General features: G+C 35.7%; 4 protein-coding genes across 8 annotated transcripts; 1 reads left to right on the top strand and 3 right to left on the bottom strand.

The window, feature by feature from the left end:
• Positions 1-3,722: 3,722 nt before the first annotated feature.
• Positions 3,723-5,550, bottom strand: LOC107810908 (probable aquaporin PIP2-8). 2 transcript variants are annotated; one of them, XM_016635744.2, is made up of 3 exons: positions 5,374-5,550; positions 4,955-5,039; positions 3,723-4,789 (listed from the first exon to the last, which is right to left on the bottom strand). In XM_016635744.2, the coding sequence occupies exons 1-3, from the start codon at positions 5,466-5,468 to the stop codon at positions 3,989-3,991; spliced, it is 981 nt and encodes a 326-aa protein (XP_016491230.1). In that variant the 5' UTR covers positions 5,469-5,550; the 3' UTR covers positions 3,723-3,988. The 2 variants fall into 2 exon arrangements, with proteins under 2 accessions (XP_016491230.1, NP_001312796.1); NM_001325867.1 differs by having other exon boundaries at positions 3,989-4,789; positions 4,955-5,036; positions 5,374-5,468.
• A 6,161-nt stretch (positions 5,551-11,711) lies between these two features.
• Positions 11,712-17,035, bottom strand: LOC107810907 (uncharacterized). The gene is made up of 6 exons (XM_016635743.2): positions 16,731-17,035; positions 14,025-14,224; positions 12,871-13,011; positions 12,666-12,746; positions 12,066-12,190; positions 11,712-11,955 (listed from the first exon to the last, which is right to left on the bottom strand). Exons 1-6 carry the CDS (start codon positions 16,951-16,953, stop codon positions 11,907-11,909), a joined length of 819 nt encoding a protein of 272 aa, XP_016491229.1. The 5' UTR covers positions 16,954-17,035; the 3' UTR covers positions 11,712-11,906.
• Positions 17,036-41,676: 24,641 nt separating this feature from the next.
• Positions 41,677-53,139, top strand: LOC107810906 (uncharacterized). 4 transcript variants are annotated; one of them, XM_016635739.2, is made up of 10 exons: positions 41,677-42,100; positions 42,942-44,553; positions 44,800-46,236; positions 47,317-47,690; positions 48,034-49,694; positions 50,631-51,069; positions 51,269-51,428; positions 52,090-52,193; positions 52,305-52,396; positions 52,472-53,139. In XM_016635739.2, the coding sequence occupies exons 1-10, from the start codon at positions 41,829-41,831 to the stop codon at positions 52,546-52,548; spliced, it is 6,228 nt and encodes a 2,075-aa protein (XP_016491225.2). In that variant the 5' UTR covers positions 41,677-41,828; the 3' UTR covers positions 52,549-53,139. The 4 variants fall into 4 exon arrangements, with proteins under 4 accessions (XP_016491225.2, XP_016491227.2, XP_075103148.1 ...); XM_016635741.2 differs by having other exon boundaries at positions 50,943-51,069; XM_016635740.2 differs by having other exon boundaries at positions 41,965-42,100; positions 42,937-44,553.
• Positions 53,140-54,120: 981 nt separating this feature from the next.
• On the bottom strand, positions 54,121-60,183 carry LOC107764979 (triosephosphate isomerase, chloroplastic-like). Its single transcript, XM_075247048.1, has 9 exons — positions 59,874-60,183; positions 58,763-58,789; positions 58,565-58,634; positions 57,372-57,495; positions 56,506-56,590; positions 56,209-56,341; positions 55,861-56,034; positions 55,359-55,441; positions 54,121-54,355 (listed from the first exon to the last, which is right to left on the bottom strand). The coding sequence occupies exons 1-9, from the start codon at positions 60,087-60,089 to the stop codon at positions 54,299-54,301; spliced, it is 969 nt and encodes a 322-aa protein (XP_075103149.1). The 5' UTR covers positions 60,090-60,183; the 3' UTR covers positions 54,121-54,298.
• Between the last annotated feature and the right edge of the window lie 7,383 nt (positions 60,184-67,566).

The raw sequence follows: 67,566 nt of genomic DNA on the forward strand, positions 1-67,566 counted from the left end.
ATCCGAGTTACCTCCCATTGTCCTCACCCGAGTCGTAGCACCGTCATATATGTCCTTGATCACCCTAGTGTATGCTACCGAAATGCCGCTTACCTCCAAATATCTCCACAAAACCGCCCTCACGACTTTATCGTATGCCTTTTCTAGGTCTATAAACATCATGTGTAAGTCCTTTCTCTCCCTATACTGCTCTACCAATCTCCTCACCAGATGAATGGCTTCCGTAGTCGATCGCCTCGGCATGAATCCAAACTGATTCTCGAAAATAGACACACTCTTCCTCACCCTAACTTTCACCAACCTCTCCCAAACTTTCATAGTATGACTCAGTAGCTTGATAACCCTATAGTTATTGTAATTTTGGATATCACCCTTGTTTTTGTACAACAGAATCATCGTACTCCACCTCCATTCTTCGGGAGTATTCTTCGTCTTAAAGATAATATTAAACAACCCAGAAAGTCACTCCACGCCTGCACGGCTCGCACTCTTCCAGAATTCTACCGGGATCTCATCTGGCTCAGTCGCTCTATCCCTGCTCATCTTACCCATCGCTCCCATAACCTCTTCGACCTTATTAAGCCTACAATAGCCAAATTCACGTCGACTCTCGGAGTGCTCCAACTCACCCAGCACAATGTTTCTGTCCCCCTCCTCGTTCAACAGTCTGTGAAAAGTATGTCTGCCATCTTCGTCTAATATGAGCGTCTTCCATCAATACTATGTCGTCCTCGTCTTTGATGCACCTCACTTAGTCCAAGTCACGAGACTTCCTCTCCCTCACTTTGACTAACATGTACAACTTCTTGTCCCCACCTTTGCTCCCAAGTTCCGCATACATGCGTCCTAAGGCAGCAGTCTTAGTCGCCGTAACCGCTAACTTCGCCTCTTTCGCCTCTTTCTACCCAAAGCAATAAGTTATTTTAAAAATGAAATATTAAAAGAAAAGACATGATTCTATGTAGAGAACATAGTTATGAACTTAAAACTATGAGCTACACAAGGAATGTGCAGTTAAATCCAATCAACCTTCTCCTATCTTTGTGCTGCTACAAGTTGGGGAGCAAAGAAAGCTCTCTGACACAATAATGTCAAAGCAACTGAGTCCACTGTATTGCTTTGACAGGGTGAACTTGGTCCCGTACTGCTAGTATACTACAAACAAAATCTCGAAATGGAGCTATATATACTAAGCTGAAATTTTGCCCCAGGGATATGCAGGTGCGGCACACGCATAAAACCCAAGGAAGCCCTCCTACGGCGCACAATAAATCCAAAATCACTATATGGACCTATCCAAAGTCTCAAAATAATAAACGAATTGCAAATACTAAAAACTAGGTGTGCGGTATTTTATATGGAGTATATAGCATTCATCCCACCCGACCCCACTCCCCCTCCATTCACCTCTTAGACGACCACCCCTAATAAACTCATCTTTATCTATTATATGTTGTGTTTACCAAGAAGCTCCTTTGCACAAGTACACCTCTCCTGCACTATCCCTTCTATAATTTCCTGTTAATTAAAATTATATATGTTTCTCAATCTCAATACGACAAGAAAATCTAGTTGAATAAATTATTTGGTAAGAACTTCTCCCGGCCAGTTAAATATTGACCAAACTGAAAATCATATCCCAAGCATAATTCTAGGTAAGCGGACAAACATTTTTTGCTTTATAATTGGGGGCTGTCTAGAACTATCTGATACAAAATAGAAGTAGTTATTATTACTAAAAATGGAAGCAAACGGCTTTACATTGCCAAGTCACATGCATGTGAGCAGTTACAAGAGTGAAAAAACTTAGTAAGCTATTTACTAAGTTTGGACACTGAAAACATGCATGCAGCTATTTACACCAAAACAATATCCATATAATGATTTCAGTACCATGTGTACCTTTCCACAGTTTTGAGTAATGGATTTGAGGCTCCTATCATCAATTTATTGCGTTCAGTTCTTCTATCTTTACAATGCAACCAATTGCTTGGCTTTTCTGTGATTTTTCAATTGTACGACCCCCTGTTTCTGAATTCTGTGGCATCTAGATTCATGCTATAGCAAGCCCTAAATGCAGTATCTGATTGGTAGGGATAAGGGAAGAAATTTAACTTCATCAAAATGATGCATTTTAAAGGTATTACATGGATGCATCCCTGATTTTATTCCTATTCAGCTACCTCAATAGAAGTTACTTAGGGTGTACAAAGAAAACTGATAAATTGCACCAAACCGATAATTCGAGTCAAACCGGGAAAAAAAATTCGATGTGGTTTGGTTTGATTTGATTTGGTATTGGAAAATAAAACCCGACCATAATTGGTTTGGTTTGGTTTTAACTAAAAAAAAGTTAAACCGAAACCACACCAACCTCACAGTACATTTATATGATTTTTAAAAATATTTTATACATATAAATATTTATTGCGATGTAATTTATAAATATTTCTTAAACTTTTTCACGGTTTTATCTTTTAACGTGTTATTTCAAGTTTAGACTTAACATTTTTGAATGGTAAATAAATTTTATAGCCCATAAATGTAGTAACTCAAACAAAATTCAAATCAATACTAATGCTAACAAAAGAAATTCAAATCAATACTAATGCTAATAAAAGAAATTCAATTCAATACTAGGAATGGCGATAGTGTTGGATAATTATTTTAGTTTTACATTGGTTTATAATGAAAATGCATAACTTAGTTTATCTTTTTCTTTAGTGCTTAGTTATGTAATTAATATTAGTACTTATTAGCTATACTTATTTTAGCATGACCTATATAGTATTTTTAGATAATGTTAATTTTTATTATGGCTTATTAATTAGCAATATTTGTTTTATCTTTGTTATTGAATATTTTAGTATGATGCTATGACTTATCTCATATTATTGTGTTAGTTTCTTGAAAAACACATTATATAGTTGTATTTTACTAGAACTTAAGAAATATTTGGAGCACAAGTTACATATTGTTATGAAGACTTTACCGGGGAAAAAAACCCGAAACACCGAGATTGAAAAATCCGACTTTGTTGGTTTGGTTTGGTTTATAAATATAAAAACCCGACACCATTTGTTTGGTTTGATAATTGAAAAATCCGAACCAACCCGACATATATACATCCCTAGAAGTTCCCCTATGTGAACTTGCACTACTAGAATCTGATTATTAAAATGTCTAAATTTGAAAACATATCTTTGTTAAGATATAGTCTTTATATCTGACTATTAAATAACTAAGATTATTTATTTTCTCAGTATCTTAAAGTAAAATTTATCTTCGGTCTTTAGTTAAAAACTACTCCCTCCATTTTATCTTGGTATTACTAAATAGAGATAGAGAATCTTTAAGTAAAAGTCACTATCATTAATAGCAAATAAGTTGTTGTAAAAGAAAAAAATAATGCGCTTAATAAAGTGAAATCTGACAATTCAGATTTAAGCCTAAGTCTAACATTAATTAATTAGGAGATTTGGTTGAACCAATAAACACATTTTCATCTTACCATATCATATCATAGTAATCATTAGACTATATAATAAGCCTCTACCATTATCATGTAACTTCGCAAGTTCTTTTTTACTTTCTGATAATTTGATATGTAAATGACAAGGCAATAAATAAGTTTGGTTGCTTATTGCATTTTTTATGCAGATATAAACTTATCCAATAATGTTTTTCAGACAGTTTATATGATAAACGAAAGGCTAATGATGTTGCTGGTCAAGTAAAACTCTACATAACTTGCCATCAAATACTATTACAAGTTGATTATAGGAAACTATACTGAACATTTAAATCTTACAGGAACATTGACAAGTTAAAATTACATCAAAGATATTCTATTTCACATTTTGACTTGGTACTTAAATCCTATTAGGCTAATAACACATTAGTTTATTAACGGCCCATGATTGGACGAACCCAAATGATCACCTAAAAAGCCCATTATTACATCTGGACTTTTTTCTGGACCAAATCTTCATTCATGCAACCCAAACGAAGCCTTAACAACTCCAATAAAATCATACTTGTATCCATCTGCATGAAAATGCTTTGGTGGAATTATCTTTGTGTACACATAAAATGCTACACAAGCAATAGTAGGCCCAACCCAAAAGATCCAATGCCCATCCCAAAGATGACCTCCTCTAACAACAGCAGCCCCGAAACACCTCGCCGGATTCATCCCCGCTCCGGCGTAGCCCTTTTTCATGGTGACCGTAGTCGAGATGAACACAAGAAGGCCCAAAACTATACCAACAATGGACAAGACAGTGACAAGGCCAAGGGCCTTAGCTTGCCTATGATCATAAGCCATCCAAATTGAAGCAAAAAGAAAAACAAATGTACAAAAGATCTCAAGCCACAAAGCTTGGGCCATTTCTAGGCCCACTGTAATGGGCCCATTTGGGCCCGGTGCAATTACTGTTATGGTACAACCACCAAGTGAGAAAGTTTGTGCAATAGTAGAGCTAACTACTGCTTTTAGAGCTAGTGCACCTAAAATTGCTCCAACACATTGTGCCACCATGTAAATAATGGCTCTTGACATGGATATAATTCCGACAAGCGCGGCGGAGAAGGAGATGACGGGGTTTATGTGGCCACCGGACACCGGAACAACGGCGAGGAGTAGAATTGTGATCACAATTGCTATGAGAATTGACATGATCAAATTTGGCATTTTCACATCACTTTCAAAGGTGGAGATCACTATGGTGTCCAACATAAAAACAAGAACCGCCGAGCCTAGGAGCTCTCCCACTGACGCTCGCCATACCTATATTCATAAAGAGTTTAACTTTTATACACCGACAATTCATAAAAGTATTATGATAACTCACTCTATTCTATCAGAATAGTGGAATTAACATAATATTGACACATTGTGCCTATTCTTTTTAGAAGTTTTGTGAAGGCTGAAATAGAGATTAAATGTACTAACATCCAAAGAAAAGAAGTCAGAAATGCCCAGCCTTTGTGCCACTGTGAGAGAAGTATGCTTCTTTCCCTCATCATCAATATTCCTGCTAGAAAGAAGTCAAGTACATACATTAGGACAATGGGAAAAAATTGTCAAACAAGGTAAAATATCGACGATTGCGTGTCGAATTCTTCAAAAATAATGTATTTTTGAAGGATTTAAGGCAACATCATATTTTGAGAGTCCTAAAACATAGGTTAAGAGTGAGGAGGAACATTGACACATCGTGCATAATTAAACATATCGACTGATAAGTCGGATCCTCCAAAAGCCGTACATTTTTTAAGGATCCGATATAGCTGTGGAGCGGAAACATATATATTTGGAAAGTCCGAACAATATAGGTTAAGAGTGAGGGAGAAAAGGACAGTATCACTTACTTTTTTGGTGTAGAAGAGAAAGGTTGAACTCTATTACTTCCACCAGAAAGTTGGCTTTCTTCATCGCCTAAAACATGACTAGCATTGGAAGCCATATTTGGGAGAGAAAAGTGTTGCTTATGCTTTAGCTTTTAATGATTTTTCTCTAAAATTGTGTGCATGGATTGGTTATAAATACTACTTCCAACGCTCACTGCCTATCTGCTTGTATTTAAAAAATAAGACAAGTAGCAGGTTCTGTGTACGTGTATACATATCAATCAAGAATCTCTTGGCCAATTTTGTAAGAGGAGTCAATTCTTTATTCATTGTCTTTTGCTAATTAGTATTTTATTATAATGTACATTCTACTACTAAATGTAAGGACTGAGACTGTTTTAGGACTACTTTATATGATTAAAGAAATTATTTTAGAATAGAAAGCCGTGCTTTTTCATTATTTATATATGCGGGAATCCAAAATATTACTCCTTCAGTCTCATATTACATATTTTTGTTTTATATACAACCCTTAAGAAATATTAATTAGAAGAAAATTTCGACTATTTTACCTTATTTATGTCTTATCTCTCTTTATTGAATATTTATTCTATTTATGTATCATTTTCATCTTCAAGAATAATTACTTCTAAAGGTAAAATGAGAAAAAATTAATTAATTTTGTCTTGAACATAAAAAATGACGAATAATTTGAGACAACTTTTTAGAAATCACGACTGCTATTTTGAGACGGAGGGAGTACTATCTTCGTTCCAGATTATTTACCTTTTAAGGGGTTGTTTGGTACAGGGGATAAGGATAATAATCCAGGGATAGAATTTGGGATTAACTTTATCCCATGTGTGGTTTGGGGCATTAGTTAATCTCCGGACAACTTATACACTAAAATGATGTGATTAGTTATCACAAATAAAGGTGGAATAGCTAATCAATCTCATGGGATATCTTGAGATATCCCACCATTGTACAAAACGACCCCTATAGGTATTTGCACATTACTTAAGCAAAACATTTAACAACATTATATTAATCATAAAAGTATTTGTCTAAATTATCATATATCACTCTGTTATCTCAATTAATTAAGATCTATTAATTGAAGAGAATTCGAATAAAAGATTACACTAAAAGGGACATTGACACATCGTGCAGAATTATTATGTATATAAAAACACTAAAGGGAATGAAAAGATCCAATAATGGAGATCAAGATTCTTGTTTGTTGTGCATTGACAGATAGAGTGTATCAAAAAAAAAAAACTAAAAAAAACAATCCACATCGTATAATGAAAGATAAAAGTGAAAGTCTCGTTCTTGCATAAGCAACCGAGAGACTAGGGATTTGCGTTGCTGGCTCCAAGATTTTTGGTTTGACGTAAAGAAGTAATAAATGAAGCCATAGTCATTCAACTTCTCTATTTCAATAATAGTACAGTCTAGCTTCTTGATTTTTGTGGTGCATACTTTTTAGCAGCAAGTGATATGAAACTAGGAATTAAAAATAATTTTCTCACTGATGATAATGTGATATATGAGATTCTTTTTTGTAATCTTTGATCGTTTAAGTATAGTTAATAAGTATAACAATAATTACACTTCAATCCTAGACGTGTTGAGATTGGCTACGTAAATTCTCACTTATCATGATTTCTGTATTGTGGTTAGATTAAAATACTTTTCCAAATAAGTTGAGATCGATTATATAAATTCTTATTGATTATGGGATTACATTGGATTTGTTTTTGTTGTTGCTATCATGACATCTCTATTGTGAAAATCTATCACAAATTAGTTAGTTTTAAGCTAAATTCCAGCCTACTATTGTCCTCTAATATTTTTGCTTTTTTCAGATTTAGGATCGGCAATGTGAGCAAGCTCACGCATGCTGGGTTATAGCTAAGTAAACTCAAAATCTTAATAAAATTTTAAATGTCAAAAGTACACGATAAAAGTTATAGTTAGCATGGACTTCTAATATGCATTAGGTTATTTTCCAACATTAACAAAGCAAATGACAAGTTCTTTTTCTTTATTCTTTCTTGACTATACTTATTACATTCACTTTTACTTGTCTACTATTGACTTTGCACACCCCTTAAGAAATAATAAATAAAGTACATAATTTACCATGATACCCATATTAATTGGTGTATAGTTTTAATGGATTTGGAAAATGATTTGAAATGAGTAATTAATGCTAAAGACAAAACAAGAAAAATAAATTATTTTTCTCTTGATATTCGAAAAGTGACGAATAAAAAAGAAAATTTATTTTTAGAATACTTGACAACTAAAAGTGAACGGAGGAAGTATTTTCTTCTCCGTAGACCAACCAAAAAAGGGGGAGGGGGAAGACGACTTAGAAAATTACACTTTTACTTGACACATTTTGACTTTTCACGCCCCTTAATAAATAATAAATAAAGTGCATAATTTACCATGATACACATATCAATTGATGCATATTTTATTGGATTTGAGAAAATAATTTGAAATGAGTAATAAATACTGTGAGTATAACAGGAAAAAAAAAAATTTGTCTTCCCTTGATATGCGTAAAGTAACAAGTAAAAATAAAAATCTATTTTTAATATACATGTCAAGTAAAAGTGAACGGAGGGAGTAGTACCATTCATGAATTCAATGGTATTTAAAGATATAGGTGGGGCAATCTTTTTGTTGTTATACTTATTACAGGAATAGTGACAATCTTTGGGTTGGATTCATTTATTAGGCGGGTCACGAAGTTTTCTCATTCTTTAATTCTTCACTATTAATTAAACCGGTCAAATTTATAGCAAGTTTTAGTCCCACAAAGTTCCTCCAAAGAGCTGCATTTATATATAGTTTTTTATATTAATTTTTACATATTTAATTAAGTCAAAATATACATCTTAATTCTACTTCAATGATATACTGTATGTATTTTCTAAACGGTTTCACATACTTAAAGAAAAAACTTGCGAAAAGTAGTGTAGTTATCCACAAGAGTAAGCTAAATCAAATTTAAATTACTATGTGTTTTACATTTTGAATCGTCGCTATCGACCATCACAATTATCAGTCGTGATTAACCTTTAGAGTTTGCTTTATCAAGTAAATAGTTTTTAAAATATCATATAAATTAAGATTTTCACTTATATACATGATATAATATTTAGTTACAATATTATTTTAATTTTATATTAATTAAGTTTTACATAAAAGAAAGTATATTCATTCCAATGTTGAGAAAATAAATAATTTTATTTTTTAGTAATCTGATTTAGAATAATATTTTTATAATCTAATATGTAGTTTTACTTACTCTTCCTATTTAAATGCTAAGGGATTTCAATTATCACAACTGATACTTTTGGGGGGGTTTGTCACCAGAAAAGCAAAGGAAAAATAGAAAGTAACCAAAGCCTAAAAGAAAGCAACTATCTTTTCATGCTCATTAATTTGAATCATAAATCCACCTGTTTTACTTCTAGTTGCAACTACAAATTTCCTTTTTCTTCTATTATAGTATGAAAGAACAGTAAAAGAAAAACTTTTTAGCTGTATAACTTTTTCTTTAAAAGTATACTTCTTAGTTCTTACTAAGATTGTCCAAAACGTTATCCGAACACCATCCAAATTTGTCACAGTATTAGCACAAGCTTTGACTTTTGAGTGTTTGATATTTCCATAAGAGGAAAAAGGAAAGAAAAAAATGGAGAGACCACTCTCCCGTCCATATTATCTGTCCTTTTAAGATTTTTGTACATTTAAAAAAAAATAATAATAATCTTATTAAACTATCATTTTAAGTAGAGATATCATTTATATGAATTTTTGATAGACTAGTCAAAAAAAGGAATACTTACGCATTTTGGTTAAATTTTATATATATAATGAATTTAAATACTATTCCAAGTTACCAACCATATTGGGTTAGATGGAGAAGGCTAAAAGTCAACACTTTCATGGCATTAAATGGGAAGCTGATAAAAGTGGGAGAGATGTCATGAATTAGAATCATAGTCTTGGAGCCCATATATAGTCTAAAATATCACATATTCACACTTTCACATAAATTTTGACACATGCATCAGTTTAAAGCATTTATGACTTCAAGATATTGTGGCCTAGTGGACTCCCTTTTTCTTTTTTAGGGAACATTTTCCCAGACATATCATGTCCAATCTTTGCTGAAGTTGATGCCCAGTTAAGTTTCACGTCGAAGGATAAAGCGTTTTTTAATATAAACGACTATATCTCTAAAGTCAATAATTTTATACGAGAAACTAATGAACTCAATCACAAGCTACCGTTATTTTTTAGTTTTCTGTTGAGGTCTATCCTGCAAAAATACTTAAGTTGAATCGGTGATTGATTTCTATGTTTCGTCGTAAACCTAATTGGTTATTTTCAATTACGTTGTTTCTAGTGATTCACATGGCATCATCAAATGATATAAGTCTTGGATAAGAATCTACATTTTACTAGAACACCCTTGTTGATGATCCTATACTCCGACAACATCTAAGATTCCTCGAACAATATAATATTCATGTAACATCAATTCAAGCTTGCTCAATCTGACTTAGAAACCGAGACTTCTGATTAAGAATGAAGGAGTATTTATGACTCGACAACAACCTTGATAATCTCTGGCGAAGTTGCTGTAATTCTTAGCCCTCTAATTTGAAAAATGAGATTACAGCTTGACTAGTATTGCTTGGGCTTTCGACAGAATGAAGGAATCAGCATCCATTTGCATGAAATAATACGCTCAAAATTTCAACAAAATCAAAAAACAAATACGCTCAAAATTTCAAAATTTGACTCGCTCTCAGCTCGTGCCCTTTGGACCTTTCTGTTAAGTGATTGATTTGAAACTTTGAATATGGAGCGGAATGGGTCCGAAAAGAAAAGTAGAGTCTGCCAACATTGAACTCCAAAATAGAATTATATCCTAATATCAATTCAATACTGTTCTTGTGTTTTTAATAATTAAACTGTTGGTAATTTCTCGTATGTGCTTCTTTCCTAATCAAAAGATAAGAATAGCGCAATTCTAACGCTCAAAAGATAGGAAATTAACAATCCTTTTCTGTGAGTGAAAACACTAGAAAGAATGTTTGTACGATTGTATCTTCTTTTCTTTTTTTTTGGTAATTGTCGTATTGTATCTTCTATATGCTTCCTTGTTAGTACTTATGTATGAAAAACTAAAACTATAGGAAATTTTTCTATCCTACATCTTCTTACATAGATACAAATATACTTCTATTTGAACTACTATTTCTATTATCTAAAAGTAAATGAATGAATTTTATGCCTTAGGAGTCCTACTCGCTCAAATCCACTTGTTAGCTTTCCATTTCTTAGCATATACACTCTTTGTCCATAAATATTTGAACTACTATCTCTATTATCTATATCTATCTATATTTAGATGTTCCGGGTTAATGGTTCTGTTTTGCTAACTCATCAAATACTCTCTATATCATACGTCTGTGCGTCATTGGCTAACATATGTATTCCCTTTTTCTTTTGGCGCGAACATATGTATTCTTCTCATCTTAATTCTTTGTTCATCTAATTTTCTTCAACAATGGTAAACTGTTATAGTTTATCTAGAATCTTGATTAATAAAAATGGTCCTTTAATTCCACAAATCAGTGATCAAAACTTTTAGGACCAGTCTACAGAGATGTCACTTTGCATCAACTCGTAATTAAAGATATTCTAGCCAAACCCTCATACTAGTGCAATACCTTGAGAATTGTTTAGCTTTAATTTCCACAGGAGTAAGGTATATTATTCTAGCTAAAAGGACCACTACCATTGATATATTGATAGAGGAGGAGGACTAAATGACAAATCTATACTTTGCCCAATTGCCAAGCCATTCAATGGCATCTGCAATTTTGGGAAAGCTGGTGGCCGCGTGTGAATTATTTCAAGGCAAAGGACCACCTGATTCGATATTGTTGTTTACTCTGATCCGATCGAATTTCATTTACCAGCACATACTTACTCTAAATTCCTGTGACCGAGTCTTTCTAGCCCCTATGAACATCTTTTCTTAATGTATTGAAGAGGGCCTCTCAAACCGGTGAAAAGTGGTGGATGTCTACTAACAGCCATTCCTGGCTCGACATCTCCTTTGAAAGCTTTTCACATTTGCTATTGAATATGTATTATAGCTATGGGATGTTTTGGGTTGAAGTGAAAAAAAACAAGTTTGTTAATATTGTCATCAAACAGGCACTATACCTTATGTCAGAATCAGTATCACTAATCATTCAATTTAATTCATGAGAGCTACAAGTGTAACTACCTTTCTGAAGCCGTAAAATTAGAGCTCACACAAAAACTTAAACTATGATTGCCAGAAAATCAACTACTTCACTTAGGAAGTGCTAGCTATACAGAACATCCAGTCTTGGTCTTGCCAAGTTGGACTGCGTAGATACAAAAAAAAAAAAAAAAAAAAAAAAGAGCAAATGCAAGGAAAGAAGAGGATGAGAACCTTGTCCATCACTTAGCACAAACGCCAGTTACACGACCCCAGAAGGAAGGCGCAAGACCAGCTGTCCTCCGAAAACACTGCAATACATTCACAAAATGAGAAGACTGGTCAATAGAGCATTGTGAAAAGCAAGGCAGGCATGGATGCCGGTAGTCAAGGAACAGATAGAATGTGAAGCTTATTTAACCTTTTAACATAGTAGTAACAGAAGTCTGCTAAGATGAAGGTTTGAACAATTTCAGAGATAAGAACCATAGAAGGCCATAGACCGTGACCCAATGCTACAAGCAGATGGCCACGACTGTCCAAAACCTGTCGTCGGGCCAAGAGAAACTCATAAGGTTAGTAGAATTGAATAGAATGCATGCAAAAATGGATTAAAAAGAATGATGATATCCCTCAATCACAATTGTAAACTTAAGCTAATGAACAAACTCCTCCTACATGAAACTTGTCCAGCAGATTTAACATCCTTTTATCAATTTTATACAATGTACCATAGTCAGTACTTGGTGCGCAACCTGATTTTGTGCCCAACTACGGGAAGTGTCCCGTAGAAAGGTAACATAAGGCACATAAGAAATAGGACAAAACAATGATTAAACAAAGCACCGTACGAGCTCTCATTTTTTTCTTCAACTAGAAGACTATTCAAAACCATGTTAGTTCTAGAACGGTAAAAGGCTTCTACCAAATAGATACTGCACCTACACCAAATATGAAGGAGCAAATAACTTGTCAATGATAATTTATGTGATATGTCTCATCAGAATTTTGCAAATCAAACCTGGAGAACCCAATGAGCACAGCTTAAGAACCTTGCAATACCCAATGCAAATACATAGTGAGCTGTGAATGGTTCAACTATCTGTAGACAATATAACAAGTAGGTTGTCAAACTTGCAAAAACGTCATACCCAAACTCCCGAGCCAGAACAAAAATTTTAAGAAAGCAAATCTGCATGTGCATCAACAATGACCAGTAATTATACCTTAGTGTTTTGCATGACACGAAGTTGAGGTAGCACGGAAACTGCTTCCAAGTAAACACAGAAAGCCCAGAAGATTCTGTTGATGAAGTGATGTGATGTTGATGGGTGAATTAGTAAGGCTAAGGCAGCACAAGGGATCGCCTGCACAAAAGTGTACATTAAAATTACTTCTTAAGGATAAGCCAGAGAAAATCTCTCTGCAGCATACGTCGAAAAGAGCATGCAACCAAGATCTACAAACTAAAAGAGAGGACGATGAAAAAACCAAGTGACTTGTACGGATCAAAGATATTTGAATTTCCCAAATGCCTATAAAACTAAGAGAGCCTCATTTGAGTGGCTCGGAGTCTAGTCAGAATTCAAAGACAGTTATATTCCAATAAAAAAATCTAGTCATGAATTCTAAAGATATATGGAATTGAAGGGAAGCTTCTACAGTTGTCCTAACAAAAAAAAAAATGGGGGGGGGGGGGGGAAGCTTTTGAATTAAGACGAGATAGAGGTTTCTAGTCATTTTGCTCACATACCATTAATAAAAGTAATAAAATGTTCTCCAATTTCCAAATATTTGAGATCTTCTTTTAATAAAAGCCAAATATTTGGGATCACTTTTTTGTTCAGGATAAAGCCAAAAATATGAGATTACTTCTAGTTGGAGTCTGATATAACTTGACGTAAATTATACATCATAGAAAAGTGAGAATGAAACTCCTTTCCTTTAACCTTCAGATCTACTCAAATGCATTCTACTAAATTGAACAAACTTCATCATCTTACAAACCCGCTTTAGTACAAATCACAAGAAAACTTAATCCTATGGAGTTTTCGAGAGTTATCAGTGCAAATGGATCTTTTCTAATCAAATTCCATGTTATCTCTGTCTTTTTCATTTGTCAGCTACCTATTAAAAATTGTAACAGAATGCTCATTATCATTCAAACAATCACATATGACAAAGAAAGACGATTGAGCTACACCTACAGTCCAGCTCTCCCTAAATCACTCGCACAGCCAAAACCGGGAGGTGGTAGCTATATGTATCAAAGACCATCACATAAGTGTATGAACTACCAAAGAAAAAACTTCTCAAATCTACTCCCTAGTCTAGACCCTGTATGAAGCACATATATAAGTGAAGCTGTTTGAAGACTTACCACATAATAAATTGCACAATTGTCTTTGTCCTCCATGTAACTTGATTTAAGATTAAAACGGATCATATATATAACCCACAAGGTTGTAGCCAATGTAGCTAAATCAAGGAAGGTGTGTATATCATATTCCATGACGAAACTACAATACAGTCTAACAGCCAAAAATATAGCTGTGAGCTCCTGGGATTTGAGTGAAAGCCCTGCAATAGTATGAAATGAGAATTACGAATGATCAGTGGCACATAAAAGACAAACAAAACTGACAACGCAATTAAAAAAACCCAGGATGGGATTGACTCAGAATAAAATTGAGAAATAGATTCCTATGTTTAAGAAGAAAATTTCCGGTTTCTACTACTATAACTAACAGATCACAAAAGAGTACCAAACAATATCATTAAAATTGACAAAATGCTTAAATATTGTCTTGTGTGCACAAGGACACATGACTCCAAAGAGGCTGTCATTTTCTATCAACAATGCAGCACCACCGCCTTGCATAACCCACCTCAATAGCACATACATACTTTTCAACATGCATGAATAATAGAAAAAAAGTAAAGAGGATAGCAAACACAGAAATCGTGAGGAAAATAAACTTTGGCATTTGTGGAAGTTATTTTGAACGAAAAACATGAAAAGATACTCACTATCGATTTCGCAATGCATCATATTGGGGCTATATCCAGAGGCCAAATTTAGCCCCCCCTAGAAGATTGACTATGAATTGGTTCAGACAAGATTGTTGTGCCTAATGTAGAAAATTCACATACTTGAGTTCAGCCTTCCAAGAAAATGAAATGGAATTCAAATAATATGGTTGAATAGATGAGTGTTACAAGAGCTTTATGGGATAGGAAGAGACCTAAGCAAAAATTATAGAACGGCACGATCAATGTTATATGGGAACAAATGTTATGTTTCTAAGGCCTATCCACATAATAAATGTTTTAGAAATGTTGAAGTTAAGATTGACGAACCATTAAAAAAGATTGTTAAAGGCTATAACTAATCATATTCGGCAAGGATGCAAATAGCATGGCAATGATAAAATGCAAAAAAGTTCGACTAAGATTATTTGGTCATGTTCTATGTACACATCCTTTTTTTTATGAAGTGTCCTATGTTTTTTTTAATAAGGATGAAGTGTCCTATGTAAACATCCTCATGCACCAGTTCTTAGGGTGGACACTCTGACAATTAAAAGTGAAATAACGAATTAGGCCTAAAATCTAGTGGAGAGAAATGTCTCAAAAGGCACATAATCAAAATCAATGCAGATTAAACTAAAAACATAATATAACGGAACCAAATATCCATAAAGGAAATCCCACTAATTGAGATTAGGGCTTAATATTGTTGTTATTCTTACACCGATCTGGTCTTTTATTCTGGTAATACACTTGCATTGTCGTGTAGGGATAACAGATAAGTATGAGACCTAGAGAACCTCTAGTTTTTTTGAGAACTCATAATTTTCCTTAACATATAAATTTTATTATTGGAGCGAAGCAAGCAGAGGATTCATATAGCCAAGCCCAACTAGCTTGGTTTGAGGAATAGTTAATTGATTGATTGATATCCAGAGGTGTGTGTAATTAGATAAAGAAGCTGAAGGGAAGTGAACACCATAAAGGTACTTGTGCTTCTTTAGAAAAAAAATTGAAAGACAATTGCTTCAGGAATCTCAACCTATGATGTCGGCACTACCAAAGATACAGAAAGCAAATGTTTGACCTCCTCTTCACCTGCACTGTGTTGATTTAAAAAGGATAAAGGGGACACAATTTTCTGAGAAGAACAAACCCATCATTTCCGGACCTCCTATTCTGATAAGCACGAGACGCCATATAGCCAGTGCACTGGCCATTGAGGTAGCTGAAGTAAAAAAAGGGTCTCCAATACTCCTTATGGAGTGAAGTATGTTTTCATATAAATGCAAATGATTCATGACTTATGTAGCTACTTAATCTAACCTCCAAAGATGGTCGATGGCCCATAAATTAAGAAAAGACACAAAAAGGCAAAAGATAATAAAGGTATAGTATAGGACAGAAAACTTTTTTTGCATAGTCCAACTATGAAGCTGGTACCATAATCAGTCACATTCATAACATTAAAACGTCAGTAAAATTATTATTGTCCAATCAACTAGAACCCTCTCTCTTTACCACGACGGCCATAACATAGGACTAAAATTAACAAGATCCACCCATCCCCAATCCCAAACTCTTCAAAATTATAACAGCCTATAAATTAACTAGCTAACATAAGCAAAACATAACTATACTCTGCAATTAACAAGTCATAAGGTGAATATGGCCCATTGTAGGATTAAACAAGAAAAAAATGTACCTATTTATTCCATTAACTTTCAATGCAAACCAAGAAAATTGAACCCCTAAAATTCAGCAATAGTCATAAACCTCAACTCTAATCATCTAAAATTACATTAAACAAATTTCTAAAACACTATAAAATTAGTGTCTTTGTCCAAAAAGGTTCTCAATTTCAACCCAGAATCACCAATCAATAAAAGTAAACGAATCAATAAGTTATAACATCATCTAATCAAGCACCAGACAAGGAAAAATCAGATCTTTTGAAATTCTTTTTTTTTTTAAAAGCACCTTTTTTCTGCTTCCCATGTTTAACAATAAATAAAAAAGACAACTTTTTAATATAATGGAGGGGTTGTGTTATTACCAGCACAAGTTTTCTCTTTCATGAGCTTATAGATAAGGACAGAGATTCCGATGGCGTGAACAGCCTCGGCAGCCACGAAAAGGTTGTCGTGATCGTGGACAATGGCGCGTAGCAGCACTAACGCCGCCATGCCGGCGACCACCGCCAGAAAAGCCTTCACCTTTGGCGGTTGCCGTCGAACCCATGTTGATACGGCGTGGATCGGCCTCCTCGGCGCCTTCATTCTGCTTTCTTCGTTGTGTAATTTGGAAAAGAAAAAAATCGACAATGGAATAAAAATTTGGAGCGTTTGTACACGTCGATGTATATACACTTTTTGTAAGTTACTTTACTTGATTGTAGTAAAGCTTATTTTAGGTTTTTACACGGATTCGGGCTAATCGGGCCGGGCTGACCCATTTACAACCCGCTTCAGTTTCGGGTCAGCCCGATACTGTAGTATTGGACGGGAGCGGGTTTCAAACGAACAGTTTTTTATACCGGTACACCGGAACCCGCTAAGTCCGTTAACGGGTTGTTAACGGGCTACAGCCCGATTCAGCCCGTTTTGTAACGTTTTTTTTTGTTGGCCAACGGCCTTTTTTTGAAGAAATGGCCATTTCGGCCTACCCTCTTAAGAAAATAGCCCCCACACCCCTAGTTTTTGATAAATTATAATTTTAACCTTTTAAAAACTATAAATAGCCCCACTTCTTCTTCATTTTTCCTCACAATTCACTCTCTTACTACTCTAATTCTCTCTTGATATTATTGATTATTGTTCTTAAATTCTCAATTACTTATTATTTTAAGTTTCATCAAATATTTAGTTTAGCCACTACAAAATTATTATTATCAAATATCAAGTATTCAAGTGAAGTGTGGTATCAAGTATCAAGTATCGATCTATCAATTGAAGTTTGGTTTTTGATATCAAATTTAGTGCGGCATCCGAAATTCCGGTACACTCGTTCTATATCTTTCTCTTCTTTGGTGTACATTTATTTTATTATTTACAATTATTAATTTAATTTACATAATGGATATACTTAGAGCAACCAAAAAAGTGTGCACTAGTAGAGGTGGTAGTAAGAAAACTTTCAAAAGATCAAGAGGTGGTGCTTGTTCTTCTAGTAGCTTTACACATATTTCTGAAAGTTCACGTGAAAATTTAAATGTAGATTATGAGGGACTTCAAGAAAATTATGGTATAGATGATGATTTAGATGATAATTTAGATGATATTCCATTTCCATCACCTGATAATCTTGAAACACCCTCAGCTACACCTGATAATGCTAGTTAAACTCAAAATTGAATAACATTGATTGTATCAATAACATTGAATAAGAAAAATAAAATTTACTTTAAAATAAAAAATAAAAAATCTACGGCCCGCTAACAGCCCGCTAAGCCCGAACCCGGGCGGACAAAAAAAAATCCCAAAAAAGTACAGCTCGCTAACAGCCCGCAACGTTAAATGGAAGGGCTAATTTTTTTTATGTCCAGCCCGTCCCAGCCCGCCCGTTAAACACCCCTAATTCGGGCATTCAATGGAATTATTTACAAGGTTTAATAGCACTTTTGGGTCCCTTAGTTATTACTCATAAATATTAGTTTTAGTATTTGTGATATTTGATAGGTATGTCAATGGATATTTAAAACCAACTAAATCGACCGAAACGTACCGTACCGAATCGATTTTTAGGTTTCTTTTAACAAAATCGTAGGTTCTTATATAAATCTACAATTGTACCGATAATTAGGGTAGGTTTTTTTTAATGAAAATAAATCGAAAAAATACCGAACCGTATCGAATAATTTTATATGTGGAAAATATATTTATATATTAAGTTTAAAATTAATAAAGCATTAAATTTTTCCTTGGGTCTTGAAATTTTGAAAATGGTTACAAGCCGACAAGTAATTAAAATCAAAATCATAATTCCCAAACCTATTATGTTACTCTTGCTGAAACTAAATTATTTTCAACATATTAACTAGCAAGATACAAAGTATTCTAACGATTATGAGTAGCAAACTATAATGTATTAAATATGTTTCCCTTCGTATGATTTAGATTTATCTTTTTGAATATTTAATCTTCTATATACTTTATTCTTAAGTCTAAGCTTGGTTAATATCTTTCTACTCGTATGATTTATCTTTTCTTTGTCTTTGCTTAGTTTCTTTTACGTTGTTGTAGAGTAGTTGATGGATCTATACTCTAACCATCTTTCATGTTTCTTAATCATCACCATTTATAGTTTGTTTGACCAAGCTTCTCCAAACGTAGAAGCATTTTTTTTTTCAAAACAAATTACTTTTTTTTCAACGTTGAATTGTTTGGCCAAGCTTTTGGAAGGAAAAAAATGTATTTTTGAGGAGAAGCCGAAGCAATTTTGGAGAAGCAAAAAAAAAGTAGCTTCTTCCCAAAAGTATTTTTTGAAAATCACTTTTGAGAAAAATACATTTAGAAGCACTTTTTAAAAACTTGGTCAAACACTAATTGCTGCTCGGAAGTGCTTTTTAAAATTAATTATCCAAACACAAACTCCTTCTCACCAAAAGTACTTCTGAGAAAAGTACTTTTGAGAAAAAATAGTTCTCAAAATAAGTTAGTTTTAGAAGCTTGGCCAAACAAGCTATTAAACAATAAACTGTCTAGAGAGTTTTGCTAGGTCTTATAAAAGTATGTATAGTATTCTACTTTTATTAGTTACTTTTACATGACATTTAAAAAATACTGAAAATTAATCGAACCGTACCGATACCGAAGAGAAACCGACATGATTAGGACGGTTCCGAAAAGTCTAATTTTGGTTATACATAATAGAATAACCGAAAAATTGGTATGGTACAAATTTTATAAAATAACCAGCCGAACCGAAACATTGACACCCCTAATATTTGATCAAGCACGTCAAATTTTTAATTAATTGAAATGTAAACTTTTAATTCTTTTACTTGTGGATATTTATAAATTTACCATGATATTAGTTGTTCTACCACTTAATTATCTATGTGTTATATTAGTGTACTGTTACTTTACTCCATATTTGATGGTAATATAATTGTAAAAATAGTCCGAATCAAATTATTTCATGTATCCAAATCACTTATTTTAATTAATTAGAAGTTAAATATGTTGAATCATGTATCACAAGGACTAAAATCAGAATTTATCTATAGTTTAAGGGACCAAAATTGCTATTACTCCTATTTACAAAGAAATAAATTATCTACTCTAGTTTTTCTTTTCCAAGAACTAGGCAACAATATTTCAAAAGTCAAATTGAGATATTTATAACTTTTCGAAATTAGAATTAGAAAGTTAGAAGAGAACTTCATTATTTTGTTTAATGAGTTAGAATGAACTTTAAAGTTTGGTGGCCTATTAATTCCTGTTTAATCACACAAGTTTAATGAGTTGGAATGAACTTTAATGTTTGGTGGCCTATTAATTCCTGTTTAATCACACAATCTAACAAGTTTGGTGTGTTGGATTAACCAACTGTCTTATCCCAAATAAATATATTTACCTCATTGGTTAACTAGTTACTGAATATCAATTATCCTTTGTTTTTTTTTATTTATGTTTTGTATTTTTTTTTGTTTGTGTTTTTTTTTTGAATGTGACATGAACCCCAACATGAATAGAAAATTTATTGAAACATCAAATAGTACTACGTCTCTAAATAACTCTAAATCTATCGTATATGTTATACACTAGTTACGATTAGCCCGGCTTTGCCTCGCCCATTATCACAATCCAAAATTCATTAAAGGTCAAGATGGCGCCTAATACCGCGGTCAGAAGCCAACAATAAATGAATATCCTAATTACTCATATCAGTATTTGAAATCATAATTTTCTTTAATTACATAATACAAAATGGGATTTACAAAGTGAATGAAAATATTTTTCGCAACTACATTAATGAATAACCCGTAAGCACCCCCAAAACCAGGTGCCACAAGTGCATGAGCATCAACTAGGAAGTAAAATAAAATACAGCATCGTAGATAGGAAAAATATAAATAACTCTGAAGGAGACTCTGTCGGCTGCGGATCGTAACATGAAATGCAACTCGCGGTAAGTCCCTGCATCATCCGCGCCTCCGTGCCAAAGGACCACCAGACACAAATGTACCTGCACAAAAATGTGCAGCAAGTGTAGTATGAGTACGTAAATCAACGTGTACCCAGTAAGTATCCAGCCTAACCCCGGAGGGGTAGTGACGAGGGGTCGACATCGACACTTACTAGTGGTCCAATAATATCAGGTACAGTAAAGAGGTGAACAATTATGAGGCAGCGTAAATAAACAAAATAAACAAGTATACACACGTGGTACAATTCTCCTCTTTATAATAAATCAGAGCCCTCAATTAGCAAATTCCTCGTTGACCGGAGCATATATATATATAATGGACCTCACCAAATAGGTTAGTATAATTCAAATCAGGAAAAGCTCACAGATACACTAGCTTCTTGTTATATATTATGCACAATTTCATGAGGATATTTTATAAAAATGCCGAGGCGTACGGCCCGATCCCATCATAATTTGTGCACTGCCGATGGTCGAACGGCACGAACTATAGATACATCTATTAAATTGCCGAGGCGAACGGCCCGCTCCCATGAGAGTGTGGTACATAAATCTTGTCGAGGTGAACGACCCGATCCCATTAGAATAAGAAGCTTAAACGGGTCCTTGACCCCCACTCATGAATAAACGTGTGAGTTATAATTTTTTTTAAGGAAAACCTTTCAATGAAAATGCATGGCGCGTGAGAAATCCGTAGGAGGAACACCATTATTCTGTGGCAAATCATGAAACTTATCAAATCTCTACAAATGCGAGTCTATCACTCTACACATGTCTAGTCTCAAGTCGTAAAGCGAAATAAAGGAATTAAACGAGCAAGGATAACCCATATAATATAAGTATAGCACGGTGTGAACCTAAGTCTACCCGGACAATAACATGAATCTAGCAACGTACGGACTCTTGTTACCTCATGCGTACGTAGTCCCCGCCACAAGTAACACATATCAATTTTAACACCTAGGGGGTAGTTTCCCCCTCACAGAGTTAGACATGAAACTTACTTCGCTCCAAATTTCCATAACTGGCTCCAAAGCCCCTCTAACACCTCAACCCGATGCGCGCCTCTCCAAAACTAGTCAAATAATGTGCAAACCAATAACAATGCACTCTAATACTCATAACAAATTAATTTCGATAAATTCCCAACTTCGCTCGAAAAGTCGATAAAGCAACCATCAGGCCCACGTGCCCGGATTCCAAAAACTTTCGAAGATAAATATTACCCATAACATTACGAACTCAAATATATGATTTATTCTCAATTCCATGCCCAAATTCGTAGTCAATATCCAAAAATTTAAATTTCTAGGGTTTTCTTCAAAATCCCAAATTTTTACTAATTTCCAAGTTTAAATCAATTCAATTACCATATTTTTAACTTGGAATAGGTGGAAATCACTTACCTCGTGATTGATGCTGGAAATAGTACTCCAAAATCACTCCAAGATTGGCTCCCATGGAGGAAATGAAATGAAAGATGGCCAAATTCCCGTTTTAAACTTCATTGCCCAGGTCCGCCCTTCTTCGCGATTGCGGAAAGACCATCGCGATCGCGAAGGCCAAAGAAACACTACCTCCAATTTCCTTCTTCGCGTTCACGTCATCTTGGTCGCGTTCATGAACATTTGAGACCACCACCCTTCTCGTTCGCGTTCCACCAGCCGCGTTCACGAAGGCCAACTGCTCCATGCCCCGCTCCCTCTTCCTTCTACGCATTCGCGGCAGCTCTCCCGCGTTCGCGTAGGATGTTCCAGACCCTTTTCCGCGTTCGTGGCCCCCGTGCCGTGTTCGCGATGAACAGCTATCAGCAGCCCAAAAATCCTCCCTTCGAGATCGCGGGACTCCCTTCGCGTTCATGAAGGACAACATCAGATTCAACAACAGCAGCAGTCAAAACAACCTGTATTGATCCGAAACCACCCCAAAACACACCCAAAGCCCACGGGGCCCCGTCCAACCACACCAGCCAGTCCCATAACATAACACAAACTTGCTCGAGGCCTCAAATCACATCAAACAATATTAAAATCATGAATCGTACCCCAATTCAAGCTTAATGAACTTTAGAACTTCAAACTTTTACATTCGATGCCGAAATCTATCAAATCATGCCCAATTGACCTCAAATTTTGCACACATGTCACATTCGACATTACGGACTTACTCTAACTTCCGGAATCAGAATCCGACCTCGATATCAAAAAGTCCACTCCCGGTCAAATTTCCCAAAACCTTCAAATTCCAACTTTTGCCAAATGACCCTAAAATGACCTACGGACCTCCAAATCCACATCCAGACACGTTCCTAAGACCAGAATCATCATACTAAGCTATTTTCAGGCTCGAAATCCCAAACGGACATCGATAGCATTAAAAATACACTTCAACCCAAATTTATGAAATTCTTCCAAAACGCCAACCTTCCATAATAGGCGCTGAAACGCTCCCGGATCATCCAAAACCCGATCCGGACATACGTACAAGTCCATAATCATCATACAAACGTGTTGGAACCTTCCAATCTCGATTCCGAGGTCGTTTACTCAAAAACCAAACCTTAGTCAATTCTTCTATTCTAAAGCTTCCGAAATGAGAGTTTTCTTTCCAAATCAACTTCGAACTTCCCGAAATTTAATTCCGGCCACGCGCACAAGTCATAATACCTGAAGTGAAACTACTCAAGACCTCAAACCGCCGAATGACGTGCTAGAGTTCAAACCGACTGGTCGGGTCGTTGCATTCTCTCCCACTTAAACATACGTTCGTCCTCGAACATGCTAAGAATTGCTCTGGAATTGTCCGAAATCATTGTTTAACACCTCGTACACCTACCCGTGCTACCACAACCCAGTTAAGCACATTAGCTCGAGCAAATTTGAAAATTCTCCCTTTTATTTAGTCAAGTTAGCCTTAGAGCCAAATTCCAACATCTGAAATTCTCTACCATGTTCGTTCCCAACATACGAACATTGTATCAATCATTACACACTGTACCAAACATGATTGTATACCCTTACTGAATCCATACCATGCACCGCATAATTCACATGACCATAATAGCATCATCTAGGAATAATAGCCAAAATTCCACGAATCTGATGCCAACGACACACATCATGACGCATATAAGTCTTGTTCCAACCCTTGCAATATTGCCACAACGAAAGAGATGTGTAGAAATTCTTAACCAACTGCCGAGTTGACAAATCATTGAGTCCCTCCTCCTGACAAGGACCATTGCCCCATTATGAACCAAATAATAATATTTGCTTTTTAATATGCCTCATATAGTCCGATCGCACTGATCCCAGGTCTAATAATCTCATCTTGCCCAGTATAAGTTGTTCAGGAATAAGCCATCTCTGACACTGCCAAAAGTCTCATATGATGCCACAATGTGCTAACAAGTTACAAACTCGAATGTGATACATAAGGGAAACGAACTCTAGAAAGAACTACTCAGTCCACGTAACTATTTAAACAATTGAAAAGGTGTTATGAACCTTCCTCGGGAATTGAGAAACAAAACACACAAGAAAAGATATGGGAAAATGTACTCAACATCACACCGTTGTGGCGTGCAACCCGATCCACACATGATACCATTGCGGCATGCAACCCAATCCAACCATGATACCCATGGCGGCGTGCCACCCGATCCAAACAACATATCCGTATCCAACCATATTTTCCCATGGCGACGTGCCACCCGATCCACACATGACAATAAATAGGGGAGTACCCATCAAGCCAAAATGCCTATACTTACAAAATGCCCGAATATCGACCATGAACGCACCAAGTGCAAAAATATAACTCTGGGGAGACGGATAGCGCCATACACTACAATACCCAAGCACAACTAGGGTGCAATAAATGACCTGCATATGGAGAGTCATCTCGCTCATATAACACCACAAACTACACGGGATCACAACACATGTGCGAATACTCAAGCCACCTCACAAACCACCTTGCACAATATAGATCACATGGAATAGCTGACAACAGAAATAATATCCAAGGCCCGAAGTCTCCTCCGTAAATAACGCTATGCTGAAATGAGTGCATCTGGCCTGATATAGAGCACACACTCATATTTAGATCCATCAACGGACCCCCAAGCTGATTCTGATCGTACCATATTGGGCCAATAACCTTTCAAGGATCCACAATAACCTTTTCCCCATGACACACAAGAATAACCATCGAATCCGAAACAACTTCCGCAGCTCACAACCAAATGAATAAAGCGCCTTCCAGGCCTAAACCCTTACCTTAGCAATAGTATCATAATTTCCATACTTGGTTTCAATCTTTAATCAATCAAGTGATTGCATGCCACACCTATGTAATCTTCCCAGGGGATACGCTCCCACGACTTTCCGCACCAGATAACAAAGTCTGCACATCCATACCATCGGCCATACAACGTTGTAAAGCGAATCGAGAATCCGTAAATTAGTACACAAAGCCTCTTACATAGGACACCGATCTCAGGTGACACTAAAGACAATACCAGCTTACTCTAAACATCTGAATCCTTTCCTGCTCATCCAAGCTCATAACATCCTTGTCTACACCGAACCGCAACCTTGATCCTCAACTTCCAATTTTCATGCCGCTCACTGCACCTAACATGCCAATACGCGGGAGTACAAGAATTTCATCAAAACTCCTGAACCACTAATAGGGTACACACTTCATCATATAGAAACCTTTCACTTAACTCAATCCCGGAGAACCATTGCAACACGTGACTGAATTCCCATAACTGCAGAAAAAAATAAAAAATATACAAACCTCGTGTAGTGGTCTAAACCATTATAATTCTTCCAGAATCCATCTACACATAACAGGCCATGATACTCAAATGCCTCCAAATAAAATCAATTACGGCGGCCATCAAGCCTCGCGCGCACCGCCACAAATCATATGCATAACTCAATACGCTGAAGGAACTTATCATTCCCACCGTCATGCCAATTCAACCATTGCTAACCGATCCAACTTCTTCTAATTTACTCCGGACTTGCCTTAGGAATAATAATAATAGCTCCATTAAAACATAACGAACCCAAATCCGCACTCATCCTGAGAGACCTTATTTCACGAGGCCACATTGTCTCAAAACCCACGAACCATCTCATACCCTCCTTGTGCGCATATTCGCATCTTCAACTGGTACACCCATTCTGAAAATTCCTCTATGAATCCGAAGTTGTTTTCTCTCGTTCCTCTAGTGCTACACCGCAGACTGAAGATAACATAGAACACTCCAAGCCCCTTTTATAATCTACTGCAAAAGCTCGATACTTGACTATACCACGGACTCGAAATCCTTAGGCACCACACTTTAATTTTGAACCTACTAGGACTATTGTTAAGAGTCACCCACTCTGACTTGTTCCCGAATACAATCAAACTCCAAGGCCCTGCTATAACATAAACACCTTCTCAAAGAAGCAACCGGCTGAATTCCTTTCCTTGTATATCACATCCACACAAAGCATAGACTCTAAGTCTTCCCAAAACCTGAACATAAACCGATAAGGCCAAATATAACACACATTCCTCAAATTCTTTGCTCAAATTACCACTGATGTTTTCTTTCCTTAGTCGTAATAACCCACCAATACGCCGATAACCGGAAACCGCACAAGTAGAAAACCACGCAATCCAATCATAGACGGTGAGGCTCCCCCACCTAACTTGAAGCTACAGTTACATAACCCTGGGACCACCGAGATTCCTTCTTCCCCATTAACGTCAGCTAAAAGTCCAACAATGCATTCCAAGCTCGAAGTCTTGTTGCATCTAAATAAAATCAGTGGACCTTATCTCTGCCCATCATGAATTTCCAAATGGCACCAAACTTTCCTTAAGGCATGTGGCCATCCTCCCACGGAACCCATATGTTACTCTGCCACTCTCCCACTTTGGTTAAACCCTTTCCTTTAAGCAACTCCTTGAATTTCGCTTTTCATACACGACCTTATAGCAATTCAACCACCGCAAAATACCTCCCACATGACCTTCCTCGTCCTTCGCTGCCCAATTGTTGCCTAAAATACGAATCCATCTCTGTAACGCTTGGGCTAATAAATTGCCACCAACTCCAAGCCTCCTAGAAGATCATCCTTCACTAGCCATCAATATTAGAAATACCCATTTAATTCTGAAATCGTTACACTCTGCTATCTCTGACAACCGCTACTCCGGCACCATTTCACACTACCCTGTCTCGAAGGCAAATTGATGAAGACCATAACACCGGCGAACCTTAACATGTTCAACAAGGACGATGACACCACATCACAATTAAGAATTCCACCACGCTCGAAAATACCAAGTCTCGTTACTCCATTATCCCAAACCTGAATATTCATAGTTCGATTGCCTTTTCTCCGCCGGAAATAGAATGTTGAACCTCTTCATCATGCATTGAGAGAAACCTTGTTTCAAGTCATTCACTGCCTCGACACATAAACAAGCACCCTACCATTACACCAACACGATGCAATAACAATGTATGAACATCATAGCAATCTGCGCGCAACCTTGAAACTATTGAAAACACAGCTACTGAGCCGAAATGACAAAACATCCTTCCGCAAGAAGACGATAATAACTTGCTCAAATGCGCATGGAGAAACATCCTGCCCACATCTGTAGTACCACTACAACTCCTCGATGCCCAATTGACACGAGTGCTGAACATCGTATAAGAATGAGTAGGAAGGATATAAAGGCATAAGCCTCAAAGGAATCAAATCGCACGATGAGGAATCAAGAAAGGGAAGTGCACCTAACAGTCATGTAGCTTCTCGAAGATAAGTACAGACGTCTCCGTACCGATCCACAAGACTTTACTAGACTCGCTCATGACTCGTGAGACCTAAGTGAACCTAGTGCTCTGATACCATGTTGTCACGACCCAAAATCTATTAAAGTTCGTGATGGCGCCTAACACCGCGGTCAGGCAAGACAACAATAAATGAATATCCTAATTACTCATATCAGTATTTGAAATCATAATTTTCTTTAATTACATAATACAAAATGGGATTTACAAAGTGAATGAAAATATTTTTCGCAACTACATTAATGAATAACCCGTAAGCACCCCCAAAAACTGGTGTCATAAGTGCATGAGCATCAACTAGGAAGTAAAATAAAATACAGCATCTGTCCGGAATACAAATTAGATAGGAAAAATATAAATAACTCCAAATGAGACTCTGTCGGTTGCGGATCGTAACATGAAATACAGCTCGCGGTAAGTCCCTGCATCATCCGCGCCAAAGGACCACCAGACATAAATGTACCTGCACAAAAATATGCAGCAAGTGTAGTATGAGTACGTAAATCAACGTGTACCCAGTAAGTATCCAGCCTAACCCCGGAGGGATTGTGATGAAGGGTCGATATCGACACTTACTAGTGGTCCAATAATATCAGGTACAGTAAAGATGTGAACAATTATGAGGCAGAGTAAATAAACAAAATAAACAAGTATACACACGTGGTATAATTCTCCTCTTTACAATAAATCAGAGCCCTCAATTAGCGATATACAGGATATACAGGATATACAGGATATATACATATATACATATATATACATATATATATATATATATATATATATATATATATATATATATATATATATATATATATATATATATATATATATATATAATGGACCTCACCAAATAGGTTAGTATAATTCAAATCAGGAAAAGCTCACAGATACACTAGCTTCTTGTTAAATGTAACGCACGATTTCATGAGGAAGTTTTATGGAAATGCCGAGGTGTAAGGCCCGATCCCATCATAATTTGTGCACTGCCGAGGGTTGAATGGCATGAACCATAGATGCATCTATTAAACTGCCGAGGCGAACGGCCCGCTCCCATGAGAGCGTAGTACATAAATCCTGCCGAGGCGAACGTCCCGATCCCATTAGGATAAGAAGCTTAAACGGGTCCTTGACCCTACTCTTTAATAAACATGTGAGTTATAATTTTTTTTTAAGGAAAACCTTTCAATGAAAACGCATGGCGCGTGAGAAATCCGTAGGAGGAACACCATTATTCTGTGGCAAATCATGAAACTTATCAAATCTCTACAAATGCGAGTCTATCACTCTACACATGTCTAGTCTCAAGTCGTAAAGCGAAATAAAGGAATTAAACGAGCAAGGATAACCCATATAATACAAGTATAGCATAGTGTGAACCTAAGTCTACCCGGACAATGACATGAATCTAGCTACGTATGGACTCTCGTCACCTCATGCGTACGTAGCCCCCGCAACAAGTAACACATATCAATTTTAACACCTAGGGGGTAGTTTCCCCCTCACAGAGTTAGACATGAAATTTACTTCACTCCGAAGTTCCATAACCGGCTCCAAAACCCCTCTAACACCTCAACTCGATGCCCGCCTCTCCAAAGCTAGTCAAACAATGTGCAAACCAATAAAAATGCACTCTAATACTCATAACAAATCAATTTAGACAAATTCCCAACTTCGCTCGAAAAGTCGATAAAGCAACCCTCAGGCCCACGTGCCCAGATTCTGAAACTTTTCCAAGATAAACATTACCCATAACATTACGAACTCAAATATATGATTTATTCTCAATTCCATGCCCAAATTCGTGGTCAATATCCAAAAATATAAATTTCTAGGTTTTTCTTCAAAATCCTAAATTTCTACTAATTTTCATGTTTAAATCCATTTAATTACCATATTTTTAACTTGAAATAGGTGAAAATCACTTACCTTGTGATTGATGCTGGAAATAGTGCTCCAAAATCGCTCCAAGATCGGCTCCCATGGAGGAAATGAAATGAAAGATGGCCAAATTCCCGTTTTAAACTTCACTGCCCAGGTCCGCCCTTCTTCGCGATCGCGGAAAGACCATCGCGATTGCGAAGGCCAAAGAAACACTGCCTCCAATTTCCTCTTCGCGTTCGCGTCATCTTGGTCGCATTCGCGAACATTTGAGACCACCACCCTTCGCGTTCGTGAAGGCCAACTGCTCCAGGCCCCGCTCCCTCTTCCTTCTACGCGTTCGTGGCAGCTCTCTCGTGTTCGTGTAGGCTGTTCCAGACCCTCTTCCGCATTCGCGCCCCCCATGTCGCGTTCGCGATGAACAGCCATCAGCAGCCCAAAAATCCTCCCTTCGCGATCGCGGGACTCCCTTCGCGTTAGCGAAGAACAACATCAGAACCAGCAACAGCAGCAGCCAAAACAGCCCAAAATGATCCGAAACCACCCCGAAATACACCCGAGGCCCACAGGGCCCCGTGCAACCACACCAATCAGTCCCATAACATAACACAAACTTGTTCGAGGCCTCAAATCATATCAAACAATATCGAAATCATGAATCGCACCCCAATTCGAGCTTAATGAACTTTAGAACTTCTACATTTGATGCCGAAACCTATCAAATCACGCTAGATTGACCTCAAATTTTGCACACAAGTCGCCTTCGACATTACGGACCTACTCCAACTTCCGGAATTGGAATCCGGTCCCGATATCAAAAAGTCCACTCCCGGTCAAACTTCCCAAATCCTTCTAATTCCAACTTTCGCCAAATGGCCCCAAAATGACCTACGGACCTCGAAATCCACATCCGGACGCGCTCCTAAGACCAGAATCACCATACGGAGCTATTCCCATACTCGAAATACCAAACGTACACCGATAGCATTAAAAATATACTTCGACCAAAATTTATGAAATTCTTCCAAAACGCCAACCTTCCACGATAGGCGTTGAAACGCTCCCGGGTCATCCAAAACCCGATCCAGACATATGCCCAAGTCCAAAATTATCATACGAACCTGTTTGAACCTTCCAATCCCGATTCTAATGTCGTTTACTCAAAAATTAAATCTTAGTTAATTCTTCCAACTTAAAGCTTCCGAAATGAGAGTTTTCTTTCCAAATCAACTCTGAACTTTACGAAATTCAATTTCGACCACGTGCACAAGTCATAATACCTGAAGTGAAACTACTCAAGGCCTCAAACCACCGAATGATGCGCTAGAGCTCAAAACGACCGGTTGGGTCGTTACAACCGTAGTCAAAGGTAAGTTTTTCATGTGGCGCCTAATTTTGCGTCACCCGTTGAATTTACACCCACTTTCATAAAAAAAGTTTAATTGATTCCTTTTAAGATAACTTAAGATACATACACTTTTCTCTTCTTCGTTGTGCTTCGAGTTTCTTCTTTTTTTTCTTAGTTACAAAATGAGTTTGTTAAATTTATTGCTATTTCGACAATTTGATGATTGAGATTTATTTTTATGATTCACAAAAGTTATGTTTTAAATTTAAGCTCATTTGAAGTAGATTTGGGCATTGAATCGTGTATTGAATTGTTGAAAATTGATAAACAAGTTTATGTTTCAGAATTTAAGATTCGAAATCTGAAGTTGCATTCAATAGATTGAACTACTTAAGATTCGAATTTCTGAAGTTGCATTTAAAAGATAGAAGAACTTCATATTTGATTTCTGAAGTTGCATTGAAGAGATTAAACCACTTAAAATTCGTATTTCTAAAATTGTATTTGAAAGATAGAAGAACTTCATATTTGAATTCTGAAGTTGCATTAAAGAAATTAAACTACTTCAAATCTGAGCAAATAATTGACTCAAACTTCAAATAATATTTATTCATATTTGCAAATGCTGCATATATGGAATTCTCATTAATTGATGACCATTCTCTATAAACATCTTTACGAATGAAAGTTCTCAATAATATAATCGAACAATATCATAAACTCATAAATGTTGGTAGTATTTAGCTTGTATTTTCGTCTCGTTTTATTTGACTTAAATACGGATTAGAATGTAAAATAATTTTGGCCTGATATTTTTTTTTCCCCTTAACTTGTATGCAAATTTCTTTGACACATCACAGTTTTATGTGTAATATTCTCACCAATCCCTTTTCAATCAAATTAATTTTATTGGTAAGGTAGTTTCTCTGCAATTTTAAGAAGAGTAGTTTTTGTTTCATAAATTTTTAAAAATACTCGAATACAATTAAAGCAACTTATCTTTCATAATTTCAACTAAGATCTATGTTGGCCCCCGACTATCTGGTGTATCTTTTGTTTTAAGTTTGCTAAATATCTTTTTTTTCCGACTGAAAATTAAAATACGTATAGATAGAAACCAATTTCAGTTCATGTATTAAATGAGAATTATTTAGAAGAAGACAATGATATTGTGTCTTAACATAGTCAGATTATCGTGGTTTCCTGAATTTGTTATTGACGGATAATAAATATGGGATCTCGTGAATTTGTTATTTATGGATAAAAATAAAAAATCAATCAAGTAAAAAAATAACAATTAATACTAACAAAGTTGCAACAGTCGCTGCTTCCAAAGTCAAATATTTGGAGTTTTATAGGAGTTCCAATAAGGTTTATGTCATCAACATATACGGCAAGTACAATAAATTCCGTTATTGTTTTCTTTATAAAAAAACATGGGCAAATGACATCATTTATATAACCTTCCTTTAATAATAACAACTCACTAAGACGGTTATAACACATTGGTCCTGATTGCTTTAGACCATATAAAGATCTTTGCAATTTGATTGAAAATATTTTTCGGGACTTTGAATTATGTGTGCCAGGCATTTTAAATCCTTCTGAAATTTTCATGTATATCTCATTATCAAGTGAGCCGTAAAGGTAGGTTGTAACCACATCCATTAAATGCATGTCAAGCTTTTTATGGACAGCAAAACTAATGAGATAACGGAATATTATAACATCCATAACAGGGTGAATATGTCTCTTCATAATCGACACCAGACCTTTGTGAAAATCCTTGTACAACAAGGCGTGCCTTATATCTTTGTACCTCATTTTTCACATTCCTCTTGCGTACAAAGATCCATTTATAGCCAACATGCTTAACACCATTAGGTGTTTGGACTACAGGCCTAAAAACTTCATGTTTTGCAAGTGAATTCAACTCTGATTGGATTGCTTCTTGCCATTTTGGTCAGTCACGCCTTTGTCGACATTCTCTAACAGATAGAGGTTCAAGATCCTTACTATGTTGCATAATGATAGGTGCAACATTATATGCAAAGACATAATCCACCACTATATTCAATCGATTCAAATTCATCTCAATATCGATTGAGTTTATTGATAGTTCCTTATTTGCTTGAGTCTCAGGATCAGCGGTTTCCTCATGATTCTTAGAATATATTAAATCGTGGATTTCTTCGTAAGATTCTTTCATAGTGTCATTTTGATCATTTATTTTCCTTTTTCTAGGATTTCGATCCTTAGAACCTAATGGTCTACCACGTTTTAGGCGTGCTTTTGACTCATTAGCTATGACACTAGAAGATTGTCCAACAGGGACATCAATACGGATTGGAACATTCTCTGCAGGGATATGTGATTTTGTTATCCTTTTTCAAATCCGTAAATGCATCTGGCATTTGATTTGCTATTTTCTGCAAATGAATAATCTTTTTCACAAATAGAGGTACGTGGATCAAGATGAGATAATGATGGATTTTTTTCCACAAATTTTCTCATTTGGTTTCACCATTTTCTCCCCCTAATTTTGGGGGAAATGTCTCATCGAATCGATAATCTGCAAATCGAGGAGTGAACAAATCTCCCATTAATGTTTCGAGGTAGCGAATAATGGAGGGCGATTCAAACCTAATATACATTCATAACCTTCTTTGGGTACCCATCTTGGTGTGATATGGTTGTGCTACATGCACATATACTACACATCCAAAAATTCTTAAATGGGATTATCAAGTCTACTAGACTTAATTAGATTATCGGAAAACTGTGCCCTTAATCGAATTATTTGTGCCATTAATTTTGCAAAGGCGAGGTTGCGATATGATAATAGGCATACATGAGACCATACAGAAGATGCATCTATTAAGACTATAAAATATCTAAATGACCCACTAGGTGGGTGAATAGGTCCATAAAAGTCTCCTTGTATACGTTCTAAAAATGCAGGGGACTCAATCCCAACCTTTGTTGGTGATGGTCTAATAATTAATTTGCCTTGATAACAAGAAGTGCAAGAAAATTAATCATTTAAAAGAATCTTTAAATTCTTTAGTAGATGCCCATTTGAGTTTTCTACAATCCGTCTCATCATAATTGATCTAGGATGGTACAAAAGTATGGGAATTAATAACCTTTTGGTTTACGTTAGAATGTACCTCAATTGCACTAATTCTTATCCAATACATGCCACAAGATAAAGATGAGAACTTCTCAATAACCCTTTTATGGCCAGAGACATTCTTGGTAAAGATGAGATATTCAAGATTATTCTCATCTATTGTCTCAATATGATATCCATTTCAGCGGATATCCTTAAAACTCAACAAGTTCCTCTTAGACTTGGAGGAGAACATTGCATTATCTATGATAAATATTGTTCCCCTAGGCAGAGTTATAGTAGCACTTCTAGAGCCTTCAATTAGATTACTACTATCAGAAATTGTAGTAACATGTGCCTTACACATAATTAAATGAGAGAAATATTTCTTCTCTTTGAATATTGTATGTGTCGTATATGAATCGATTAAACAAATATTTTAACAATTAAACTTTGATCTAAGTTTGCTTGTGGAATTTTGATACTGGGGTCGGATTCCAATTTCAGAAGTTAGAGTAGGCCTGTAATGTTGAATACGGCTTGTGTGCAAAATATGAGGTCAATCGGACGTGGTTTGATAGGTTTCGGCATCGGTTGTGTAAATATGAAGTTTCAAGTTCATTAAGTTTGAATTGGAGGGTGATTCGTGATTTTAGCATATTTATTTACATGTATAACTTTATAGAAACTTATATGTTTAGAAGGGTACAACCTAAAAAAAAAATGCTGTCATACATTAGTACACAAAAACATAGGACAGTCACTATGTTAAAAAAATAAAAAATAAGCGTCACAAGTGTTATTTAAAAGAAAAATAGCAGTAGATGTAGGGGCAATCGGTTTCAGTGTCTAATATACAGAAGAATTAGCATAGTATAAAGTACTTATTCGTAATAGAGAAGGAATACCATTCCTTCTTATTTTTCTTTTACACTAGATGCTCTACTGAATAGAGCTAGCACAGTGTTCCTTCCTTATAATAGAGTAAGATTATTCAATTGTTTCAAGTTACTTCTTGTACCTTATTCATTTTGAACTATTAATGGTTTCTAGTTAAAAAAATTTAAGCTACTCATTTTGAGCTTTTCACTTTAACAGTCAAAGCCATATTTTCTTGTCGGTCTTTTAATAAGATCAATATAAGTAGTAAGATTCAAACTCAGTAAACTTTGAAGGCAAAGTGTCGTAGTGCATCTGTTAGCAAATAACAAGCAGACTAAAACCAATAATTTTATTAAATGTAGTATTGTACTAATTCGACATACTGATTAATTCTTATTGCAAGACTACTACTCATGTAAAAAAATATGATTACATGATATTTATTCACTAGCTACTACGAATAGGCAAAAATAAAAATCAAACTACTCAATCATTTTTGACCACAGATCCATCACCGATCAAATGGTCTATTTTTCCATCAGGGTGCTCAAAAAAGTCTGTCACATCCAAGTGGGTGATGTCAAATTCATTGTCAGAGACAAAATTTACTTCAGGGCCTTTATTCTTTAGAGATGCTTGATAAAACTCAACCAAATATCTTGGTGTACGATAAATATTTGCCCAATGCCCTTTTCCACTCCAACGATAGCATTCAGTTTCTGAACTCTTTGCTTTTGTTTTCTCATCTTTCCTTTTTCACTTTTGGTGGTTATTTTTCTTTGGGGGGTGATTAACACCAGAAAAAAATTCTTCCTTGACCACGACCATGAACAGGGCCACGACCTTTTCCACGCTTAGTATAATAGGAATTCACCTCATCCACTTCTGGCAATGGTATAGACCCAGTGGGTCGATTTTCGTGATTTCTCATGAGTAAGTCATTGTTTCGTTCAGCCACAAGAATGAGAGAAACCAACTCAGAGTATTTCTTAAAACCTTTCTCTTTGTACTGCTGTTGCAGGACCATATTGAAGGCATGAAACGTTGTGAACATTTTTTCAAGCATATCATAGTCAGTGATACTATCTCCACAGAGTTTCAATTTAGAAGTAATTCTGAATATTGTAGAATTGTATTCAGAAACAGACTTAAAGTATTGGAGTCTCACATGAGCCCAATCATATCATCTCCACAGAGTTTCAATTTAGAAGTAATTCTGAATATTGTAGAATTGTATTCAGAAACAGACTTAAAGTATTGGAGTCTCACATGAGCCCAATCATATCATGCTTGTAAAAGAGTGACCAACGTTAAGTTAGTAATATCTTTCCTTTAAGTCATTCCACAAAACAAGGGGATCTTTGATTATGAGATATTCTATTTTCAACCTTTCATCAAGGTGATGACGCAAGAAAATTAAGGCCTTAGCATAGTCTTGGGTAGATGCTTTATTTTTATTTTTAATGGCATTTTCAAGACCCATTGCATCTAAATGTATTTCGGCATCTAACACCCATGACATATAGTTCTTGCCCGGAATTTCAAGGGCAACGAACTTTCTTTTCATAATATCAGTCATAATTAAAAGAGGAGGAGAAATTATACCTTAGTCTTCTCAAAGAGCTTTTTGAGACGATAGAGTCTTGTGCCAATAAAAGAAGAAGAACAATATTGTAGAGAAAAAAGAGAGAGAATTCTTATTAATTTTGGGATTAATAACTATGGAATAGAACCCCTCTCTTTATAGGGAAAGAATGATTTAGCCACAAAGTAACTATCTTTAGAATCTCTCTAAAATATAGTCATTCACCTTAAATAAAATTATATTTATAACAAAAAGCAATAAGTTGGGCAACCCCAACTTATTGCTTTTTGGCTTAAAAACTATTTCTGCTGAAAAGCGACTTTTTTAAGTCATTCCAAATAGGCTATTAGTCACATGTAACTTAAACCATCAATTAAATTTTTTAAATTGTCTATTGAAAAAAGCCAACTTCATTATCAATTATGTATATATCAGTTTAAGTATTTCTTTTGCCAGAATAATTGGTTACCATAAAAGGGGAAAGTTTTCAATATCAAACGAACAAGCATTTGATAATATAAAAAGATCACCGAAAGTATAAGTATGATAAATAAACAAGCCGAACCATAAATGGTCATAGCATTTGAAAATTAAAAAAAACCACTCCTTAATGTATTACAAGTCCAACAAGACAATCACAATGAATTTCTCCTGAGTATATTTTTGTATATACCTTTATAACTTCTTTGTTGAATAAGTACATATATTTAATACTAACAGAATTATTTAAACTTGTATTTCTATTTTACCGTTACATATAGTTTAAGCTTTAAGATTTAAGTTTCATCAACCAAACTTTATTTAAGTATTAGGAAGAGGCGGACACCATTCAACACCTAGGATGAGATTGAACTAAGGATTTTTTTTTAAAGACAAACAATAAACTAAAAAATCTTATACAATTAGTTGAATGGATTCAATATTTATCTTTGCTTGTCAATAAACTAGTAGGGATAGCCCGAGCTTTGCCCGGGCCCAACTTGAACAACCTATATGTAAAAATAGTACGAGTTAGCCAGTTTTCGGGCTGATAATTGAAAAATAGCCAGCGTTTGCAAAGTCATTAAAAAATAGCCATTATTTTGTTGCAACACGGACCGGTCCAGCATAATATACTGGAGATTGGTGCACCTGTGTATGAACTTTCAGCATATTATGCTGGAACTCTAACACGCGGAAAGTTGCAGCATAATATACTGGAGATTGGAGCACCTGTGTATGAACTTCCAGCATATTATGCTGGACCGATATATTATACTGGAACTCCAGTATATTATGTTGGAGTTCCTGTATATTATACTGAAACTCCAGTATATTATGCTGGAATATTTTTCGGATTTTGAACAGTGTTTTCGTTCAGATTTATCTTTACATGAAAAGTGAGTAAATTTCGATTACTTTTGAAATTGTGACTATTTTTCAATTATCACTTGTAAATCTGGCTATTTTTCAATTTCTCCCAACCTATATTGTTTCCTTATACGTTGTGTTACTTCTGATTCTCACCGTAATATTTCGACTTTCTCTTGAGAGAGGTCTCACTAATTTTTCAAATTCTTTGTCATGATTTTTTGTAAGTACCAAATAGAAATATAAAAAATACTACTATTGTAAATAAATATACAGTGACAATATCTGCAAAGACCCAAAAGCAAATCGCACAAAGTGTTTTATCCTTTGACTTTTAAATTTCAGTTTTCAATATTATATAAGTTCGTCAAAAAGTAAATCGAGCTGAGCGTGTTGTGAACTAAATCATCAGAAAGGAAAGACCCTGTGTCCAGAAAGTGCGAGCCTAGTTGATCCGCACGGAGTTAAAAGGAGTAGCCATGAAAATATTTATGATCATTTTTATTTCAAAAATAAGTTGATAACAGTATTGCTTAAGCAGAATCAAGTGAAACTTTATTAAAATATTAGTAGATGAATAGCATAACTTATGTAAATACAAGTATTGATAATGAGCGAAGGAGCATACCAATTTACATTTGATAACTTTAGTGAACTTGGTAAAACTATATCTCAAGAAGACTGCCCAAGATTAAGTACATGCCACCTCTATTAATATTTGCAGATGTAAGCCATTTCTTCTCAGAAAAAGTATGTAATTGTATCTCGCAAAGAACTCGTCGTATAGAGAACACATACTAACAGGAAAACTCTATCAATATGAGAAGACTATCCATAAGTACGTTAGTCAACATATTCAAAGACACTTTTTTTTTTCCCTAAATCAAGTTACAATCAGAGGACTCTTAGTTAGGTCTCTTAGTTTACTGGAAAATTATACTTTTAACTCCTTTGTTTCACCTTTCACCATTCCTTCTTATTTGTACAAGACCTTTTAGTTGGCGAGTTTGTATCTTTGTGTCAAAGGAATAAGCTTTACTAACTGAACTTTTTCAATGCAGTCAAATTCGTCCATAACTTGCACTAATCAAGTGACTTATCAAAAACTCTTCTTATGTGTCAAAACAACAGCAACAGCTAGTTTGAGTGTGAACTCCTTGACGGTTTTATATGAGTGTGAACTTCAGCTAACAAATGGAGCAACTATAAAGTATCCTACATAACTGATATGTCTTCTTACGCAGAAAATTTACTTGCCAAATGAAAACATCAAGGCCATTTAACAATTGTCGTCTAATATTTTTTTACAATACAAATGAAAAGAATGCGGGTAAGAAATAACTTCTTCTGTATCTTATGCCATCGCAACAGTATCTGAAAATAAAAACACCAACTAACTTTAGTTATGGCCACTAAGCTTGGAAAGTAGGTAAGGAACCCAAATTCGATGTTTCAAAATTTCGCTCTGCAATAATAGCTGCCACAATACTTTTTGCAGTCCTGCAGATAACCTATTTATACAGAATAGTTTACACAAGCTAGTTACCTAAGATACTATGAGAAGGAAATTTAAAACATTGTTAAGAAATGGAGAGTATGTTGTCCAGATAAGGCCACATGTGCTCAAGAAATTTATCGAGTCAGTCCAGCTTCAGCAACATATAAAGATAATAATTATGTATACATAACTAAGCAACTCTAAAGATGCAGGTTAAACATGTAACTGAATATATACACGGTCATTATCCGGACAATAAACCCAACCAGTAATTTCAGGAAGTAATTGCTGCAAGCTTTGAGAATCTTGCTCGACCAATGGATGAATAGCAGGTCCTGATAGAGTAAATGAAAACTATTAATTGTTTTCAAAGGTGTTGATTGTGTAAAATAGAAAATATTATCTCTTCCAATGATAAAAGTGCAGAAGTGAGACATGAAATATATCAATGAGCAAGAAGGAGACATAAGTTAAATATGAGCAAAGTTCTACCGTTTCACCAACATGGCTACTAACTGACATATATTAAAGTACTCAACCTTTCATACCTTTAAGATAGTAATTAGAAATAGTAGTTTGGTCCTGAATGTTTATTTTAATTTGAGCAATTCATAGACACTCTTGTTTATACCCAACCAGAAGGGCTAACTAAACAACTCAGATTATCCAAATCTTTACTTTGGGACAAATAATGAAAAAAAATCAAAGCTCTATAATTTACAGGTTATACATTAAAGACTACAGTCTGATTATCAGTTTATTGAAGTTCAGTGAAGTCAAACTTATAAACCTTCAAACAATAGAGCCGTAGTAAAAGATCCAACACGATAGATCAGAAAACTAACTTTTTTAACTATGCGCTTACCTTGAAAAAGCAAAACGGAGCAGTGAAGAACATCATCGAAGTCGTGAAGATGAACAAACAGTTTTGAACTTTATGCTCTGTGTTTCATAGAAACCCAGCTTATAGAATCACAACAAAATACGTAAAAAGAACTTCTGACACCAATGAGCTTGAGTTTTATACCATGCAAAGGATTATACGTTATTGGCACCTACTAAACCCAAACCAATAACAAGAAGAATAAGTTTTAGTCAAGATAAAAATGAACCATCAAATAGAGTGCTTATTTCATGACCAACTGGTTTTGGAATATATGAAAAAAACAATAAATTTAGCTAAATAAGAACTACAAGATTTAGTCATATTAGGTTCCTATAACCATAAGTATGTATAGCTGCAATTAAATAAATTACAAGATGACATTGAAGTGGGTAAGCAGACATGTCCAATTGGTCCACTCTACTCTCAGTTGCTATCGTTCGTCAAGTAAGAAAAATTTAAGTTTATGTTCTTGTCTCCATTATAGGATGTGGAAAGGCATTCAAGAAGGAAACCTACAGAGGGCTACCAAGATACAAAGTTCTATACTACATGGATTAATACATCCTTAGACACATGCAACCAGCTTTAACCCAAACTTCAATCATATTTCAAGACGAAACTTTGTCAAGTTCTCAGTTTCGAGAAGTAACAAATCCAAAGAGTATTGGCATGTGCAACTTAATATTGTGTGTAAATTTATAATTAGTATCTCTAAAGCTAACACAATGAACATTACCTTTTTCAACTAAGAACACTTTCTGAATGATCTAGGACATGCTTTTGACACTTTTAAATAATGTTGCTTCATTACAATTTTGCATTGGCATCTCTAAAGCGTTGAAAGAAGTACAGAATCACACTTAATCGCAATCTGAATGCCAAAATAATGAAAGTATAATTTCTTAAACTATTATTCTTGCCTAATATTCTCTTGGCGCAGCATATTTTTTCGATTGTGCTGTAATATCTTACCATTTTGTAAGCCAGAGCTAATATCAAAGTAACAGACACAACATAGCTGGGGAAAAACTTTTTAAACCCATGTAATTACCTTGATAGAGCAAAAGTGCAGCTGACGGATGATGGCGTTACCAGTGTTGCAAGGAGATGACCAAATCGCTCAGTTTTTCAAAGAAATCCAGTAACAGATGTAACCTTCGATTAATCTTTTTTGATAATCTCAGTAAAAGTCAAAATTTAAATTTTGGCGAAAAAATGTGCGAAAATCAAAGAGAAAAAAGTAGCAAAACCCAAAGAAAAACATAGAGAAAACAAAGCAAATCAAAAGGATTTACTTTGGTAGAAGAAGCTTGAGCGGCGAAGAACTATGCGTCAAAAATTAAGGAGAGAGAAAATTGTTCTTCAAACTCGGTAATGGTGATTGCCACGGCCTAGGTAGAAAATGACCAACTGAGTCTACTTCTGATCTCTGCTATTCCCTCTTATTATAAGTAGTAATAAAACTTATACACTAATTATATACGGTTAAATATATATTATACGTCCTCAATCTATTTTTAGTTTTCATTCCCAAACTCCCACTAGTGACAAAACCCAAAACCCTGCTTCACTCCATCCTAGAACCCTAACAACAATGGCGGATTGTGAGTCGAAATCAGAACACAAAAAGATGAAGAAGACGAAGACGAAGACGAAGAAACGAAAGCAAAACAGCACCGATGAAGTTGAAGAGCAAGTCCATAACAGACCTTCAAAAGCCCATCGCATCAACCAGCAGCCCGGCGAAGTTGAAGAACCGATTATTCTGCCTGAAAGTGAAGAATCAATTAAGCTTCAGGATAACTCCCCATGGAGAAATCTACAGCTGATTTTGTCCCTTCAGAATAACTCTATCTCTCTCCAACAGTCAGTACTATTACTTCACTTCACTCTTCAGCTATATTTTGACTATAAAACTGTTTGGTTTTGTTTTTAGTTTGGAATTGCTTTGCTTTGTTTGCAAGTGTTTGGATTTGGTTTTAGGAGAATTGATTTTGTTATTAGTTGTAACAGAAACTTGCTTTGTGTTTTTTATTACTTTTATTTTTATCTTGTAAATAACTACCTTTAATACCAAGCTAGCCTGCGCAGAGGTGGAGCTAGGATTTTGAAATTTATCAGTTCTAAATTCTAGAAAAGACAGCTACTTGGTTATGGATAAATTATTTTTTATACATACTAAGTGAATTTTTAACACAAATACAGGATTTGGACCAAAGCTTCGCCCCTGAGTTTGGGTCGGCTATATGAACAGTCAATGTCCATGCTGCTATGTTTTAGACTCATCTTTTGTGAGGATTAATCATAAATTGACTAGTTTTATGCTGTCTGTTAGCAATGTTAGAGTTTGTTTTGTCCTAAAACAAGAACAAAACGAGACTGATGGTTGGAGAAGAATGCAAAAACAACTCATTAAAAAAAACAGAACTTCTAAGGTTGCGAGTGGTTCATAAAAATTGAAATAGAGTTTCTGCAAATGTTTTACGGAAACTGTTTTTCAAACAAAACTAACTGGATTTTTTTTCTCCTTTTAGCGTTTGGTCGAAACGCAGCTTTTGCGAAAAACTGAAATTTTGCTTTCTTTGCAAAAGTTCTTCAACTTTTTGAATCAGACACCACCTATTATTTTCATGTCAAAATATTAGTGCTCTCGCATTTGATTATTGTGAATTGATGGTTTTCTTCTAATAAACTAATTCTAGTGCAGAAAATTGGAGATGACATATAATTATGTGAAATCAAGAACAGAAGGGACAGGTGAAAGCAGGGAGGAAATACAGACAGTAAACTTTTCGAGAGTGATAGTTTTCCTTAACAATTGGGTTCAGAAAATACTGGTTTCTTCTGAAAAGAAAATTAGGGTGGAAGGAGACAAACATGGGATGGAAATTGCAAGGTCATATTTAGATTACAAATGTTGGGTGATTTTCAAGTTCTGCTTGGAGGAATCAAGTAAGATGGGTGTTTCTTTACACTTCTTAAGGGACTTGTTACGAGTAATCCAATATGTTTCAAGGGATGCATTGATACGTTTGGGTGATGAGCCTATGGTTAGTGAAGAGTTGGAGTTACATAGCGTAGTTCTTGATTGCATATCCTTGGTGTTCTCATCTCATGGGGGTATTTCTAATGAAAATCTAGACTTATGGATTTCATTGATTAGTATAGTGGTTGAATTTGTCCAAAAGGTTCTCAATGATAAGCTTGTTGGCACGAAGGCCGGTATTTTTGCCAAGCAGTTGTCCTGTTACTTGCTCGAGCCATTTGCTAAATTTCTAAAAGTCCATCCAACTCGTAAAAATGGTTTCCGCGATTTTATAGATAAGCTTTTTGAAGATTTGGTGATCTTGTGGGATGCATTAGATGTTAATGCCTTTGAAAGCAATCCAGAATGGAAAAGAAATCTACTGGTATTGATAGAAGAAGTTTTAACGCAGGCATTGTTCCATCCAACTCATATTGATGGATTTTTGAGCCTTCAAAGTACATCCAAGTATAGACGTTCTGATGATAAAAAATCAAAAGAGGAGAAAACTTTCATAAAAAGTTACCATAGACACTTATTTGATAAGTTGGGGAAGATTATAACCGGGAAGAATGCATCAGCACTCAGTGGTGCTGGAGAGCTGCTACGCCTGTTCATTAATTGTGTTTTTAGGAAAAATGGGGTTTCAGTCGGTGCAGAAGCATTTAAGCACCAGGATGGAAATTCTACTGCCCTTTTCAAGAGCTCTTCCAATAGTTCTGCAATTTCAAAAAGGCCTCCTTATTATGGTCTGGATGCAGAAGCACGGAAGTCGGTTTTTGATTTTTTTGTAGAGATTATGGAACTTTTCTTATCAGAGATTTATGCTCACTCACAAGCCAAACTGGAAGCTGGGCCTCTGTATTTGGAAATTAATAGCACATTAAGATCTCTCAATAAATTGCTTGCAACTTGTGTACTGGAAAAGGTATATATACGAACTGAAGATACCTCAGAAGGGGCTTGCTTTAAATTTCTGAAGTTAATTTATGATGCGGTCATGTCGCTTACTGCCCAAATGAATCAATTACTACAATCATTTGCCGCTTCAGAAGTGCAAATACCTGGGCAAGTGTTGATTCTAGCAGCCAAGGAAATTTTTCTTGCTATTCATTATTTAGTGGATATTGAATATGAGGTTGTCGGGGAAGATCTAGAAAAACTATGGGGTATGATACTTGCTCTTACAGCCAGTAGTCACTCTCTAATGAACACTTCAGATCAGCATTTGCTGACTTCAGAGGTACTTAAGCTTGGATGCAGACTGGTTCACCTCTACAGTGAACTTCGACAGGTTTGTGGAGTTTCTTTGATTAGGTTGCAGAAAGTTAATTTTGATGTGGAGGGATAAATTAAATTTTTTAGAAGGGTATGACACCTTTACATAACATCTTAGCTTCATGAACCACTATCCACCTTCTTCTTCTGCACCCTATGTGATAGTGATAATGGTTGAGCTAACCTTTAATATCATGCTTTATTATTGTTAATTTGTGGATTGAACTATTTTGTGGTCCTTGTTTTATCCTGAACTTTATAGGTTAACATTGCCATATTCACGCTAAGCAAAGCTGTTAGAGAAGTAGTATCATCATTCAGAAGCAACGAAGCATCCAGAGCTTCATTTCTCTATCACTCATTTGCTAATTCTCTTAGCATGTTAATGTGCTCTCCTGAATTCAGACTTTCCATCAGAAATGCTGTCAAGTCCATTCCTGAGGGCCAAGCAAGTGGATGCATCCGACAGTTGATTGTAGATATTACAGAATCTCTAGAATGGATAAAATCCAAATATCAGTTGCCTGCTGAGAGTGACTCTGCAGAACCATGTTTGAGTAATTGTGGCACGCTTTGCTTTGATCTAAAAGCCGAGCTTTTCGGGAAAAGTTTGACTGAAGTGTATACCCTTATTCTCGATTCAATGACTGTTACTAGCGGTAATAGCAGCCTCATTGCTCTTTCCGTGAAAGATTTGATGGCTGTTATCCGCCCTGGTTTGAGTAGCCTGGTCTCGCAAGATCCAGATGTTCTTAACATGTTCTTTCCTTTGGTAACGGGCAGAACATTCAGTAAGGCAACTGCACTTGGGAATGACATCCCAACAGTATGCTGGATTTTGGTCTTTTTCTTTCGTTTATATATGTCTTGCAGAAGCTTGCAAAGACAAGCCATTAGCCTGATGCCTCCAGATGCATCAAGGAAGATGTCAAGAGCAATTGCTGATTCTTTTGCAGCTTATTCTGCGAAGGATTGGCTGGAGAGGACTGTTTGGGAAGACGAAAGTTATTTTTCTTGGGTTGTCCAACCTTCAGCTCCTCTTCCTGCTGTTATACATATTATTGCTGAGTTTTGTCACCAGCACACTGTTATAGGTTGCTGTCCTCTTATTTATGTGTTGAGTGGTATGGCTCTTCAAAGACTTGTTGATTTAAATAGGCAAATGAAATCCATTGATTACATGCTTCAGAAGAATAATAATCTAGTCCAGGCTAGGTTAGACAGTGATGCTGGTCTGTCATCATACTCCAAGGATACTAAAAAGTGGAAAAAGCATGTCTCAACTCTGAGGAAGGAGGCAGCAGGCCTCACAGAATTCATGATGAGATATCTCTCATTAGTGACTGAAGATAGGATATCTAAGTCCTCAGTGGACCAAGTAAGCAGTAAGGATACATATCTCGATTATCTGTATGAAACCGAGGTATGGGATCTTGGCACTGGCTCTATAGATGAGAAGCTGTTTCCATCTGCTTTGTGGTGGATTGTTTGCCAAAATGTTGATATCTGGTGTCCTCATGCTTCTAAAAAAGATTTGAAGAAGTTTCTTTTAGCTCTAATTCAGAACTCCCTTCCTTGTTTTAGCACGAATATGAGTGGGCTCAGGAATCATATAGAGAAATCTGGCTATGTGATTGGAGTCAACCGACATTTGGTCTCAGTGGAACTTCTGAGCAACACCATTCTATATGAACAAAGAGTAAGTTCTTGTGTAGCTTCTACAGCACATACATTTACCGCAGTTTTTGCTTACTAATGACCAACAAAATCTTCATGCATCACATGTCACAACTTTCTGAAAGAACCTTTCCATGTAAATGTTACTTATTAATCCCTTAGTTAAGAAAATCTCAGCCAAAGAATGACATGACAAGGGAACATGTTTATGCTCTTTGGTTCAACTGCAGGGTTCATGGGTATGACTGCACATTTGATATTAAACTGAAGTAAAATTTCATCTAGTTATTGAAACACCCGCAGAAACATATTCATATGTGAAATCTACCCTGATATGCAATTGACTTATGTAGTAGTTTCTTAATGCCTGCTACAATTTGGATCTCAAGTTTGAGTCCTCCTGGAGGCAGGTTTTTATATTCTAAAAGGGAAGAATCTACCCATTTCAAGGACCAGTATGGGTTGCTGGTAGAAGTAGACCATGTTCAGCTCAGTGTTGTCAAAGGCGCGCTTAAAGCGCGCTTAAGCCCTGAAGCGAGGCTCAAAACATGTTGAGCGCTGCGCTTCGCTTTGTGGGCGCTTTAGTGTCGCATCAAGGCTCTAAGGCATACTTTTCCTTGCCAATGAGTGTAATCCTGAAAATGCGACATTAAACATTTGATATTTCACTTTATCGTAATTTTTTTCAATTTCTTTGTCCATATATTTGTTATTCATGCTTATAATTATTAGTCTTGGACTACGTATACATATTTTTACTTTTTCTCCAGTTGCGCCTTTTTTCATTAAAGCCCACGCTTTATTTGCACTTTGCACTTAAAGCCACAACGGACCTTAGAGCTTTTTTGCGCTTTTCGCCTTTGATAACACTGGTTCAGCTGGATTATGTAGTTCTCTGTGTCAGTTGCATAAGGGACTACATTAGCATCCCAGAGTTGTTAAAGACTTTGGACACTGCTCAAGTCCAGGTGTATCAGATTGGATAATCTTAGTCCACTTACTGCTTGCTAGTTTATCATTTTGTTTGTTGTGCTGTCTGGTTACCTTGAGATCTATTAGGAATTGTAGCTTCTTGTGGTGTCCTAACTGTATGTTATGATAGCCCATTTGCAGGCACATGGCATCCAGATTTTGCCAAATCTTGAAGAAGTCTGTGTCGTCAATATTTTCATATGTTGGAGAAGTTGATATAAACAGTTCACCAGATTGGGAGAATGCTGTACATGTGCTTGAAAAGTCATCTACAACATTTTTCAGATGTGATCATCCACAGGATGACTCATTACTGATAGAGCCAATCCATCATTTACTAAATGGCATACCTGCTGAAGCTTGTGAAAAGGAACGAACTCCTAATTTTAACACAGAAATCACCAGATGCCGGGCATTTCTCAACCTTTTGAGCTGGATACCAAAAGGACATCTTAGTTCAAAATCGTTCTCACTTTATGCGACTAGCATTCTCAATATCGACAGGTAATATCACTCTTTCCCCTTTTTGCTGTTCTCATCAGACTTTAAATGCCTTTACCATTAGCTGTTTGGAAAACTTTTAAATATTGACTTAACAATTTCAAGCTAGTAAATTCATACTGTAATCTTATTTGTGAAAAGTTACCAAAATGATACTGAAATTGCATGATAAGCATTCCAAAATGTAGTCCAGTCTTGAGTTCATTCACTATGAAACATGGGATACTTTCTATACCCCAGTGATCCAGTCCTTTATCCGGCTATCAAGCATTATTGTCTTTCTGCATCGTCATTTAGATCTTTGGTTTTCAGCTGAAGCTTTGCTAAAAAGGCTTAAATATTTCAGGCTTGTAGTTGGCTGCCTGTTTGATCAGCATGGGTCAGTAGCTTTATGCAACTGTTATGAGCTCTTGAGGTTGCTTGTCACCTGCCGGAGAACCTTTAAAAATCTAATACTGACATCATGCGAAGATAAGAAAGGTCATCAATCCTTGCTAGCTTGCTTGTTGTCGGAGAGCTCTCCTGTTATTTGGTTTATGAAGTCATTATCTGTGATAAATGGTTTTCAGAGTGCAATTTCTCGAGAGACTTCTCCTCAATTGAAACATATGATTTTCTCATTGATGGATCACACATCTTTCATCCTTTTGACTCTGTTCAAAGATCAATTTAAAGTTATTCTTGCTTTGACTGCTGGGAAGTCTTATGGTGGAGCTCTCAGTTCTGCTGATGGCCATGAAGAGACTGATATGAAAGAAAATGGTCCATGTCCAGATTTCCTTGATAATGGCGATGCACGGAGAAGTGTTTTATCTGTAGCTGACACCTTAATGGAACATGCACAGGACTTGCTGGACTCCCTAAATGTAGCGTTTGTTAACAGAAAAGTGGGTGATCTAGCTGGGCTTCAGGAAATAGAAAAAGTCTCACCTGTAGTTTCCTGCTTTCAGGGCTTCTTATGTGGTCTAGCTTCTGCAATGGACAGTTTAGATGTTAAAAGTAGCAGTACTCTTATCGAATCAACAAGCTGCGACCTCAAACTTCTGTCCACAATGAAAGCATGTGCAGACTTATTAAACTCCGTTTTGCATTTGTTGTTTCTTGAGGGTGATCAATGCCCTCAAGGTTTGTCTAGTACCCACTTTTCTATTGAGACGGAATTTTGCAATAAACTGTTGTCAATGGGAACTCACCCATCTAGGGACTCTGCTAATGAGGTTGATTCTGTGATTAAGGAAGAACAGCATTCTGGTTCCGCTGGCTCCGGTTTTGAGTCTCTTTTGGCCAATGTAGACTTTGGGCAACAATATTTGAGAAAATCTCTATTACAAGGACTTTTAAAAGGAGAGAATCTTGATGCAGCATTTTGTCTGCGGCAGATTTTCAATGCTTCTTCAGCTATTCTAAAATTCTCGTTGCATACCAAGTCTACTTCCTTGCTGTCGAGTCTACTTCCCATACTAGTCCGAGTTTCTCAAGTTTTGCTTTTTGAGTTTGCCAACCATTGTGGGGCACTAGAACAATTTTCTTTTATTTGGTTAGATGGTGTTGTGAAGTTCATTGGAGAGCTGGGAAAAATATTTCCGCTGCTTAATCCTTTGTCTTCTAGAGATTTCTTTGTCAAGCAAATAGAATTGCATCTGAGGGCTATGGGGAAGTGCATATCTTTACAGGGGAAGGACGCTACTCTAGCATCACGAGAGATAGAATCAAGTACCAAGATGCTAAGTGGTCTGCCAGAACTTGACCTACCCAACTCCAATTGGCTAAACCACTTGGATGAGTTAAAATCCAGATTGAGGATGTCATTTACGAATTTTGTCAGCAGATCTTCTGAATTGCATTTATTGTCTGCTATTCAGGCTATTGAGAGAGCATTAGTTGGTGTGCAGGAACACTGCATTATTAACTATGAAGTAACTACTGGATGTTTAGATGGAGGAAAGGTCTCGGCTAATGTTGCTGCAGGCATTGATTGCTTGGATTTGATTCTTGAATCTGTGTCAGGTAGGTACTATTTTATATCCAAGGTTTGCTTTCAAATACTAAGAGAAATGCAAGATATGTGCCACATCTTTTGCATCAAAATTCTTTGTTGTCATTTGAACTCCACAAATGATAGCATCTTTTTCTCACAGATATTGGCATAATTTTGTCCAGATGTTTAAAAATAAGAGAGAAATCAAGCTCATTGGAATGCAAGAAAGATCAGGAGATGATATATTTATTTTTCAGTTTACCTTGTAAAGGTTAAGAAAACACTGTTTGTTGTTGTCCTTGTCGACATGAAATTAACTGAATAGCTCTAACAATCAGATGCTCATTATGCTATTACTAACGGTTTGGATGTGGAAAAAAAAATCCTAATGGTCTGAAAGGATATTTTTGAGTAAGAGCATGGCTGCGTAAATAGTTTCTAAATCCTCCAGGTGCTACATTAACATGAAATATTAAAGTTCTGGTTTGGACAAATGAGTAACTTAAGTCATAAATGATAAATCGCAAGAGGAGCGTGTTGACTGAAAGGGAGAGGATAGCATTGTCTCCCTGGAAAAGGGGGACTTTTGATTCTTTTCATTCGTGATTTCTCGCCTTTCTAAAGAATCTTTTCACAGGGGGGTGTTTACTTTTAGAACATAAAATTAATCAAAAGGAACAATAATTGCCTTGGCTTTCCTCATGGCATATAAAGAGGCTAAGAGGACATCAGTTTAGGAATTTATTAATGTGTTCAAAGGCAAAGTACTGGTGAAGATTTCTATTTATGCATGAGCTCTCTCTGGAGCCTGTGCTGTTATTCGTTTGTCTGTTGGGTGGTCTAGGGAGCTGATTCTTCTTCATATTAAGTTGCAAAATCCCAATACTTTTGCCTCTATACTTAAGTTTGTCAGACTTGTGCTTATACTTGGGGTTTTGTATCTATCCTTTTTATCTTTTTTATAGGACGTAAGAAGTTGGCTTTGGTCAAAAGGCATATCCAGAGCTTAGTATCGTCTCTACTCAATATAGTCCTGCACTTGCAAGGTCCCAAGATCTTTTTCAGAAATCTTAAGTTCAGGAAAGATTTTGCTGAACCCGACCCTGGCTCTGTCTGTCTTATGTGCATTTCGGTGCTGACAAAAATTTCTGCCAAACACGTCTTCTTCCAATTGGAAGCATGCCATATTGGGCAGTTATTGCATATGCCTGCTGCAATATTTCAGAGTGTTTTCCAGCTTTGGATATCCAAAGTTCCTCTTTGTTCTAATTATACAGGAGGCTTGATTTTCGGAGAAACTGAGGTTCCTCGAACCGAGAGTAGTGCTGTGGATAGACAATTTTGCATAAAGTTATATGCTGCATGCTGCCGCATGCTGTGTAATGTTCTTAAGCATCACAGAAGGTTTGCTGCCTCCTTGATTCTTGTTTCCTTCAACTCAGAAATATGCATGGATTTTTCCTTATTTTTTCACAGTAGTGATTTATGATGATTCCTGGGGAAATTTAAAAGAGATAAAGACTCGTTATAGATGTGTGGACTTTGAGCAATCTTTCCCTTATAAATCCTGATTTATTATCTTGGTTTTCGCTCTAATATGTAGTGAGGCACGGCGCTGCATCGCTCTTCTGGAAGATTCAGTTGGCAGGCTCCTTAATTGTTTGGAGATGGTATGCACTAGTTCAGTTGAAGGAGATTATTTTGGATGGGAAGTGCAAGAAGGAGTAAAATGCGCCGGTTTCCTTCGAAGGGTGTACGAAGAGGTAAGGTTACTTGTACATTGTACCCTGTCAATAGTGTAGCTTTCAAATACTTTAACTTTGGGTTAACCATATCCAAGTACTTCCTGCCTGCATCATATATGGATGTTGCCTTTTTGCTCTTCTGAAAACATGGGAGTAAAAGGCAGATGGATTTCGGGCTTTAAAATAACTGTGGTGTCCGGACCAACTTTGCACACCTTGACTAATTCCACTGGTTACCTGGTACCTTCTACCAGCACAGGTACCGGTTAACTCTGTCCACCACCAAGGCTTGGACAGATGGGAAGAACCACCTAGTGCTTTTGCCTTCGCTAGGATTTGAACCTAAGACTTCATAGTTTTCAACCTACTTCATCGACCGCTACATGGTTGTTGGATGAACTTGCCTTGAGCTTCATCCTTCTTTTTGGATTTCTTGAATATGTTAGTTGTAAGCTTGGTTTGGTCATCAATCAGTTCTGAGGTTGTTGAAACTAGAAAACATAGGAAGCATATTACTGGTCCTCTCTTTTGATTCCAGATAATTTGAGAAGTTGGTTTCTTGTCTCATTTACTCTTTAAAAGGGTACTAGTGCAAGTTTCAGATTTGGGTCATCAATGCATTAGTTGCTTTCACTGTTTATGTCTTTCATACAATGACTGCTCCTTTCCCATTTCGCAGATTAGGCAGCAAAAAGATGTCTACGGCGACCATTGTTTTCAATTCCTATCTTGCTACATATGGGTTTACTGTGGATATGGCCGCCTTAGAAGTGGAATCCTCCGGTAACTTTTTGTTGTATTCACTTTTGATTTCATGTTAGAGGTAAAATATGAGTTGCATTTTTTATTCCTGTTCTCCAACTTTAATGATTTTATTTTTTTTTAACTATGAAGGGAAATTGATGAAGCTTTAAGACCTGGTGTCTATGCTTTAATAGATGCTTGTTCAGCAGATGATCTTCAACGTCTTCACACAGTATTTGGAGGTGAGCAATCTCAACCTGCTCTTCAGTTTGAAGAATATTGGGCTATTAGTTGCCTCATTATTTTTTCTTTCACAGAGGGCCCCTGCAGAAGCACCCTTGCGACTTTGCAACATGATTACAAGGTCCATTTCCAATATGAAGGAAAAGTGTGATCGACCATTTTAACTACCTTTGTTGGCTAAGTCTTCCTTGGAGGATCTGTATAACTATTGCTTTTGCAAGCAAAGTCTTCATGTGGACGAAACGAATCAGACTTGCAGAGTAATATTGCCAGTGAAACAACCTCGACATTGCACGATGGTGTGCTTGGAGGAGAATATCTTCCAAGAGATCAAGGGTTTTTGCTCATTGCAGCACTCGTAAAAGCAATGCCTCTTGATCCATTTTTCAAGACCAAGGGATGAAGGCTAATGAAAGCTAAGTGCGAAGATTTAACGTTTGCTTGTGCTCAGCTCCTAATGTTGTAGCAAACTGTATACACGCCCTTCATCAAAATCTGAGTCATTTTGTACAAAAGAGATTTTGCCGAGCTCGAGCCTTTGGGGGTTCCTGTGTATCGATATGGCCAGAAGTATTATGCCTCTTTTCAATTATTTGATGATTAAAGGTCCGTATTAGATAATCCTCATTAATTATATAAGAGCAGTGAGTAAAGTGAATGTAGTTTCTGACTTTCTGTAATCAATTTGCAATCACTTGCATTGTAAGTCATATGTTGCAATAAAAAGCTGTTTTACATATAATCAGCCAACACGATAACATTTAGATTCATATTCTAGAATAAAGCTATAAAGCAACATATCCCGTGCTATAAAGCAATCTCGATGTTCTATCCCGTGCTAATGCAAATGTTCTTACTTTTTTTCTGATAACTGAAAAATCCACTGCGAATTGACTGATCACAGTCCAATAATGCTCACAGCTTTGGAACCTGAGGGAGCATAGATCTATCTTGCTCTCACTTAAATTCCAGACTTCAGTCAGTTGCAAAGGTTTGAACTTGTCGAGTGTGCCTAATCCATACTTATGCACTACATCCTTACCATTGAGCCAAATTTCTGGCCCCGTCCCTACTGTTTGTATGTGGCTATGCAATATACTTACATTTTACTACTCTGTTGGTGGCACTATTGAGATCATCCCATGCAGTGCAGTGCGCTGGGACTCCCGAATACACTATACTTTGTATCGGATACTAATAATAGGTTGGACCGAGTTACGGTAGAGATAGTTCACTCTATTCTTTCTTCTTTGACGACTCATTTGATGGGCAGAAAGGCAGGGCATAAAGAAAACAAGATAAAACATAAGCAGTATGAACAAGATTGCAATACCCCACGGACATACTCTGCCACTTTGTTTATAACCAAAGTTGTTTTCCTAAGGTTGATATGGAGGCCAGAAATTCAATCTCCAAAGAACTACACTTGTAGTCTTACAAGGGTGGTATCAGAGTATATGCTTTGAGCATGGATTCTCCCTAACCTACTTTTCCTCTCAGAACTAAGGTGGCCTCGAGCATCTGAAACCAAATTGTAGTTTAAGTTTAAAAAAAACAGAAAATGAACTCCTCAACCATAATTCACAATCCTCAGTCACATTTGAAGTATAGGCACTTTTTTTTTGTTTGGGGGGTGGGGGGGGGGGGTGGCGGGGAATGGCTATGCACTATAGGCATCCAACACAACCCAACCCTGCTAATAAAAACACCGTGAAGCTCACCATTTTGCTACCAGTGTGTTATTAAATGTGATGGATGAGAAGTAAGTTACAAATGAAGAGTTGGAAAGTTATCAAAATTCCATGAGACAAAACTCACTCTTAAATTGGTCATCTGATCCTTCTGGCACTGGTATTTCTGTAAGCCATTTATTTTCCACGACGACAACCCATGACAAATGATCAAGCAGCTACCTTCTTGGATGTCACAGAATTAACAATGGAGGCAAACTCAGGACCCTGCAACATAGAATATTAAGGTTAGTGAGAAGTTCTAAATGCAGCTAACCTTTAGGCAAACTCAGGACTCTGGAACATAGTATTATTAAGGTTAGTGGGAAGTTCTAAATGCAGCTCATCTTTCAAATATTCAACAAATCTTTTCACATGGAGGAGCTCTGCTTTGAGACAGTGTCAACAAGAAAGAAATATGCAGACCGGCTGAATTGGTTTACTTTACTACACAGTTAATCAAACTAATTGCACTGTTTAGTTTCTTTGCTCAACCTACTTTATCTATCTACATTTAAATTTCTAAGATACAACCACCACCTATAGCTGATTGCTTCTTCACTTTATGCCCTCCATAACAGCAACAGTGGGTCCCAGACATTCCAGGATCATTTGCTGCATTTCTCAAACGAGCGTCTTAGCTTTCGCCTGCCATCATTTTCACTAAGCATAATGACCAGTCAACAGTTGACAGCAGGCTAGCAAAACCATATAATGCACTTTCTGCTGTTCCTGTTAATTCTCACCTCCAGCCGGCTCTCTTCCTCAATGCACCCCACAGTTCCCCTTCAACCACCAAGCTCTTGATTTTGCATCAAGCAACACAGCCATGCACTCAACTATCAAGGTTCTTCAAACTAATCTCCACATGTTGCTAGAGTTCTTCTCAAACCAAAGTAGGGTCTCCATGGAGCTTGCAGTAGTTGCCCACCAAAACCAAAGAATGTTATGTCCAAGAAATAGGGTAGGCCAATGTATAGTCACCGGGAATAACTGTTTCTAGATATGATTTTCTTTTTCTATGAATGCCATCGAATCTTGGTCAGCTAAAATTCAATAACTTATTCATTTGCTGAGTCTAGTAATTTTCGTCCAGGATATAGCTCATGCAAGTTTCAATCATTTCCACTGATTCAACTTAAAATCGGATACACTCCGTATGCTACAGTTGACAAGGAAATGAAGAAAAATTACCACCCAGATGCATGTACTTAGAAAATACAAGATTTACCTTTAAGGAAGCACCCCCTACTAGAAACCCATCTATATCTTCTTTCTTCGCAAGGTCAGAACAGTTGTTTCCATTCGCAGAGCCTGTCAAAAAGTTACAGTTTTAGGAACCATACCAATTACATGTCACTGTCACAAAAAATCTAGGCATATCATCAGCTAAGAACGTGCAAACCAGACTTTGAACACAGAAGATAGCCCTTTTCAAGAGAGAGACAAGTTCATGAAAACAATGCATCAAAGTTCATAGCTGACTCCAAAAAATAAAAAAACTAAAGGGACAAATGATAAAAATTCAACAAAAAGAACTGCAAATTTTGACACCCTAAGGCTCCACATAATTCAAGTGGAAGAGGGGAATTTTCAATACCTAGTTGACATGAGACCAAAACACAACATTGATGCAATCTTTAAATTTTAACAACTCATACATTCTCATGAATGAAACATGGAAGAAGGGAAGTTATTTATATGTGAATTCAACACTCAAATTCAAGGAATACCTCCATATATAATGCGTGTTTTAGAAGCAACTTCCGCTGAGACATTCTCACTAAGCCAACCACGAACAGCTGCATGCACCTCCTGAGCCTGCTCAGGTGTCGCCACTTTACCAGTTCCAATAGCCCATACAGGCTCATATGCAATGACAACATTATCCCAACTTGGTAAAGCATCTGCATGTCACTGAAAATTTCAATCAAACAGATTTAAGAAAGATAAAGCTTTCCCACATAATCCTTTTAACACAAGGGATAAATTCACTAAAACAAGTCAAAGAATATAAATCCATCCCTGCTCCAGGTGAGCAATTTTTTTGTTTTTATAGAACATAATTAGCAAAACCTGACCTGCAAAAGACTTCAATTGCTGAAAACATACATCAAAAGTTTTTCCCGCTTCTCTTTCCTCTAATAGCTCTCCAATACAGGCTATAACTCCAACATTCTGGCTCAAAGCATAAGCAGCCTTCTTTCCGATAAACTGCATGACAGAATGGCCCAGTCAAGTCCTTAGTGTACAGCTCAATGCACAGCGAAGTATATCATCAAGACCTGGCAAATGCTTTAATTTGCTCCACTCATGATCAAATAACTTAGCTCTTTCATAAGTTTCATAAATCTAATAGTTCTTGTGAAAAGCCTTACTTCATCATTTTCTCCAATAATATGTCTCCGCTCAGAATGCCCAAGAATGACCCACTTGCAGCCAAGATCTTTCAACTGTTCCACACTACAGATGTTAAAGAAAATATATTAGAAAGTGAATAAAAGTTAAATTAACAGAAGAGTAATCAGCCCCACGCTTGATTTATTACATATTTTGAAGTCAAACGTAATGACCAATGAAAAAATTATGCTCCCTGCCAGCCATTACCTAAAGAACCATGTCTTCTTTTCTGGGTGGGGATCAGGGGGAGGGGGAAAAGCAGTTCAAAGGTCATAGTTTGATGACTATACAACACACCGCATGGAATACAAAAAAAGTATATCGACCTGAAATCCGACACAGTAAGAACTCCAAAATCCTAGAGTCAAGTCTCAAGACAACCATAACCATACGGAGAACACAAAGAGAGACTTCCGTCAGAACTGCCGAGTCATGCAGGCTCTAATATTGGTCAAAATCTAGTTAAGACTTGCTTATTCAAACATAGAAGAAAACAGATGTTAGATGCACCTTGGAAGGAACCAAATCAATTAGAACTAAGCTGGGTCAGGTTAAGGAAGATAAACTTGTGGATAGATTCATTAGCCATCTCGTCACTCCTCTACCGGAGAAATTGTCATTGAGCTCCCTTTATGTTAATTAAAAAGCCCAGTTGAGAGAATCTCTCAAGTCAAAATTATTTCCCTAAGTAAATCTTGGTCTAGCTTTTCAGAAATTTGGAAATGCTGCAAGTTAATGTTCGAACCAAATTTTTAAAACTTAATAGAAACCATTATACACTGAAGAACAAGACAATTCTGGCGCATTATTTGATTTAGATTTAGACTGAAAAATGGAGCTTAACCTGATTTCACCCGTGAAAGCTCCGCCTTTGCCAGTCCAACAATTCTGAGCAGAAATCTCGATCCTATCAGTTAGTGAACTCTTTACTTGATCAATGTACAGAAAAGGAGGTGCTACAACCACATCTGCAAATTTTCCAGAAGACAGATTCTTTTGTGTTAGCAACTGATTCAGAAGATAAAATAACTATCTAAAAGCTACAAAATTAATAGCACTTTCAGCATTGTTGATAAATTGACCAAAGAAGATGAAAAAACCCAACATCATAGGTGGCAAAAAGTGTCTTCTCTATGTGTGGGTTTGATATTACAATGCAGCAACCATAAGCGTGGATACTTTGAAAGGACTGAGCTGTCCGCACCAAAGGTCCATGAAACTTAGGACCATGGACAATCCAATTACATAGATTGGTATTATATCTATTTTCTTTTGGCACTACGTAGTCGAAAGGGGAAGCGAAGCAAGAAGAAACAAATAGACAGAGAGTAGGGAAGAGGAAACTGACTTATCTAAAATGCAGCACAACTGCAAAGAACAACTAGAAGAAGGAACACCTTAACATAAGCATCATTTTTTTGCGTCCTTTTCATGCCTTTGACATTCTTTGAGCAAGCTAATTAACATGGGTTCCTTCTGAATCCTACGGCCAGAACATTTAAGAGGACTTGTTTTTCAAAATTATCTGCAGTTCTAGGTTTGTAAAGGGCCGAGTGTCAATAGGACATGTGGATAAGGCAGTGCATGAACACTCTGATTGCAGATCTTCACTGTTTATAATTGCCCCCACCCCCCCCAAACCTTCTAAACCTTCTGCAACTCTAAAATTTCTGCCTTTTCTATTAAGCCTTGTATAATCATATCCAGTCATACCAGTTCACCAAGACTATGAAAAGAATTATTCCGGATTGCAAATACAAGCAAAAAATGAAAAAAAGGGCACGGTGTTACTCAAGTGGTCTTGACAAAAAACGAGATATCATCTTTGAACAGAACAAGAAAGGGATATGCACAACAAACCATGGTAAACTAAGGGAGAAAAGTAAGGGTCATTGTGGCAATTATTACAAGCTTACAAATGTTACTCCGTAATCAAAATCTTAATAGGGTAGAAAGCCATCAGGACAGCTTCACAGAAATGTTGATATAAACATATACATAGATGGTATGGGATGCGAACAACATGGAAAAACTCACCAACATCAGACTCGAGCTTTGCACTGTTCAGATCAGAGATAAGCTTGCTTATGGAGTCCTTTGTTCCATTCTGGGGGAACATGGATGAACATAATGAAGATGAAGCACGTGGGAAATAAATGCCACCAGTCATAAAGAATGCAAGGAGCGGTTTTCAATTAAATAATGAGAGAAGAGAAAGTAATATGTCATACTTACACATTTCCAGTTGCCACCAACAAAGAACTGCAAGCAAGAAGAAAGCTAAGATCAGACATCCAATAGGAAAAGGGCAATGCTTTAAAAGTTTCAATGTGTTATACGAGGGTAGAGGAAGCTACTATTTAGGAAAGACCATTGTACTGATACGAGTTGCAAGTACTTTCACTTTTCCGCTTTTTCGAAGTTTCAGATTTTACATTTGCTCTTTAACAAAACCAATTCTTAACTTTTTGTTGTCCCCTCTAATTTCTCTTTGGTTTTCAACTTCTGTTCTGATTGATTAACAAAGTGGAGCTCCTGTTATGAAGGAATAGTTCAAATATTTCCCTAATTGACCAAAAACAAGCAATCGTGTGATATTCACTGATTATATCAGGTAGGATGTGGTTAGTGGTGGGAGACTTCATTAAGATAGTCTCTGCTGTGTATATTATACATGGAGATGGGAAGATCTCTTCTAGTAGGAGAAATTCTTTCGCCTTTTTCAAACATCAACTGCTCCCAATGTAATTGGTTTGGAACAAATGGCCAAGTTGAGTTGCTACAATAACGGATAGGCCATGGTTGGGGCATAAAGTTCTAATCTTTCCCAAAAATATGCGTTCTGTAAACAAATTCTCTCGTTTCACTTATATATCTCTAAGGAAACAAAACATTTCATTTACGAATGACACTTAAGAATTTCACTACCTCTAATTATTGGAGTATAACTTTTCACACACTCTAAATACTGTTTGTCACAGAAATTAATTTTTAAGCACTATCCAACCTCAACTAGTTTGAGATTGATGCGTAGTTAGATTGATATTCAATCCAAGCTTAACAGTGTTAAAAAAAAGGTACCTCCAAATTACAGCTTCACATACTTATTTCTTTCTTATGATTTGCTGTTTTTTTAATAGTAATAATATTAATTCAATTTACTACAAAAAAGGCAGCCTTTTTATTATCTTCTCCAGTTACAGTAAAAGTAAAAGACAGTAAAAACTTTCACCAACTGAACAAATCTACATCAAATTTAAAAATGTACAACGCAATGGAGGTATACATACACAAAGCATTAGAAATGTGTGACATCTCATCTAAAAACTTAATTAAGCGGTTTTACCTTGCCGGAGCCGGCCATAGTGACGACGGCTCTACAACCTTTCTGAGAAGAAGAAAGGCGAAGTTGAGAGTCCACATTTTGGAAAAAGGATTGAGTAGTGGAAAAGGAAACAGAGTTTAAAGAAGAAGGTCGGAGGCCAGAGAAGTGAGGACATGAATAGGAGGATTTGGGGCCAGAGAGTTGGGAAGCTAAAGAAGAAGTTGAAGCTACCGCCATTTTCCACAACTGTGTGAAGATAAAAACTGTCTCAAATGGCAGCTTTTTCTTCTCTGGTTTTTGGTTGTGGTTAAAGAATGTGCTGTTACTGTTGTTGTTGGGAACATCTATTTGTGTTATCTATCGGTTTGCTTCACGATAGTTTGCGGTGCGTGAATATCACGTTCCAAAAACCTCTTTCAATTTTGTAAATGGAAAATGTCCAAATATGCGGGTCAATTGATTTTTTGACCTTTTATAAATTTATTTTTAGTTTTATAATCCTACCTTTTTTTTTATACATGTGAGATTTACTTTTACACGTAAGAGATCTTTCATTTACACATAAGAGATCTAAAAAAGATATTTTCTTAAATTCAATATTGTAAAAGGCCAAGAAAGCCTAAAACCTCCAAATATGCCCTTGAAGGAGTATATAAAATTGGATGAATTTGTCCGTCGTTAGTACTTTGATATAAATACGCCTCTACCGTCCAATACTTGGTTTGAATATGCTCTTATTTTAAACGATCTCATATAAAGTACAGGGGCATGTATGAGCAAAGTATTAGTAAATCTGCTCAATTTTGTATAGTTAAGAACATATTTGTACCTTTTCCATTTTGTAAGCAAATTCAAAGGCAGTGAGGGCTTCTCTCTTTTTCTTTTTCAAATGTAGGTGAGAGTCAAATACTAGTATAATAATTATGATTGCAACTAACATAAAGGTTTAATTAAATCTCTTTTCTTGATAATCTTAATTGTGCAAATATCTAAATTGCTGAATTCTCGTGAAAGAAGGAAAAAATATACTAAGGTGACAAAGTAGGTTTAAAAGCTACTTTAGGTCTTATGTTTAAATCCTAGTGATATTCTTGTATGTTTCTGAAACCCCCTATACGTTCTTAGCTCCTCCACTCCTTACTCCTTAAATAAACTGCTATTTTATACGGTACTTTTTTATTATATTTTACGTAATCCTACAAATAAACTACAATTTTAATAGTTTGATACACAATTGTTTAGAAAGTGTGCAAGTCACGTACAAAGTACAAATGTCTTTCAAATTTGTAGTAGGTGAGGGTCCTTTTGTCCAAGGTTGACGAGGGACGAATTCTGAGTATACTCATATCTAAATAAGGCTGCAATATAGCATAAAATGGGATGATGCTCTATTAATATTTGTGTCATCTACTACGCCCATAAACTTTCAAATACATCGATTGGAAGTGTGATATATCGAGATTAATTAATGGTGTTTAAACTCCTTTATTGCAATATTTGAGCCTTAAAAAGTTCAACTATCATTCCTCTCTCCCTCTCCATGCACATAACTATCTACTTCATGATCTTGTGAACTAATCGAGAGTTGTCTGTGCACAAGTATTGCATACACGTTATATGTTGTATTTTCTTTTCAAAATAGGTCGTCTACTTTAGTTCGGAGGGTCTCATTGTATGTAAATATATTTGTATTTAAACTTTGGATAGAGTTATCCAGTATTTATATTGGTGAAAAGTAATAAATAGTCCGTAAAATTAGTTAAAGTGCGCATAACTAACCTGAACGATATAAAAAAAATTATAATCGCCAAGCTAATTACTTGTTAATTAACGTAAGCTATTCTGCAAAAATAAGCAGGATGTGAAATCCAATCACGCACGAGGGGGAAGTAGCTTTGGTCCATGCTTCTGGTATCAAGGATAAGGTTAAAAGAGATACTAAAAGAATGGAAGGATGTCATTTTCTATGCTGAGGCCACAAATTGATGGGCAGCTTTATTTCCTGTACGTTTCCTTTTCCAAAGGATATTTTGGATAATATATATGCAACTTCCTCCTCTATTCGACACCTGTATGTTAGCATCTTAAAAGGATATTAATGGGTTTTTGAGGATCTGAGGTGTAAACTGCTTATATATTGATGCCTCTGAAGTCTTATCCATCACCAAGATTGTTGGTTGGGCTCATACAGTAGATCACTCATCTAAAACTTTAGTTTTTCTTATTTATACTCTTTAATTTTAATTTTTGCAAGAAAAAACTGATCTGTTTATGAATATAATATTTAATTTATTTTAAATAAAAAATCGACCGTCGGCCGATTTCTTGAGGAAAAAAGTCTGATTATTTGTCGCAAATATATATATATATATATATATATATATATATATATATATATATATATATGCGCTAATATATTTTTTTGACCAGAAGTACTTTTTAAAAAAAATTGAGGTGTTTGGCAAACTTTTAGAAATAGAATCAGTTTCTGAGAAGCAGAAAAAAATAGCTTCTCTCTAAAAACACTCTTCTGAAAAATACTTTTAATAAAAATACACTTGAAAACAGTTTTTAAAAGCTTGACCAAGCACAAATTAATACTCAAAAATATTTTTTAAATTAATTAACCAAACATAAACTGTTTATCACCAGAATTATTTTTTTGAAAAATACTTTTGAGAAAAATAATTCTCAAAATAAGCTGATTTTAGAAGCTTGCCCGATAAGGTTACTAATTCCAACCAACTTGGTCAATTTTTCGTCGGTAATTTTCGGTCCGAAAGAGCGGTCTCTCGGACAAATTAAAGGTTTGTGTCTAAAAAAAAAAAGCGTAAAAACTATTGTTGTTACTTAAAACATGTCACTCCCTTAGTTTAAACAAACTGAGCACGAGGACAAGGTAGACAAAAATATGCATCGTAGTGTATGATTTCAAGAAACTGCTGCTCTTCTCTTCTGATTTAAGTTGGCCACTGTGTAATGCACTATTAGTCCAGATAATACGAACCCCTCAAACAATAGTATTTAGGATCAAGCTGAAAAGTTACGAGCCGTAAGTCGCCCCGTATGCCTTTTTCTTTGGTACCCATATTACGAGTCGATCCCTATTTTATTTTAAATTGTATTTTGTTTACTTTTTACCTCCGAAAGCACTTAAGTAACTGAAAGAGTAAAGAAAGAGATTAGATAACTTTTTAGTGGAACCATAAAAAGGCCGGCAAGGTGCATTTGTGGGCAACAGTCTTACTAGCCGGAAATACAAAATTAAGGAGAGTGTAAAAAAAAAAGAGAAAAAAAACACACAAAAGAAATAAAAAAGAAAAAGAAAAAAAGAATGACATCTCTCATATCCTGGTTAGTGAGTATCTATATAGTGATGTGCTTAAAGAAAAAGGGCCTCTTCGTGTTCAATTATGTGGCAGGGCATTTGAGCTGGTCATAATAAGGACGTGTTTGAAAGTGAAGCGTAGTGTATAACAAGTGATTAGGAGGGTGAGTCACTATTTTTTCAAAAATATATCATATCCGTCCCTTAGCCTACATTACAACCTATAAAGTCCTATTTGATCCTAGACTTTGCGAGCTTAAATTAGTCGAGTTTGACACTACGGGCAAGCTTATGGTATGAACTTGGGTGGTATAAGAGTTTCTTTGTGAGAGTGAGCGAATTATTTCAATAGTTGAGTCCTTAGACTATATGTTAACTTATATTTGAGTGTGTGGACTATTTTCTCTATGTGGTTTACTGGTGAGGGCACGTGATTTGCAAAGGATTGGTAAAGTACTTGATTTTTGAGTTGGCACAAAAAGCAAGTCATAGTATATAACGTATTGGAGTCAATTTTTGAGGCTAAGATGTTAGAAGAGTCACATAAATATTTTAAGTAGCCTTGGCGTTGGTCTAAAAATGAGGAAAGATGTCAATAGCCCTTATGATGGGTTCTAAGCGTTGATATAAATCATTGTCATTGTTATGATGCTTGAGTATGTTTGGAATTGTGTTACTTGCCGATGTGCTTAATTTTAAGCTGCTCGAGTACGAGCAAGAGTTTAAGTGTGGGGTAGTAATAACTGATGAAAAATGCATGTTTTTGAGTATATTTGCATATTATTTCTTATGTGAGTCGCGAGAGATTACATATTTATAAACTTAAAATATGCTCATTACATGTTTATTGTGTGTAGGAATGAGTTTGGATGAAAGTTGATGAAAATCGGATGATTTGATGTAAAAAGAAGTTGAGAGGCAAGAGCTCGGAGCGTGCCACAATTGGTGCATTGCATGAAAGTAGGTGCGAAACGGCCTAGGGAATGAACAAAAAAAAAGTGAGTATGGAGGTTGGCACTGGACCTAGCACGCGAAAGAAACAAAGAAGAAGAAAAATAGATGGGAGTGTGCCTAGTTTCACGCGTTGCACCAACCCCAACACGCGACTCAACTTTTCCTTAACGAATTAGGAGAGATCAAGGACGCCCCACATCAGCCCTAATTGATATAAATACATCATAAAACGTCCTTTTGAGAGGGGATACACTACTTTGGGGTAAAATAAGACCTTTGGAGGTAAGAACACGCTAGGAGCAAGGAGTAAAATTTAACCACGAGTTTTTCCCTCATTCTTCCTATTTTCATTGTTGGTTATGACTTTTAGTATTGTAGTTTTATATACTATTATGATTAGCTAATTTTTTAACTAGAGTTTTGATAGAACCTCTTGGAGGATGAATTCTTGTTATGTTTTAATATAATTTACCTTTGAATTTATCTAATTGTTCAACTACGTGCTTATTTCAGTTGATTGAATGGCCATCGATTGACTGTGCCTATTTATTATGTGTTGCTTGGGAAGGGATACATATTTAGGTGGTTGTTGAACAACGTCACTCCTAAAGTATATGAGAAATCAATACGGTAGGTTTAAAAGAGGGATTAGAGATAACGAAGTTTTGACGTGATTATAGTAAGCGGTGAAAAAGTGCGAGCTAACATAATTCGAGAGAATATGACTAGTACATTATTGTAGTTGCTCGAGAGAGAATTACGATAAGTCAAGTGCTCATGATCAGTAGAGAATACTTAGGCGAAATTGTAGGAGACGTAGCGGGAAAGATTCCGACAATTAGGAAAATCATAACTCTACGCCTCCTTAATTTTGTCTCCAACCCTTAGTATCTTCAGCTTTTAATTTATTACTTTAATTTGTTAGTTAATTAGTTAAACATAAGAATCTTAATATTTCTAACTTAGGAATTGTTTGAGCTTGTCTTCTAAGTGATAGTGATTGGTTGTACTATCACTTAGTGAATTTTTCAAGAATCAGGAGCGCAATTTCTTCTCATTGCTCTTTGCTTTTAGTTTCTCAGGTATGCAACTACCCTGTCTCTCTTCTTACTATGTATTTTAATTTACTCGCTGAACTTTCTTCTCCTCTTGCAATTTTCCGAATTCTCTTTTTCCTTTATGTTCAATGTTTGAATCTCTTGCCAAGATTTTGTCTTGTTGTTGGTGATTATTATTATTTATTTCTAAGATTGGGCTGTTGAATGCTATTTATTGGGAGAATTTGGGAGAGCTATGACTTTAAAGTCTTGAATATTGGCAGTATTGATTTGCCCACATATTATGTTTGAGAAAATGCTTGATCGAGCTTAGTTAAGTATGGGCTATGTGAACTTAATTTTTGACTAATTATTAGTACTAACTTTAGAGTATGCACTTTGCGCGTGTATATATAATTATATATCAGTGAGTGTTAAATTTTATATAAATATTATTTCCTCTATTTCAATTCACATAACACATTTTTCTTATTAAAAAAGATCGATATATATATATAGATAGATAGATAGAGAGAGAGAGAGAGAGAGAGAGAGAGAGAGAGAGAGAGAGAGAGAGAGAGAGAGAGAGAGAGAGAGATAAATAGATATATTCATGTATATTTTTTAGTTGTTGACGAAAATAATATATATATAGTAATTAATATTAATCAAAGATCCAATGTTATTTATTTTTAGTCCTCTTGTATTTAGAAAAATATAGATCGGCTTGCGACTTTGAATAATTTTAATACAGAGTTTTAATTTTGTGAGTTAAATTTTTTTTTCTATTTTTTTTAGGATAAATACCAATAAAATTTGATGCCTTCAACTTTTAGAAAATACAATTCCACCAACCAAAACTTAATTAATTTTTCTAGTAAACTTTGTGACTTTATTGATTACTAAAACTTTTCTACTAATAATCCGTAATTGTAACATTTACCAATTGATGAGATTTTTAACATTGACCAATTATTTATTTGGTTAAAGTTATATTTTTGTTGTTAAACTAAATGTTTCATAACACTAATAATTCATCATATTTCTACCTATTTAAAGGCTCTTGAGTCTTGATTACTAATAAATATTTCATCTGTCTTAAATTATTTGTTGTATTTCTCTTTTACATGTCTTTAAAGAAAATATTAATTAGAATAATTTTTTGACATTACCCTTATTTATGTCTTTAATATAATCTCTCTTCATTGAACATTTACTTTATTTATGTGTCATCTCCATCTTCAAGAATAATTACTACTAAGGATAAAATGGAAAAAATAATTAATTATATCTTAAACTTCTAAAATGATAGATAATTGAAACATCTATTTTTAGACACTATGATAAATAATTTGAGACAGAGTGAGCAGAAATTAATTCTTCATATTAATTGTAGATTGGCTTATTTTAACTCTAATTCCATGTCTAACTTTACTTTTAGAATAATCAATAGTACTGGATCAAAAAAAATAGAAGAACCAATATAGTATTTCTTTTCTTCAAATTAAAAAGTGATAGCAGTTCTTCATTTTTTGACTTTAATGTCTTGAATACAAATATAATGTTTAGTGGTTAGATATTAAAATATTGAAAATTTGAATTCCTAAAACGTAGTTTAACGTCAATATTAGTTGTTATATTTGGTCCTAAATATTAGGATTTTGAATTATAAAAGGAATTTTTTTGTTGATTTAAATGTCCTAAATATTGAGATTTCCTACTATAATAAATAAAGTGTAGTTGATTTCAAAATACTAAATATTAGAAAATTAATAAAATGACTATTCTATCGAGTGAATTGTATTTTTTAAGGGTAAAAAAGGCGAACGACATTTCACTAAGGGCCTTCGTGCTTTTAATATAATATAAATTTTGGGCCAGGATAACATAAGATTGAACTCTGCTAAGAATTAGAGTTTGAACTTCTGCTAAGAATTCTCTAAAAATAAAGTAATTACTAACAATCAAAAAAAGAATCATACTATGAAGGCAATGAATGAGAAAACTGATCTAATGTAGTAATCGATTGCTTTGTGTCCCTTAAATCCGATTACTATGTGATTTGAATTATACTATTCTATTTGAATTAAGATAGATTGAATAAAAGTGTAAACGTTTAACTTTGTAGGAACGATAATCCTTAACATTGAAATAGATATATTTCTCGCCAAGCCGAAAAATGGTGAGCCAAGTTCTAGTACTATTTGGCCATCCGTGAGTTCACAAATAGCTCCGGAAGTCTAGAGGATGACAAATCCTTCGTTACTTTCAAATAGTGTACCTATAGTATTAAAATCCTGGATACGCCTCTGGTTTCGAACCCATGATTAATATTCGATGGCCGGAATCTGTAGATCGTCCATTGCTTCTATTGGAAAAATGTAAATCACAAGTT

Source organism: Nicotiana tabacum, chromosome 24, assembly GCF_000715075.1.
Source record: "Nicotiana tabacum cultivar K326 chromosome 24, ASM71507v2, whole genome shotgun sequence".
Classification (NCBI taxonomy): Eukaryota; Viridiplantae; Streptophyta; class Magnoliopsida; order Solanales; family Solanaceae; genus Nicotiana; species Nicotiana tabacum.

Excerpts from the sequence above, each read along its gene's own strand:
- LOC107764979 (XM_075247048.1), bottom strand. The coding sequence starts at position 60,089 with ATGGCGGTAGCTTCAACTTCTTCTTTAGCTTCCCAACTCTCTGGCCCC. Across the intron at positions 58,790-59,873 it reads CTATGGCCGGCTCCGGCAAG|TTCTTTGTTGGTGGCAACTG; the intron begins GTAAAACCGCTT and ends TCTTGCTTGCAG. Across the intron at positions 58,635-58,762 it reads TTGGTGGCAACTGGAAATGT|AATGGAACAAAGGACTCCAT; the intron begins GTAAGTATGACA and ends ATGTTCCCCCAG.
- LOC107810907 (XM_016635743.2), bottom strand. The coding sequence starts at position 16,953 with ATGAAGGCGCCGAGGAGGCCGATCCACGCCGTATCAACATGGGTTCGA. Across the intron at positions 14,225-16,730 it reads GAAAGAGAAAACTTGTGCTG|GGCTTTCACTCAAATCCCAG; the intron begins GTAATAACACAA and ends ATACTATTGCAG. Across the intron at positions 12,747-12,870 it reads GTGTCATGCAAAACACTAAG|ATAGTTGAACCATTCACAGC; the intron begins GTATAATTACTG and ends TATTGTCTACAG.
- LOC107810908 (XM_016635744.2), bottom strand. The coding sequence starts at position 5,468 with ATGGCTTCCAATGCTAGTCATGTTTTAGGCGATGAAGAAAGCCAACTT. Across the intron at positions 5,040-5,373 it reads TTCTCTTCTACACCAAAAAA|CAGGAATATTGATGATGAGG; the intron begins GTAAGTGATACT and ends ACTTCTTTCTAG. Across the intron at positions 4,790-4,954 it reads CTGACTTCTTTTCTTTGGAT|GTATGGCGAGCGTCAGTGGG; the intron begins GTTAGTACATTT and ends TTATGAATATAG.
- LOC107810906 (XM_016635739.2), top strand. The coding sequence starts at position 41,829 with ATGGCGGATTGTGAGTCGAAATCAGAACACAAAAAGATGAAGAAGACG. Across the intron at positions 49,695-50,630 it reads GATTCTTGAATCTGTGTCAG|GACGTAAGAAGTTGGCTTTG; the intron begins GTAGGTACTATT and ends TCTTTTTTATAG. Across the intron at positions 52,194-52,304 it reads CTTAGAAGTGGAATCCTCCG|GGAAATTGATGAAGCTTTAA; the intron begins GTAACTTTTTGT and ends TTAACTATGAAG.